The 61,651-nt window shown below is 42.3% G+C and overlaps 2 protein-coding genes and 2 long non-coding RNA genes across 4 annotated transcripts; 2 read left to right on the top strand and 2 right to left on the bottom strand.

The window, feature by feature from the left end:
• Positions 1 to 3,298: 3,298 nt before the first annotated feature.
• LOC142080939 (uncharacterized) lies at positions 3,299 to 12,387 on the bottom strand. The gene is made up of 3 exons (XR_012673176.1): positions 12,299 to 12,387; positions 10,896 to 10,948; positions 3,299 to 3,587 (listed from the first exon to the last, which is right to left on the bottom strand). It is a non-coding gene; the product is annotated as an uncharacterized LOC142080939 (long non-coding RNA).
• Positions 12,388 to 12,491: 104 nt separating this feature from the next.
• SRP9 (signal recognition particle 9) lies at positions 12,492 to 25,041 on the top strand. The gene is made up of 4 exons (XM_075147228.1): positions 12,492 to 12,659; positions 15,382 to 15,450; positions 17,485 to 24,126; positions 24,609 to 25,041. The coding sequence occupies exons 1-3, from the start codon at positions 12,588 to 12,590 to the stop codon at positions 17,602 to 17,604; spliced, it is 261 nt and encodes an 86-aa protein (XP_075003329.1). The 5' UTR covers positions 12,492 to 12,587; the 3' UTR covers positions 17,605 to 24,126; positions 24,609 to 25,041.
• Positions 25,042 to 28,441: 3,400 nt separating this feature from the next.
• Positions 28,442 to 45,472, bottom strand: LOC142080948 (uncharacterized). The gene is made up of 3 exons (XR_012673180.1): positions 45,382 to 45,472; positions 38,999 to 40,807; positions 28,442 to 35,129 (listed from the first exon to the last, which is right to left on the bottom strand). It is a non-coding gene; the product is annotated as an uncharacterized LOC142080948 (long non-coding RNA).
• EPHX1 (epoxide hydrolase 1) lies at positions 39,028 to 51,722 on the top strand. The gene is made up of 8 exons (XM_075147241.1): positions 39,028 to 39,207; positions 41,049 to 41,229; positions 43,457 to 43,684; positions 44,695 to 44,824; positions 45,324 to 45,538; positions 47,952 to 48,060; positions 49,039 to 49,164; positions 50,652 to 51,722. Exons 1-8 carry the CDS (start codon positions 39,028 to 39,030, stop codon positions 50,875 to 50,877), a joined length of 1,395 nt encoding a protein of 464 aa, XP_075003342.1. The 3' UTR covers positions 50,878 to 51,722.
• The last annotated feature ends 9,929 nt before the right edge of the window (positions 51,723 to 61,651 follow it).

A 61,651-nucleotide genomic window follows, 5' to 3' on the forward strand; every position in this document is an offset into this window, starting at 1 on the left:
CTTCAAGCCGGGGAAATTCCTACTAAGGAAAAACAATAAAAGAAACACCTATCTGATGCAAAAGTAATATAGACAATATTCAATATTTTTTGTTTTTCCTTTTCGCTCAAATCTTCCAGGTTTTAAAAGCTGCCAGGTCCAGCTCAGCTTTCATGTTAAAAAAAAAAATTATACCCAGTTAGGCCATGACTGAGCTTGGATCACTTGCTGAATTAGGTTCTCCAGAGTGGTCACAACCATCACAGACTTCACCTGATGATGTCCACCTGGCTGAGATGGCTTCTGCACTTGTCCCAGAAGAGGCTGCAGGGAGCAAAGCGAAGAGAGGGGAAGGGAAGGACCAGGGGTCTGTGGAAGCATACATCTGGAAGTTTAAGTTAACCTGCAAAGTTAAGTTAGCACAGCCCCCGTGCAGTTTTGATGACAGGACTTGGCTAGTGCAAAAATAGCTGGCACCAGATTCGCCTTCTTCCTCTTCTGCTAAACAGTCCTTTCATGCAAAAAGAAATTGAGCCCACTGTACTCGGTAACATTTTTATCCTCCCTCCCCTGCAGTTCAGTGGTACGTAAGCAGCAATAAATCCGTATTTAAAGTACTGTTGATTGCTTTAGAACTTCAGCAGTAAAGGAAATAAAGTAAGCACATAAGCATGTAGCCCTTGCACAGTTAAACATGGCGTCCACTGCTGGGTATAACTAAAAGCATGGTTGACTAAGGAACTAAATAAAACTGTAATGCACTACTGTATGATTTATATCACGTGGATTTTTTTGTAATCTTTGTAAGTGGAAACCAGAAACGGGTGCGCATGTCTGCATAAGACAAATGATAGGAACAAACTGATTTTAGGATTCTTATTGCAATCAAAGCACGGCGAAAAAGGAGAGAGTCAAAGTATACAAACATGCTTGAGTGTTGGAATTTTTATGAAGAAGAAATATTCACTCTATAATGATATCCACGTAGAATGGATGCAGTTGGCTTACATTATAGCAGCTGAGATGAGACTGACAATGATGACGCTACGACATGAACAGCTAATAAGTAATGTAACTTGTATTATTTCATGCTCGTATATTTTCAAAAGAGGTGATATTAGAATGAAGCCAATTCTACAGCTTCATAAACTTCAGCATCTGTTTCTTTTTTCTGTTTGAAAACTTCGAACCTCAATCAGGTTTTGAGGCCAGCTAGCAGTCCAGTAAAAATTGCTTTATCATACCCAACTCAGCATTTTCTTATTAATCATTATGGGTAAAGATGTCTAATGTAAGAATAGCAACAGTCTAAACTTCCACAGTACCATCACCCAAATATTTCAAGTGCTTTACAAATATTACTAGGTGAATTTGCATTGAACAGTGATATGCATCTTATCAAAGAGAAGCAAAGGCACTGCTGTAATGGATCAAATTTTCAAGAGCATTGCCAGTCTTATTCTCTGCAGAGTTTTTACACACGGGGCAAGCTCACCATGGTATAGTCCTTACCCTACTTTAGTCACTGAGTAAGAGCCTCAGACTGCTCATATACATTTCTGCAAATGCTGTAACAATCTCCTGTTCTCAAAATTCATTAAGACAGCTATGTATTTACTTTGAAAAAATGTGTCAGAGAAACAAAGTGAATGCTTGAACTGCTACTTTACCAGAAAGTCCTTTTTGGCTGCATGATTGTGAACATTTGTAGATGAGCAAAAATGTTTTGAGTCAAACTTAAAAAAGAATGTGGAAATAACCATTAGCAAGCCAGAGGTGCCTGTGAAGATCATAGAGGATATAGAGAGGGATATTAAGAGAGTGCTGCGATTCAGCTGGGAAAGATCAAAGAGAGCCAGATAACAGCCAGGGGACATCAGAGTACCATGAAAGTTGCTGAGGATGTAGGATGCCTGTGTAGTGCTGTGGGACATAAGGGAAGTTGAATAAGATATGTATGTGAAGAAAGGTCCCAGGGTGATACAGAAAACCAGAGGTGACATCATCATGACAGAGCTGTCTGAGAAAGCCTCACGATGCTACAAGATGCAAGCCTCAGGATGACGATGAAAACCAGAGAAGGCTGAGAATTGCTGGGGACCCAAAAGACAGTCAGCTAACACAAGGGAATGTTACGGAATGCAATCGCATCAAGAAGGGCTACAACTGCTGGGTATAGCTACAAGGATGTTTGAAATAATAAAGTCACAGAGTGTCCAGATTTTATGGGGAATAACACATGCTGCTGGAGATCAGGGACCAATAAAGGTTTATGAAGGAGCAATTAGAAATATGCCAAGGAAAACCATACTATATCACGAAATAGAAAAAAAATTCATTGCTAGAGAGCATGAGGGAGAATCTGAAAAATGTTTTCAGCAAAAAGCTCCCCAGCCTTAGGAACCTTCTTGGAGCAGCTGCTGAGCCTGAAGAAGGCTATCGCATGTTAGGGAATGAGAGAGCAACCGTAAGATGCCAGAAACAGTGAAGCAGATTGTGAGTTGAATGACAAATGTGTAAACTGCTGGTTGCTATAAAGGGCCACAGTGTCAGGAAATGTTGGAGCCTGCTGTTCTGCTTCTGGAGGCATCCAAGAAGAATGCAAGTTGAAAGAACACTATATAGGTTGAATAGCATCAAGAAACATTGGAAAAGGCCATGAATACCTTTAAGCCTGTTCAGCGGAGGGATCCAGACTAAGGCAGTGAATTACTGGAGTGGTTAGCTATGCAGCCACATAGAAACCAAGGCGAGGCTTGTTTCTCCCAAGAGCCCAAGATACCAGGAAAAAGCTCGAGAAAGAATGCAGATTGCCAGGGGGACTGAAGAATCCTGCATATAAACTAGGGACAACTGAAAAGCTGTGAGATCTGTCAGGAAGCACAGGGTAAGGTCACAGACTGAAACAACTCAGATGTCTGGTTTCACCATTTGACTAATAGAAGAAAGATGTGACCCAAGATAATCCTGCCTGCTTCTCTTTTGGAGTGCAGAACAGAATCCCTTTCAGTACTGTCTTAAAGCAATGAATGCTTCCTGCTGAACAACCAATGCCATGTATGGAAAATAGCTATCTATCCTATGTCATTGTATGTGTTTAAACTGGGCCTTGGAAACCACACGAGACTAGGAGGGGAAAATAATCTCTTTGGGACAAGGGAAACTTTTTGAGGGCTAAGTTGTGCTTAGCTCTGTGTGCTGGCGCAGGGAGCCCTTTTGCCCCTCACAGCACAGTTACACAGCAGGTAGGTATCACTGGTCTCTCATCAGGAGTTTATAAAATACTGGTAGAGAAATACAGTATGGAAAATCTGTTTTATTCACACAACATCTAACTCCAGCGCACCGGTCCGAAATAGAGTAACATGGCCAATGTATTTATAATTCACAGTGCTGGCAGCTCTGGAGCGCTGCCTTGCTGGAGCCTGGGCAGAGCGAGGGCCTCAGCCCCCATCTGGCAACCCGGTTTTGCTGAAGAGACACTCTATTTGAAACCTGCTCTTTGCTGCACGTCTTCCCGGGGGAACGAGGATCGGCACCAGCACTTCAGCAGCGCATCTCCTCCCTCCCTCTAGCACAGCTTAGCCTCGGGAGAGCCATTCTGCAGCCTGTGTTTGGATGGGGGGGAAGGGGGAAGAAGGCAAAGAGTTATTTTTCGTAAGATCTGCTGCGGAAGGCTGAAAACAGCCAGGTTTCCAACCTCTTTCCTTTGTTTGCCTTAGGTCTCTCAATTTCTATATCAGGCTCTGGTTCAGCTTCCATTAGCGCTTCCTCATCAACATCGTTAACAATGGTTTCCTCACTGAGGGTATCACTAGGATTACACTTACTGCCAGAATCCTCTGGCACAAAATCACTGTCTGAGTCAGAGCAGAGAAATAATTAACCCTCATGATACTTCTCTGAGGAATGAACAGAATACCTAATAAGATTTATGGGGCATCAAATTGGTCCTGCTCCTAAGGAGAAAAGCGTCCACACGCTGAAGTTAGCGCTGCTGCCGAGGAGTGAGGAGGTTCCTGTGTCAAAGCAGGAGACATCTTCACCTCACCTGTAAGCGGCCTGCATTACCTTAATTGCGTTAGTTACCTTACATGTCTAAACAGAAAACCACTTGTTTACCGCTCTGGCCCTGGATTAGATCATGGTTTCATTACCCAAAAAAACTATCAGTGTCAACGGATTCTCAGCTGCTGTGAAACTGGTCAGGCTGGAGTCAGGCAGGGCAAGACTATCTTACTCGAAATTACCAGCATCTGATTTGCAAACAGCCTTCAAACCCTCCTGATCATATTCTCGATCTATAAGACTAGATTTATGATTCAACCTACAACTCCAGAAACTGAAATAGAACTGCTGGAAAATTTTCCCCGCATACGGAGAAGAATGTTGGCCCACAGAGAAGAGAAATAAGCATCAAGATTTACACAAATTTGCATGGTTTTGCTGTTTTCAACTCTAGAGACAAGAATTTTCCTTCCCTCCAAAAAGTAATCAGTCACTTCAGTGGCAGACATTCGCAAGCAAAGCTAATTAACTTTCTAGGTCCAGAAGGATCTCCTCCCAAAAGCTGATAATATGTCTCAGTGGGGTAGGAGAAGGATAGTACAGTCCTAGCTGGCTGGGAGGGATCTCTGGAGAAGTACATATCATACAGATTTCTGTCTGCAAAATACAGTAGTCTGCTAAGATCTGGAAGCCTCAAAATCCTTTCACTTCTGCTGGGAATTTAGTTCAAAGCAGCTGCATGTAAATTTTGCATAGCAAATGCTACGCTGGCAAATCTTTCTCATGATTCTTGTTTTTAAATCAACAAGAGTAAACTATATAGAAGAGGAGCTAGCTTTAGGGCAGCCAGATTTACCCTATCTGTTTTAAAATAAAAGTGAAAACAACCCTAAGGAGAAAAGAAAAAAGGATTTGAAATCTGTATGAGCAGACGCACTGCCCTGCCTCATCTCTTCGTGCTGCATAAGGGGGACACAGATTGGCTGAATCCTTATAAATAGAGATCTGGTACAGAGACTCCTCAGAAAACATGCAGCTACTGTTCCCAGTTCCTCTCCCTCCCAGCCAGCAGTGGGTAAGAGGCAGGGAGACACGGAAGGAGGGTCAGCATCAGGCTGGCAATTGCCTGAAGGCCCCTCATCTTTCTCCAGGCCCTAAAACGAGAAAAGCAGTGAATATTTCCTCCTTGGTTCACATTCCTTGCATGTGTGTTTCTGGTATCTGTGCGACCTCTAAACTTCTGCCTCATCTGAAAGAAGGGGGAACTTTGTCATCTATTCCTGAAGCAGGAAGATCATGTCAATCTTTGACTTACTTCATATGCATAAAAAAAAACGAAATCGGTAAAAGATGCTAATGGAGAGAGAAAAACACCTCAGCGAGAATGCAATTGTTAGGACACATTTCAAATGTTGTTAGTAGTTATCCCTTCAACATAAAGTCACAGCCCTGGCGTGTAATTTATACAGATATTCTCCCTGCACCCACACCTACACACTACCTAGATCTCCTTTCATATTTTTCATGTACTCCAAATCTTATGAAAACGCTAAACTTACAGATTTGAGGTTAAAACTCCTCTGCGGGACTCAAGCCCACCAAAGGGCCAGGTAAATACTTGCAACCTCCGTGAAAGGATCGTAACAGCAGCACCATGATGGAAGTAAGGAAGCCCTTCCCAGCACAGAGCCCGGCTCTTACATACGCTTTATGTGGGCCCGCGAGCCCGATAGCTACACAAGCTCTGTATCAGACATCTTTTATAGAGAGCTGCCACACTGTTCCAAAGGAACGTGTGTGCTTGCAGTTGTTGCAGGAATTGGCAATGCAAATGCCGAGAATCCACTTGGACACTAATTTGACCGTAATTGGGACCTCTCCCTGCACCAACTCTTGACCAAAGACAAACGCTCAAACAGGAGAGCTTGAGGAGCCTGCAGAGGCTTTAGTCTGCTGTGCATTCTCGGCAACAGCTGCTCCGCACAAAGTTTTTCTACTGTTGTAACTACGGGAAGGGGTATATGGGAAAACAGCTGCACCGCTGCAGCTTCCCGAGTTCTGCCTGCCAGCTGAGCTGCCCAACACGCCCGCCTGTGCGCGCAGCGCGGGGCAGCGGCCGGCGTCCTCTTCTGCCTGCAGCTGAGGGGATGGGAGAAGTTGCTGATTCAGATCCACTCCCCCTGCTCAGCCCGTCCTACTTCTTCTTGTGGAAATTACCACCTCTTCAGATCTGCCTGCGGAGTGGCTCCTGTGGACACCCCCTAACCTACTTTGGTCAACCTGAGCCAGACTTAGCTTAAATGGATTAAGTGGGAGGTTTTTGCTAACCCAGTTTGATTGAAGTGGGTTAAGGGGCACTCACACAAGCATCTCTGCAAACACATGAGAGGGCATTAATTCCTGGGAAAAGGCAATGACAAGTGGCTGGGACTACCAGCCTCTTTTACTGACACAGCTAAATCAAGAGCCCACTCGAATGAGGCCGCGCAACTTTAGGGACAGGCATGAATCTACTTTGCAAACAGCAAAAGTTACTGTTTCCCACCAGCTGCGTGTTGCAGCTCTCACAACAGCACAGGGGGAAGGGGAAGCGTGTTACTCTCTCGCCGCAGCAAGAAGTCGGCAGGGTTCGCCTGCCAGGAAAGGTCAAGCTTTAGCATTGCAGCCGACTGGGAACTGCTCATGTCTTCCTTTCTGCAGGCTGAACGGAGAGGGAGGTAATTTCCATCTGATCTGGGCTGAGACATGTAGTTTAGAATTAGAAGTCAACTTAGTTAAAAGTACCGAAAGCCCTTCCGCCGCAGAGGCAGTTACCCCGCTCCGGAGGACTCGGGAGGGTATCGGTATGAGCATCTAATCTCACTTGCCCCTTCTGGTGGTTCGTGCTCTTCAATTACGTCAGCCACGGCAGCATGAATAGCACAGGTAAACCAGCCTTAAGTCATGCCTATCAAATAAAAAGCTTTTCTATTTAAAGATTAATGTAAGAAATCAATGTGCTTCTAGTGTCTGCCAGCAGATGATCTAACCCCATCTTAAGCATGCTCAGAAACTTCACGTAATGGTGATACAAAATCTATGAGCAGTTAATGCTAAGAGTGTCTGTCTGCTTCCAGAGTGCTTCAAATGCCGGTTCATGAGCTGGCTACCAGATGTGTTCTTCTTTTCCCCGAAGGCCATCACGAGGACTGCTATTTCATTCTCAAATCTCAGCAGTCAATGTTGTGACAGCATAGAGTCTGCTCTCTAACATATGTCTCTTGCATGACAGCACATTAATTTGAATATGTTATGATGCTGAAGGGACTAAGCTGACCACTTAACAGGAAGGGATGCATCTTTCTGGCTATCGGAAGCAAACAGCTTAACAAGAACACTGGCAGAACAGCATCCAAAAATGAAAGGGCAGTTTCTGTTAAGGCCAGGCTGGCGACACGGCCCTGTGTAGGGACAGCTCTCTTGCTAGTGTAATGGCAATTGACCTGCACATATATAAACTCCCTAACATACAGTAAGATTAGATTAGACCATATTAAATGTCAGGGTTTTTTCCTAACGGTTAAAGCAAACTAGGAAACAATGCTGCCCTGGGGAAGGTTATGGCTAAAATGTATGGCAAGTGTGGATCACGGCGTGCCCACGGCTGCGGGCTCCCAGTGGCCCTGATCAGGGACGTGTTTGGAGTGTGTTTCCTTTCACAGGAGCAAGGGCACTGGGGAAAAGGAGGGAGGAGAGTAACAGGCACCCAGGTCTCATCCTGACTTGAAGTTGTGACTTGGCTGGGACAGGCACCCGGGCAGGGCCCCGGATCCTGCTGCCCACATACAGCCTCAATTGTCATGAACTGTATTTTAACAATCAAGTCACACCAATATTTAATTACCCTGTTAGGACAGTATGAGTCTGAATCACTCGATAAGATGCCTGTATGCAAGAGAAATAGAAAGTTAGCGTTGATGTAATTAACTATATATGGCTCAGCCTGGCCAAACCCATAGAAAGGAGCAGTACGTTTTGTGCTCCTTCAGGAGCACTCCTGTGGAGTGAAAACCTGTGGCTCGGTTTGGCATGTTATAACCCATCCAGGAGCATGAACTGCTTCTGACTGCAGACTCGGTTCTCATGGGTACTGAGATTCAGAAGCCAGTGAGATGTCAAAGACCTCAGATCTTACTGTACTCAAGATCTATCTGCATCCTTAGGCACATAAATGCCCTTTGAAAAAAAAAATAACCCCGTGTAATTAAAGTTTGCATCAGTACAAATCCCAAGCTGGTTTAGACCATACACACAGAAGAATGGAATGTATAATCACCGTGCCCATGCTTTCTCCTTAACTTCACTGAGGGCTGGGTTGAAGCTATTTTGAAAGAAGTGACTATATCTCCTTCTTTAAGCATTAAGCATTCCTGGCAGGAATAATTGCCCTGTAACTAACTCCTCATTAGCACTTTTTTAGACCTATATAACTGCGTTGACTTTATGTTGCTCCTGGTCCAAGAACAGGATTATCATCTCAGCACCAAAGTCTGCTCATAATTAAACTGTTACAGATACCTAAAAAAATCCACTGAAATAAATGGAAACTCTGGATTTACAGCAACATAACTGAGATCAGCGTTCGTCCTATTGTTTCCCATCAAATCCATAATTTAGCATGATAACGCACAGTGTTCTATACAAAGCTTCTTTTAACTGGGAAGACCAGCTTGTTTTACCCACCAGTAGTATGTCATGGTGACAGATAACTTATTTTAATGAATTTAATACTCTCATCTGAATTCCTTGTCCAGGAAAGAAAAATACATTTGCAAATAAGAATATGGCACCTGCTTTAGATTGAATAAAAGCATTAATGTGAAGAACAGGAAACCAAATATCTAACCTGGAGTGATGCTGAGCAGCTGCAACTTCCATGAACTTTGTAGGAGCTGCAAGAAGTCAAGATCTCCGTGGATGATATTTTAAGATATAATGCAAGGTCTTTTTCTACTGTTTTCTCTCAGTTTGTCATTTATGCAAAGGAAGACACTAGATAAAAAACTGAAGAAATTACCATGTGGAATCCAGATGCCTGAACATAACTATACGAAGCAGAACTTGCAGTGGCAATGCATGTAGAAGCTTGATCAAAGAGAGATCATTAATCATGTACATACAGGTTGGATGAGGGGGAAAGGCCTGAGGAAAAACCGCATGAAAAATCTTCATCGCACAAGTACTTACATTATTTCTTCATAGTTTTTTATGGCCTTAAATCCAAGCTAAAAAAGACATTATCTAAGGTGGTGTAGGGAATATAGCAAGGACGTACAAGGAGAGACTGAGGAAAGGGTAAATGAGGTTTTATAGCATTCCAGATTTCACTTACAAGTGATGGAATGGCCGGTAAGAACCGCTGGAATGATTTCTTGCATGGAAGAAAGCAGGAACTCAAGAAAAGAAAGCAAGATAAGTATGTATGTTTTAGCAGAATTCTTACTAACTACTAAATTATTATTGGCTGCATACCAAACACTCCACACAGTGATAAACAACCGTTCATTTTATTTCACTAAACAAAAAGCCCATTGAAAGATTTCTACTATTACTGCATTCACTGGAACTCACTTGAAAAATACAGTTTTGGACATACATCAAATACAACTTACAGCTGAATAACTGCAGTGGTCTAAGTTACTTTTCAAACATGTCAAGAAAATGTTCTGTTCTCCAAGCAAGAGGAGAATAACAGAGCAAAGCAGCGCACTAACTATAGGTATCACACATTCCCTGAGGCTCAGAAATAACCTCTCTTTTTTAATTGCCGAGATTTCAGCAACTGGCCTTGCTTTCAGGGGAGCTGGGGGGGGGAGGGGGTTCACATACCCCCACCCCCCCCCATTTTTGGTGGCAAGCCAGCAAAAACAGTAGGAATACCCATATCCTGTCTTGCCACCAAAAAACGTACATTTTCAACAGCTGTGTCAGCACAACAGTACGTAAGGCCGCACAGTAAACTGGAAAAATGAACTGATCTCGGTTAAAAAAAAGTGTTACTAAAAACAGTGCTGCTTTTAAGCCAAGCATTGATTTGAACCCCGGCGCAGAGTTACAAACAGCTGTGGCAGCACAAACGTGGGGCCATAGGTGGTGGTGGTGGCGGGGAAGAGGAAATACTGAAGATCAGCACCAGGAACAGGCTATGTGGAATTGTGTATCAGGCTGCATATAACTGTCATAGTGACACATCACACAACGTAAGGACAATTACGAAATCCCTCTCTCTGTCCCTTGCCCTGGCTGCTGCAGTTTGTTACCTTCAAAGTTGTGCATATATAACGGATTTAGAAGCTATATACTAAATCATCTGGTTAAGGAAAAATAAATACCAAAATGGGTTTGTTTTCTAATCTTGCTCTGTTACATTAGCTTAACTGAAGAAATTGTGTATTACAGCACTACTGACTGGCCATTGGCAAGCTCTTAAGACAACTCTTGTGTCAAAGAACACGTTACGGATCCCGAACATTTGAGTCAAAATGAAAACCCTCTGAAAAGCAACTCTAAGGTGCTTCTGAATGGACAGCCCAAAATTGGGACTTCTCCTTCAGAAAGAAAATATCCACGTCCCACTTGAAAACCTGGATCCAAATTTGGTGAGCAATGGTTCTGTGAAATGTTATGCATGTTACAGGATTTGCACTCCCCACACCCTTCATTTTCATGTATTATGTGTATGTGAAACACTACCAAAACCAACTCCCACTTTGCTGTTATAAATGGCTACCCAAAACTTAAGATAGTGGAGAAGCATTCCCTGCAGGTTAGGTTCCGCGTTTGGGATAATTGCTTTAGGCTCTGTCAGTACATCTATCACCTTTACTCAGAGCTGTTGATTATCAGCCTCTCTGGAAGACAACTCTCACATTTCTGAAGCTGGGTTCTCAGACACAGCAGCATCTAAACTCTGTCAGCAGTTCTGGAAAGAAAAAAAAATGTCTTAAGTCTTTCCACTATTCATAGCCTCCACTCATTGGTGCAAAACCCTTTAACAGAATTGTTTAGACCACATAACACCCACAAGACGCAATTTATTAAAGTTTGGCAGTCTAATCACTGCAGACTTTTTCAGGGTTGATCCCCACAGTAACAATTATTTTCTGCTTTACTGACTCAGGGAAATTCATTCTAGTTTTTCTCCCCTTACCTCCCATCCACCCTTTTATTTCTATGCCATGTTTCTTCATTCTCCCTTGCGCCTATTGTGCCTTTTGTCAAAAAAACTACAGCTAGTATTTCCCCATGTTGCTAGCGGAGACTGGAGCGGCCTGCATAATTTGTCCCCTTACATGCAGATCTGCCCCAAACTTTCCAGTTTATTTGTTTGGCCACAATGTTGAGGTTTGCTCAGTTCATTGAAACGAACTTGAAGTTGTGAGTCATTATCAGGAGCTTCTGGGTTTTCACTGTGTCCCCATGAAAAAAAGAAGAGAGGACTGACATTTTTACGTGTTTATTGCAATCGCAGCAGTTACACAAGTCACGTAACATAGCCGGAGCTTTGTACTGTGGCTGGCTACAATCTTTGTGCAATTAAGAACAAAAATAACAGGTCACTAAAGGGAATAAGGTTTTAAAATGTAACAGGAGAAATTGTGGATTTTGTTTCCTCCCTCATTTCTCTTTTGAAATGAATTGTCAGTTTTATGTAAATGCTTTACACGCAGACACATGCATATTTGAAAAGCAGGGTTCCCCAAGATCTTCGTAATTTCTTAACTTTCAGTCTCTTTCCGAAAGCAGCAGCGGTACTTCCAGCGCCACGCTGAGCCTCAGCACCCCTCCGAGATGGCTGCGGCTGCCCGGCGGCCCAGAGAAGCCAGCGAGCTGCTCCGAAACACCCTTTTTGTTCAACATGGAGCTACCCCGCAGCTTAACAAAGCACCTTCCAGCCTGGGAAAACCCGGGCTAGACTCAGTTGTAAAAGCGAACCGAGTTAACACCACACCGGTGGCCCGCTCGCCCGCCCGGCCGGGGCTGGCCTTCGGCCCTGGCCTCACCTCCCGCCGGGCCCTCCTGGCCAGGCCTGGCCAGGCCCCTCGCCCCCACGCTGGCCCACCCGCGCCCCCAGGCCCCCCCGTGGGCTTCAGACCGGGAGGCTGACGCGGAGACGGCCCGCACCCGGCCTGGCAGAGCCCCGCAGGTGCCGCCCCCGCGGACCGCCCAGCCCCAGGCGGGCAGGCTGCCCCCTCCGCCGGCCGCGGGGCTCGAACCCGCCACCCTCGCCCGGCGGGCCGCCAGCGGCGCAGCCACCAATGGGAGCCTTCACCTGCGCTGTGGGCGGGAAGGTGCCTGCCGGCAGCCCGCCGCGCCTGGCGGGGTCGCTGTGGCAACCGCGCCGCCCTCCGGGCTCCCCTCTCCGCGCCGCCGCCCGCCCTGCCTTCGCCGCCCGCGCTCCGCCGGCAGGGCCAGAATCTCTGAGTCATGCGCTTCGCGATTGGCCGACAGTTTCCCGCCGACCAATGGGAGGTGCCGGCTTGCGGTGACGCAGCGCCCGCCTTCGGCGCCATCTTGCCGCCGGCGCGGGGAGCGGAGCACCGTGCCGGGCCGGCCCCGCCATGCCGCACTACCAGGCCTGGGAGGAGTTCACGCGCGCCGCCGAGAAGCTCTACCTCGCCGACCCCATGAAGGTGGGCGGGGGCCGGGTCGAGAGGCCTCGCGGGCGGGCGGGCGGGCCTCCGCCGCCCGCGGTAGGCCCCGGGGAGGTGCGGCTCTGGGGTGAGGCGGTGGGCGGCGGCGGCTTGGTGGCTCCGGCGCTCCCGCTTGGTGTGCTCTGGCCGCCCGAGGAGGCAGGCGGTCCCCGGAGCCCCGGCGGGCCGCTGCGGAGCCGGACGGTGCGGCTTGCCGGGGAGGATGCGTGTCGCAGCCGGGCCGTGGAGCCCGCTGCGGCGTCTCGCCGGGAGCGCGGCTGTGCCGCCCCCGCCGGGAGCAGCGCTGCCGAAGGCGGCCGTGGCTGTGCGCAGCTGGCAGTGCTCGGCGGGGCGCCCGGCGCGCACCGGCTGGAGGGGATTCTGGAGGTGTAGCCCAAGCGGCCTGCACGGGGGGGAACAAGAAGCAGCAGCAAGGAAGGGGGCTGCTGGCTGGTGTCGCGCCTGGCCTTCCTTTTCCACGAAACGGGAGGAAGTTATCACTTAACAGCCCAAACAGGTTCACAGGGGACGGCGTTCAGGTGTCGTTACCAGCGACGTGTGTGAACCTCGAGAACCCAACGTCAGAGACGTCGCGCTTATTTGCAGCGTACCTGTGCATCGGAAACCGGGATTAAAAGATTTCTGTTGAATGAAGAGTGTGTTGAGAGTTGGTTTATTTTATGAGTTTACAACATATAAGATCATATCATTTGAATTTGTCTTCCTAAAATATTAAAAGAAAGCATTCATTAGCTCTTACATTATATTGTTGCCTGCAGTGTTGCTTCAGATGGGAAGGTGTTAGCTTCCTAAAGAATATTTGCTCTAGGAATTAACTTCTTGGTATATGACTGCTTTTTATTTCTGATAACTTTTTCAGGAGTATAGTTTGTGCAAACATTAAAAGCAACTTCAGTCTTCAGTATTAGCATTGCATTTTAGCCAAGAAGTAGCACAAAAGGTAACGTGGAACTCGTATGCCTGAAAAAACTTCTGTAAGAAAGGCCTAGTTTTCTTCACCAAAAATAGAGGACACACAGAAACCTTCGGAAGTAGTGTTCAGTAGTGTTTAACTAGCACGGTTGACCACTTCACATGCAGTTGTCACCTATCTGCTTATAATAAAATGAATTGTTCTGTTTTATGTTTTTGCGCTCTGTAATATCCAATTAAATGAAAACGTTTGGGAGGGACGCGTCACTGCAGCCAGGAGTTGCTCTTCCCCTTTTCTTAAGGGATGCCCAAAGGCAATCTCTTCCCACCCATGGCAATAAACTTGTCTATTTACGAAGGAGTTTACATAGGCGCCAGGGTCACAACACGAGTACCCTCCTTTTAATTTGCTGGAGAACTAGCCTGCTGGAGAGCTAGCCTGAGAAGCTTTTGTGTGTAATCGGGCTTGTCAGGAAACTGGAGGAATAACAAGAATGGCGGGAGATGGGTGTGCGTTCTTCGTGGGCTGGCAAGGCTAGGTAGTGAGTGGTCTTGCCTTTTGCGGGAGCGAGTTATCTATGGAGTCCATGCCTGCTGCTTGTGGCAGCCTCTCCTGTGCTTTTGGGCCTGCTCAGTCGAGAGATGTGCTGTTACACAGCTGTTGTGGTGGGAAGGTGACAGTTTGTTAAACAAGAAGGGTAAATCTGAGGACATCCATCTTAGAGCAGGAATTTCAAAATATATTTTGTAGTCAAGGAGGTTGTTGACTATTAGCACAGGTCACTGTACGACAAAGGCCTGTTTGTAGTGTGAGTTCAGAATGTTCTCAAAAGGACACCTTGCTTTGTTTCTAGTTACTGCTGCTAGTTGAGAGTAGAAGTAATAGATACGAAGTCTGTGTGGCTAGTTCTGCATTTAGAAGGATGCATTTGATGCTCAGTCAATTGCTGAGGATGTTGATTTTTATCACCGTGGTTTTGAGAACTTTGGTGATTTGAGAGTCCAGAAGGACTGCGAACAGGTGAAAACTCAGGGCAGGTGACTACAGTAGTAACTGTTTAGTGAGAAGTTGAATGCTTGCTTTCAGACTTCAAATTTAGCCTTATTGAGTCTTGAAAGCAATTTAATTTGCAAGAGCTCTCTTCAGTCTTCTGATTTTAGTTACTCTAAAAATGTTATTCTTGTACCACCCTTTTCACTTGCAAAACATCATAACACTTCAAATCTGTCTGTAGGTTTCAGTGCAGCTATTGAATTAACTGTAGCGACTGGAAATACAACTTTTTAAGATAATAGTTTAGGTACCGTAGAAGAAAAAGCAGTAATGTTGAGCTTACCCCCCTCAGTTAATAGCTTTCAAGTCTTCATGCAGAACTTTTTTATTTTTAAGTGTTTCAAGCCTATAAACACAAGCTTCCATTTAGTTTTTCTGAAGTGTGATATATGGCGAGGGGGTGTCTTATATTGACATGACTCTTGTAGTTTATCTTACCTGTCACTGAGGTCCCTGCAACTGTCGTTGCTGTGTTTGTAGTGGGTTTGAACGTGCCCCATGTTAAGTTTCCTGATGCTATTACAATAGCAGTTTGGTATGTTAGGCAGGGAAATAATGATGGTTCAACTTCCAAACCATCCTGGTGGTAGGATTAGTGGCCAGCAGAGCTGAGGATCACCATAATGAAATGAAAATGTGAAGCAGTACATAATTCTAACAAAAGGTAGTCTGAATTTGGGCAGATTTCTTTCAGATAGCTGTAAGTGCTAATTCGTAAAATGTTTGTCATTTCAGGTGCGGGTTGTTCTCAAATATCGACATTGTGATGGGAACCTCTGTATCAAAGTAACGGACGATGTAGCTGTAAGTACAGAATATATTCCCTTCAGGGCTTATTGTACCTCTTATGGACTCGCATTTTGCTGTCAGTCAGCTTGTGAACTCTCAGCCATTGCCTTGAGAGTGCCTGTCGGTTTTCTGAAAACTTGTGCCCAGCCTTCCCTAGCTGCTGTGTCTGTGACTGACATTAACCTGTGGTTCAACTCTGCACAGTCCATGGAGAGTTCTAACACTTCAGTGTTCTTTATGGGTGTCAACGTAACTATTTTGGGATTCTATGGAAACAAGGAAAACGAGCACTACAAAAATCTTGGACCCTCTGTCTATCTGAAAATGCTTCATGGAACTACATTGGTAGCTTCTGCTGAAGCGTTTCGGGAACATCTTCACACAGATGTGTTTACTAATGCGACTGTGGTCCTTTTAATTTGTTCAGAGTGGTGACAGCTTCCAACCATAGGATAAGCTCCTTATCTGTGATAATGAGACAGTGGAGAGCTGTAAGACCAAATGACAAGATCCGCTTGCAGTTCGGAGATCCCATCTTCTGAAACACTGTTATGGTGTGTCAGTTAGGCATTCAGTAAAAACTGTGTGGTACGTACACACAACATGGAATTCTGCAGTGTCCTTCCAAGGGTTGCTGTACAAGGAGGTGGAGCAGCTGCACTTGCTGGTTGCCCTTGTTCTAAATAGTCTGGGAGGATGCTTAGAAGCGTGTGTGGGCCTGGGATGTGAGATGGTGGGCAGCAGGTAGAAATGCGTCAGCGTGCACGCCAGCAACACGTTCTTGGTGCTAGTGATGTTATAGTCAAGTTCTTGTTCTGCAATCCAGAGTAAGAAACAGTAGTCTGCCCTTCTCTTCTCTTCAGACTTGGAAAAATCAGGTTTCTTCTTTCCAGGAAAAGTAGCCTGGCATTGGTATTTCCAATACCTGGGGGAGAGGTGAAACTCCAGTACTGACACTTCTTGATAGGGTAATAGGGCTTAGTGTGGGCGAGATGTGAGTACGGGGCACTGATAGCAGGGGAAAGTGAAGAGCAGTTAAATAGAAATCTTCCGTAGGGGAAGGTTGGAGTCAGGTGATTCCCGAGCTTGGACCGTTCTCAGTTATAGGCCTTCTTACCTTCTTCCAGTCACGGGAAGCTGTTACGCCGGGGAGGGCAGGGGGTTGGTTTGGTTTTGTGGTTTTGGTTTTTGTCTAAAGGTGGGAAGGGGAGTTTTCCTTGCTGCTAACTCTGTAGAACTAATATAGCTGTTTTTCCTATTGTTTGTCTCTGAATTAATATAGGAATTTAATGCTGGCAAAAGTTGCCGTGTTGACAGCACTGAAGAATGGAGCATTCTGGTTTTTTTCATTGTTAAATCAGCCTGGGCAGTCATACTCATGCAGTACAGGTCTGAGGAGTGAGTTAGTCTGCAAAAAAACTAAGTGGTCTTTCTGTGATAAGTTACCAGCATGTTACTCTTGTTCCTTTTGCATTTACAGGCTTGTCACATGAAGGAGTTCCTTTTGACCTTACTCGAATGTTATGTTCCTTATTTAGGACTGTCTTAGAAACAGATTTTGCTTGGAGGATGGGGTCCTCTTCAGTGGGAAATACTGAACTCATTTTATGTCACTGGCAGTGTAACATTAAGGACTGTGAAAGGCAAAATAAACTTGCTTTCAGAATATAGAGAATAGGAAAGTAATTTCAGGTTTAAAATCTGCTTCTATTTTTAGACAACACAAACAAGGGTGTCTTTAAAGACAGCTTCAAAACCCAAGTTTTAGCACCTTTTTGAGAGAGAAGAAACTAGGATAAATCATGAGCTTCCCTATTTTCAAAATGGAAGGCATGAGCCTTTTGGAGAATCTTAAAGGTAAGCACAGGTGTGTGTGTATTTTAAAACAGGGTAGGTATGTGTTGGTGCTGCCTCATGGTAACAACATGCCACAAATGAATGTTTAAGTACTTACCTTGTTTTGTGTGTTCCAAGCACAAATTTGTTGTGACAGTAAACATGATAAAAACAGTTCAGTGAAATCTGATATTAAGCAACTTTCTCTTACAGTGTTTGCTGTATAGAACAGACCAGGCGCAGGACGTAAAGAAGATAGAGAAATTCCACAGTCAGCTAATGCGACTCATGGTGGCTAAGGAATCCCGCAGTGCTGCCATGGAAACAGACTGAACTGCTGAAAATAAAATGAGTGCTCCGGTCATATTTCACTGGAAGAAAATATCTCTTGGATTTGAACGAATACTGGGACAGGAGATGCTTTTATGTACCGAAGTGGACTGATGACAAGTCTGAAGCATTTCCCCCCTCCCCAGACTCTGCTTTGGAAAACTAGGAAAATAAATGCTTTCAATTGAAAGCTTGTATTTATTTTTGGGAATTGAACAAGAAACTATTCTTACACATTGGGTATGCTAAGAAGACAAGTAAATATTTTAAATCTACAGTACTTTGGTCTGAATTTGATGGGCCACAAGCATATTTCTGGAAAGTTAATTTTCATACAGATTTCATTGTGGTCATACCTTATGCTGGTGTATTCTCACAGTGAGAAGGTTTATTAACCTGACTAATACTGTAGCATGATGACTGGATCTAATAAATATTTACATAAATGATGTATATCACTGGGGTTTAGAAGAATGGATGTTTTCTGAACTGAAATGTTAAAATTGCCAATTTGTATTAGCAGTGTCACTAACAAGATTTTAGCTTTTAGTATTGATCTTGGTCATAAGCTGTGCAACATTATTTGTGATGCAGTTTGTAGAACTGTTATATTGGCTAAATAATTAAACATCTGTATTTAAAATTTAAAGTAAAACTTTGCTTGAATATTGCAAGAGACGATGAGAAACTGGGAGTTTCTTTTCTGCTTATGCAGATATTGCTATTAAAAAATGTATGTGGCTTTTTTCCGGTACTTGAACTATTTTATACTAGCAGGGGGGACCTTTTCCCATCCTTGTTTCAGACAAAGTTGACACATTCTAGAAGCTCTTGCCTATTATGTTACTAGAAAAATGCAACCAAATGCTATCCAGAGTCCTTATTTTAGCAGCTTGCTAACTGTGCATTTTCAAATGTTACATGTGGCAGATGGATGTCAGCCAACTGAATAAATGGATGAAAACCAGCTTAATAAATACTTAAATACCACTGTCAAAAATAGACCAATGCTCCTGTGGCTTAGACTTGTTTCTCATTGTTACCTCTGGTAGGGTGATGGAAGCCTTAACTGTCTTTTGCAAAGGCTTTTTGCTTGAAAACCCGGTAGCTGAAATTGATACTTGCTTTGACTAGATCTTGCATATTTAAAACCAAATGGATTTTTTTAATGTAATTATGCTATTGGTATAACTAGGCTTTTCCAGGACTAATGTTCTGGGTTAAACCAAGCCACGAAAGTAAAGCAGAGCCATACAAAGACTTGTCTGTAGTGGCATTTATATATAACAAAACAATCTACTTAAATAGCTACCTGCTGTCACTTACATCAAAATAATTGAGCTACTTGGAAGCAGTGGAGTTCCCACGTCTGCCGAGGGCTCGGAAGAAAACCCAGGCTTGAATATTGCATTAGAGTACTCTTTCAGCTGAACATATAGTGTTGCATATTGTTGGAAAATACTGCAGTGCTAAATTCCCAGTGGCTACTCAAATTCTCTTCTACAGGAGTGACTGGTACATATGTAACATTTTTCTTTTTGTATTGGCTTTTGAAATACAAGTAAGTCCAGAGAGGAGGCTAAACTTTGTTCGTAGTTAAACTTTAATAAGATACTGCAATGCTGAAAATTTTCCTTGATGCTCCAAATTATTATCTTAATATTTGCAATGTAGTTGCAAAGTAGTTAAACCATTTTTGTCTAAAACACTGTTCTGCAGTATGAATGGTTGCTACACAAAGTCATACAAGCGAAGATTTAAGCTGCTAAATTGGTAGGTGAAAAGGCTGCAGCTATTTTAGTGTAATTTTTGGACATCTTTTATAAATCGGTTTGGCATGTAAATGTCTTCTGTGAGCTGAGGTACAGAAAGGCTTGAGTGGTATTTGTTCATGCATGGAGGATAAAAGTAGAGAGAGAGGAGACTGTAGACAGACTTGGTGTACCAAGTGGCTGAAAGGCTTAGGCTATATGCTTTTATACTTCAGCAGGTTTTAGAGGGGGGCAGTTGCAGTACTATATATTAGAATAGCAGTTGTCAAGGAAAAGAGGCAGGGAAATGGATTTCTAGTTTTCTAAATTCAGAAATTATTTCTGTAAAACCATAAGGAAATATTAATGCTACTTTCATAAAAGCATGTGTTGTTAAGCTTGTTCTCCATATACTCGCAGAAAAACTACAGTGGTTCTGTGCAGTCATAATACACAATAATACTGATGAAGCTACTGCTTTAAAAAAAGAAAAAAAAAGCTTTTGGAAGCTTCTTTAGAAAAAGACAGGTGCTTGTTGACTTTTTCCTGGATTTTTCAGCAACTTCAGTACTGTGTTCATGGGGTGGTAGAAGAGCTGTGAACTCAAAGCTCTGCATATTCTTGCTTATACTCTTGTTGAGAGCGTGCATGTGTGCATACATACACTGATCACTTTTCTAATAAACTTTTGATGAGTTAGTCCATCTAAGTCCGTGCCAACTACTTGAATCGTGTCCACTGGTATGTGATAAAAAAATCAGCTTAGTATGGCTCCTGCACCGAAGGGGTGATGGAATGCATTGCATGTGAAGCACTGAATTTGGCAGCCCAGCATGTCAGCAAATGCTTCTCATCACCAGCTAGGAGTTTGTGCCAATTACAGGCTGCAAACAGGCAGCTCAGGAGCAGATAGGCAACCCGTGCAGTTACAGACAGGTAACCTTCTTCGCAGGAGAAGTGGAATGATTAAAAAAAAAGAGGACGTTTTCCCTTGCTATAGCTGATTTTGTTGCTGCATGTTAGTTATCTTCAGTAATTGTTCTGTTTTGTGAGAATAGTTTAATAAAGAATATGGGTCATGTTATTATACAAAGAAATTGGATTAGTTTACCTATGGAAATTCTGTTTTTCTGGTGTTCTCACTTCCTGGATTCTCTGAGTGTCTCAATTTCAGTTTTTCCTTTGTGCACAGCACTTAAGCTGACTTTGTGTCTTATGTGCAACTGCATCACTTCTGTTTTCCTTTAGGGGTTTTAACCCTGAGCTTCTCTGTATGTAGTCCATTCTGTAAGTGTATTCTGGATTACAGGAAGATCCTTAAATTATCTGTAGAAGTGAGAATTTTGATCACAGGTCTTTGTTTTAGAGATCCTTATGAAAGAGGCCTTTGTTTCCATTAAAGTCCTGACCTAACACTTTTAAGAGTGACAGATTTATTCTGGAAAAGTGGATGCTTTGGTGCCTGAGTCTGTCAAAAAGGGAAATGGAACTGAAGCCAGGCAGGTGTTTTTAAAAATGTTTTAACTTGTCAAAATAATTATATTTCATCGCAGTAAGTTCCTTCCCGCAGTATAAAAGTGGGTAATATTCAACATTTTGCTGTAATAAATGTGAAGAAACCCTGGTTTCTGCCAGATGCAGTCACTAAGACTTAGATGATCACTTATTACCATAGGTTGATCTTAAAGGATTGCGTCGTCTGGAAGGTGTGTTAGCCCTCTTGCTATAGGCAGAACAAATCCTCTCACTTCATTCATCTTAAGTAAGGATGGTAACATACTGTTGTCCCCCAATGCACCTGTACTTTTTTCACTTCTGTTCCTGGCTTAGGGGAAGATAAAATTATAACAGAGAAATGATACCGTAACCACATTTTAAATTAAGTTTGAGCTCTAAAGTGGAAAAATTAATATATAGCAAATAGGTGGTTTTTTTCTGTATGACTTATCTAGACTGCAGATTCTGCGCAAGTCCAATTTCCTTCAAGAGTCTGTGAGCATTAGTGGGTGACCTTAGGGAGTAGAAGCTTAGCTGAAAACAATACTATTCTTTGTACAATGCTCTGTGCTGAGGTAACTTTTAAATCTAATTGACTGAAACAAAGCTGTTTTGGTCAAGCATATCTAAGGAGTCTTCTTGTGAAGATCCTTTAAGAAAGGTATCTGCTAACTTTTTTAAAGGAAGCTAGTCTATGAAGAACTGCATCTAGTTTTTGCTTAAGTTAATAGTGATCTGCTTTTCAAGGCATGGGAGTGTCTATTCTGAAAAGCTGATACCACTTTAAAGGTAGATACTGCATGATAACAAGATAACTCAAGATAACACAACTGTTTGTTTACAAAAATTTTCTCTTTTACAAAGGCTTTGGACTGGTATTTAAATACAGGCAAGAGCTGAATTGTCTTTGTTGCTGGGGATGACATAAAAACATGCCTTTCATCTCTTAGTACTTTTACAATAAGTAGACTCTTTAGACTGACTTCCAGATAAACCTCCCCACCTTTATGCTGGGCTGAATTATCTCATTTGAATTACTACGCAGTGAAGGCAGATGTGGGCTGTTTACTCTGTAGAAATGTTATTTTTGAGATGAGAATGATGCCACAGTATTCTAGAAGCAGATTAATTACTCAGCAGAATACAAACCATGGTAGTTAGCTAACCCCTGCTTATTATGCAAGTTTGTGTAGGGCCTGTAACTGTTCTAAGAGACTAAATGCTCTCAGGAGAATGTGGGCGTAAACTGGACCGTGTAAAACTGAAGTCTATGGGAACTGAGCCAATAAAAACATGGTCACAGTGTGATAGCAGAGTTAATTGCCTTTGTGCATGTTCAGGCCCCATTGTTGAACGTAGTCTTTGTTTCTGGTGAAGGTACGTGCTCATTTTCTTGTATTGTGCCAAAGTTAGTTATAGGTATGTGTTCTCAGAGTCCTGTAATGGGAACGCAATTACTTTCTGCCCTTCTAAAAACATCTTAAGTCATTAGTGCCACCTCCAAGTGCTCTTACGTGAAAATGCCCCGTCTTCGAGTAAGAACCAGTGTGCTCAACCCATTAGTACTCCTCATACAGACAGTTCCTAGGTGGTGTTATAAAACTAAGAGTGTATTGTTTCTCTTAAACTGTAATGTTGGTATTTATGAAAGTGTTCTCTGTTTAAATCAAGACCAGCTCTGAGGATATGTTGCTTTGTTTTTGTAGAAGTTTTGATTTTGTGCTCACATTCTTCTGTCCCCTTTTTTGTGGTGATTCTTAGTCATATTGTTAGAACTTAAAACATCAGTCATACCAAGAGGTCTGGGAGAGATTTTTTTATTTCCTTTGAAGTTGTGTTTGCATGTTGGGTTCATTTTTTGTCTATAAGTGGTATCTGTTTATAAAAGGATTAATCTGCATTGTTCCGCTTCTACTGAGCAGAATCTTCCTGAGTATAAGCATGTGTTTACAGCAAGATTTCAAAGACTGGTTTTTTGGAGAGGGGGTTGAGTTTTCTGGACACCTACTGAATGGCTTTGCTGGCTGGTAGTGAGCAAATGAGAATTTGCTGTTTGCATTGGCTGGCAAAAATCTGTATTTTAACTGGGTTGCTCATGCATGTGAATACAGCCATCTATAATACAGTTCTGCTATCATTATGTGGCTAAAAGATGAAAGGCTTGCCTCAGGGCACTGACAAATGAGCTCTGGCAAACTGTGTGTGGCTTAAAGATGTTACCTCCCAAAGGCATCTGCTCCTTTAAGGAGTCAGCAGGCAGGAGGATGAACTCATGCCTGAAACATGTCCGTGTGAAAGTCAATGTCTTACTTCATATTCATGAAAAGATACCTTTTAAATTTGGGGGCAGGAGGGAAGCTGACCTTTTCAGTGAGTGATTGACGGTTGGTTGTTTTTGTTTTGTTTGGGTTTTTTTTTTATTTTTTTAAACACATTTGCTGCGGCAGTGCTACTGTATGGCTGAGGGCAGTAACCAAAGAAATAAACAAGATTCACCAGGGGATTGTTCGTTTGTGCCCAGAGGCAAACCTCCTCTGTGTTGGTCACACAGCAGACCCACATAACGTGACTATATTTAAACATGCAAATAACCAACCATGTTTTTAAGAGAGCAAACAGCTGCTTTGCAAATAGCTTCTTAACCAGTGCAGCAGTATTCCCTGTTGATCATCTACTAAATGTGCAAAGACTGGGATTCCACACCAGCCTTGGACAATGTAACAGCTGACGGCTCATCCCTGTTGCCTCTGTTGCACCGATTCTAGTGTGCCTCAGAGCCTCAGCTGAACCATTTCAATTTACCAGTGCATCAAAAAACTGAACTCCTTAATGTTCTGGAGAGCTGCTGGTTTGGTGTTCTGTCTGGTTAGTGTGCTCAGGTGGCTTCACAAAAGGTCAAATGAGTGTTAGAGGTGGCGAAATGGAGGGGTTGAGAGCTCCCAAGAGGGACGAGAAGAACGATGGGCATGAAAGAGCCAGCAGTTAGATTGGCTTAGGCTGCCATGGAACCACAGCCTAAATAACTTGCACCTTGTCATTTCCCTGACTTGCTTGTAAAAACCTCCTGTCTGTCCCATTAAATGCTCTGTAATGTACATGCCATACAATATTTACCTAAAAACTACATACGTCTGAGTTTGTTTCTGTATCGTTCTAGTTCATATGGATGGTACAGAAAGTGTGGAGCCAAAGATTGTAGATTATATTCTACCTAAAGGCCTGTAACACTTTGGTGGCCTCTCAAATGGAGTAACCAGAACTGAACACACGATACAAGGTGAAGATTTATAAAACGGCGTTGTAATTCTTAACATTCTTAAAGTGCTGATGTTGGGGCAGGGGTTTAAGAAGGGATCAGCATGTTGAAAAGCGTATGTGACTGCAGTAGTAACTGGTCAGTGTGCAGTAGCTCCAAACCAATACATTCTTAAGGCGCTTCCAGAATACATCCAGGTGGCCAACCCTTGAAACACCTACTGGGTAGGATTTCACTGGTGGTGAGAACGGACTATTTTGATTTCACAATCAGAGAAGAGTGGTTTTCTTCCTCATTCTTTTGAATTCTGTATTAAGCTTCCTTATTTTCTGACTCTTCATTCCTTTCTTCTTTTTCATTTGTTTTAAACTTATTCTTTCTCTTTAGATCTTCAGGATGTGTTCCTCTTATTTTCCTCTATATAGTTGATCATGGTGACTTTTTGGTTGGTTGGGGGATGAGGATTGTTACACAGTTGCATCTTTACTTTCTTCTGCTTGCAGGTGTAACAGAGGATTTCGTTCTCAAATCTGAGCTTCAATAGAGGGAGATTCTGCATTGTCGCACTTGCGAAGAGTACGTGTGCATGGGTCACAGAAGCATTAATAATAAACTGCATGACCAACTTCCTTATCCAATAATAGTATAAGAAAATATTTTTTCTGGATATCGAAAAGAACACTTAGGCTTTAGCAAATGAGAAGTTCCTTCAGCTCAAACACTGTGTTCGAGTATCTACCCAGACTGCTGCAATTAGTTTACTTTCCTGTAACGCAAATTGCATATACTTGACATTATTTTATTTGGCTGATGACTGCCTACTAGTCTACAACTCATAATGATATCAGCAATTCTCTATAATAATTTGTCATCAATATCTATCTTTTTTTTAAATTATTTCTTATATTGTAAAATAAAAGCCGTTCTCCAACCACATCTGTTGTTGTCAGTTTGCGCCTATATGAATCTTTGTCAGAACTCTCTGCCGTTTCCCTCACACTAGTAGTCCATCATGGCCACATCCTCCCCCTAATTTCTGTCTGCTGTAACAAACACCAGCTGCTTCAAAGGTGGATGCAAGGCTGTGCAATGCCCCTCTGCCTCAGCTCAAGACTCTAAAGCAAAAATAACTTTAAGGAATGCCGGACTATGGAGTTGCTCATGTTTTCAGTTTCTCTTGTTTGTTCGCTTTAGTGGTATTTGCATCTCTGGGTTTTCCTTTGACGGGCTGTGGGAGTTGTACAACTTTCACAATAAACAGCCAAAACAGTTCCAGTTAGGAGGAATGCATGTAAAGAACTGAACACTGGGGCTCTGCACTTGCAGAGATCCGTTTTGGACCCCTCCCAGTACAGACTGGGCCCTGTCCCAGTACAAAGTGGACTCCCTGTCCCCTTCCCAGTACAGACTGGGCTCCATCCCAGTAAAAACTCTATTCTCTTGGCATGTCCCAGTAGCCACTGGGCCTCCTCTCAGTACAAACTGGATCTCCTAGCCCCCTCCCAGTACAGGCTGGGCCCTGTCCCTGTACAAACTGGATCCCCTTGGCCCCCTCCGAGTACAAACTGGATCCCTTGGCCCCCTCCGAGTACAAACTGGATCCCTTGGCCCTCTCCCAGTACAAACTGGATCCCCTTGGCTCCCTCCCATTACAGACTGGGCCCTGTCTCAGTACAAACTGGATCCCCTGGCCCTGTCCCAGTACAAACTGACATCTGTAGCCCAAAGCACCTGAGCCTGAAGATGGCAGGGAGTGTTCTCATGTTTTGTTTAGTGTTAGGTAGTCCTGCGAGGAGCAGGGAGTTGAACTCGATGATCCATATGGGTCCCTTCCAACTCGAGATCTACGATTCTGATGTAATCTTCCTCCATTCTCTGTATGTTTGAGGTAATGTCTTTGCTCATTGCTGTTTACTACTACTACTGCCATAGGGCCTAAAAGTCCCGCTGATGAACCTGAAGCATTGTGTGTTTAGTAGTATTAAAGCACTGAGAAAAAATATTTACTGACTTGGCAATTTAAGACAGTTAACACCCGCAGGAAGACATATATGCAAGAGTGATATCTCCATGGCAGGAACTTTGAACTACCCTGTCAGCTTCATGAAAGGACGAACTGGAAGACACTAAGGAGGTAACAGGGTGCCTTCCTGGATGACTGAAGACACCTGTTTTAAGAATATGGAACAGCCTGGATAAAGTATGAAACTACTTCTTTAACAAGTTATAGAGGCTGGAATTACTGGCTAACTAGAGGTTAGGGTTGGCATTTTTATAACAAATAGGAGACTGAAGAAATGCAATTTTTCATTAACTAAAATACTCAAATACAGTATCTATTGGTAGCTGTAATAAAGTGTTATGACTATGGGACATAATACAGTTGCATTTTTATCTATCATCCTATAAAAGTTGTCATGTTTTACTAGAAATTCAACACAGTCTTATTTGTATGTTTGTGAAATCCCTGTAGCCCTACAGAAGAAAACTGGGTTGCTACTAACGCTTTTGGCGTCTCAAGAAAAGTAGTATGGAGCTGTTGGTGAGGTCAGATGCCCCAGAACAGGCAGAACTCTCAGCCAGCATGTTTGGTGTGGAAGAAGAAAACAACAAAAAAAGACAAGCCTTACTTACAGAGCAGTTTAGGCACCTGTTGTTTAAAACAGCTTACTTTTTAAATTTAACTGCTATTGCTGCTCATAGCAAAAGAGCATGAGAACTGCACCAAATACTCTTTGGGCAAAGGACTGCTTGAGCAGACTGGGATGATTGGGTAGAAGAGGTTGAAAGATGTGAAAGGAATCCTTATCTGTGATCACAAGTCTGTCTGTTAAGACTTCTCTTCAACAATCCAAACGAGAATTGAGATGGTGTGGAGGTGATGAAAAAAGTAAGATTGGAACTTGGGAGTGAAGTGATATAGATGAAAACTCAGATTGAATGGAAAAACCTCAAAGAGCTGATAAAGAACTGAAGTTGCTTGTTATGTTCTTACTGATGGGATTAATTGCTACAGCTTGACCTGAGGCTTGCTCTGATCTCTCTGACCAAGTCTGGAAGACAGGCCTTGGAGAGCACAGGTTCAGGGAAAACATACACCTACTACATGCATTGTCAGTGTGTCCCTTCTGTTAGGCACGTAGTTGTGCTGCACAGGACAGTAGCTGGGGAGGTGGAGTGGCTTGATTGTGTTTCTCTGAAGTCAGCCCTACAAAAGTGCAGCAAGTGCTGGTAAGATTGGCTGAGAAGCCGTATAAGAAGCTCACACGTGGTGCCACTCGATAGTTTGTTGCTGCCTGGCTGTGCTCCAATTTTGGCATTACAACAGTGAATTAGTGTTTGCTGGGCTGAAGCCTGTAACACTCTGTGACCACCTGTGCTTCGGAGCCTAGGTGAGCCCCGTCGCTCCCCACTGCCCAGTTTTTGGTCGGTGCTGAACACCAGCGTGCCAGAGCGCTGCGGACAGGGAGAGACCAGCATTGCCAGGGGCAGCAGGGGCTAACGCCCTTGTCTGGGGCCGGCGTCAAGGGGGTAAAGCCTTCGGGGCCGTAAGCTTCTTCGTCTTTAGCTGTGGTGGCCGCGGAGGCAGCCGGCCGCCCCGCTCAGCTTGCAGAGAGCTGGGTCGGGCCTCAGCTGCAGCCCGGGTCGCGGCCCGGCGCTCCCCGCCTCCGCGGCAGGAACTACATCTCCCAGCGGCCTGCGGACAGAGGGGTCCGGCCGGTACCGTGCCCCTCTCCCGGCGCGCCGGTGGGTGGCCCCGGCAGCGAGCGCGGCGAGGCGGAGACGTGCGCGGTCCCGGTGCCCGCTCCGGCCGCGGCAGGTAACAGCGCCGGACGGGCGGTTGGCAGGCGGGGTGCGAGGGGAAGCCTGCGGGCTTGCTCCCGTGCCTCAGGGGAGAGGCGCTAAACCCCTCAGCGGTAGGGCTGTGCCTTACCGCAGCCGATCCGCCGCTCCCAGTCGCTCCGCAGCCGCCCGGCAAGACAACCGCAGTGCTTAACCGCGCGTTTCAGTTTCGAGATGTTGGTCTCCGGCCGTTACCCGGCGGCCGTTACCCGGCGGCCGTTACCCGGCGGCCGTTACCCGGCGGCCGTTACCCGGCGGCCGTTACCCGGCGGCCGTTACCCGGCGGCCGTTACCCGGCGGCCGTTACCCGGCGGCCGTTACCCGGCGGTTGCGGGGGCGCCCCCCTGCGGCGGCCGAAGCTGAGGGCAGTCCCGCGTTGCGGGCGGCGAGCGAGGAGCGTTTGTGGAGTTCCCTGCCTGGGGGGTGAAATGGTGCCTCTGCCCTCGCAGCCAGGGCGGTACGCAGCTGAGGGAAGAGGGTGCGAAGCGAGGGCGCTGGCCTGAACTTTCCATCCAGTAAAAGAAATTACTTTTATCGGTTATTCAGTGTGCGGCGTCTCCTGCCGAAGCCTGCAGGCATTGAACGCCGAGAGGGGGGAACGGGGACTGTTTAAAGCGGGCTCTGCGCCTACGTGCCTTAAATACTATTATTTTAAAGAGTGTATGCCCCTCTGCCAGCTGGCACTATCAAAATATTGTTAACAATGGGTATTATTAGAGTCTGAATAATAACAGTGGGCTGGGTGGGGATTTTTGGGTTGATTTTGGGAACAGGAAGGCCCTAGTTGGCTTTTTTGGGGGAGAGTAGATGTGACATTCTCCGACAGCTTGCTTGAGCCAGGGTTGTTTGCCCAGCTTAAGGTTCCTGATAAGCTGGCCTTTCTGCTGACAATACGTATGGAAACAACAATTTTATTTAGTGTTCATTGGGAATCTGGCCAGGTTTCCTGGTTTAGTTAGAATAAGTGGTTTTAACTATTGGCATATAAATAGTTTAATCTGGTTGTGGTTTGGTTTTTTTATTCATCTCTAAGTGGGGATATGAAATGGAACTTTTTTTTTTTTTTTTTTTTTTGGTTTATGGGTCATTTCCCAAACCTGAAAATTATTTGAATGAGTACCATATACATAGTTCTGTTTGCTGAACAAGCATTTTAGGGATAAGAAGAAAACCTTTTAAGTTAAATGACCGTATTTTGTTGCATAACTGAGCAATCTGCAAAGACTAAGCAAATGACGCACTCGCTTCTCAAGTTTGGCTCAGTTTGTCAGAATTCAGTTGGGATTTTGACTTTGCCTTGCAGTTAAAACATATCATAATCAAGTATGTTGCTTAATTTTCCAATTCTATTGAATTAGGCTGCTTTCTTTTCCCTTATTTTCATAGCATAGCTTCATCTAAAATAAGAAAACTTGCCTAGTTATTGTAGGTGAACCTACGAGATAGGATCAGTCTTAGAAGCCGCTGTTTCAAATTTACTTACACAGCCACAAATGCGGGGTTAATGTTTTGATTGGCACTATTCGAGATGCTGTGCCTCTCCTCTGAAACGGATATTGCTCCTGTCTGAAGTAAGCTAAAACTGAGACTTGAGTGCGCAAACTGCTAATGCTTACTGAAAATCGATGGGAGATAGGCACCAAAAGCAATTAGGTAGCTTTGAAAATCAATCCACAGTTGAAGTTGTCCAAGGACAAGGATTAGATCTTTGTCAGAGCTGAAGTCTGTGGGGAAGGTCCTGGCACAGTGTCCAGTTCGTGACTCTTTTTTCTACATCTTTTCCAGTTTGAATTTGTATATAAAAACTTGTTTGTGTTTTGCTTAAACTCTGTTTGTTTGTTACTTCTTCTCAATTCTGTTATTTTTTTCATAGGGGCAATCATGATGTTGAAGTAAACAATTCAAAATAGAGCACAGTTGGTAATAACCAGTGCAGCCTGAATCCACATGCAATTTGTCTCTATGAATTGCCCAAAATAGGTTTTGGATTATTAGCTGTTTCAAAAGGCCTTTTTCCCCTCTTTTGATCTACTACACTTGTATTTGGTCATTCCATAGGGTAATGCCATGTTTTCACCCTGTTTGTTTATCTGGGGTTTCAGCAAAGTTTCAGACATACCTAGTATTTTTAGACCTAGAACTGCAATGTTTTAGTATAGTAAGCACTGTGAAACAAGTTCAGGCTTCTTACTAGAATATACATGGCCAATTTGTTCTAAGTAATTACAGCGGGTAAATAAAAAGGTTTGGGGTAATAATTCCTGAATGGTAATAGTCCCAGAAATTCTTGTTTCTTCAGTAATAGTTTGTCAAGTAATTTGTCGGTGGAGAAGTAGCAAAGCAAGGATGGGGGTGGTAGGTGAAGTACAGCTTATAGCTCTAGGCAAAATGAATTGATTATCTTACGTATTCCTATGCACATTTCTTGTATTATAGTTGGAGTATTCAAATTTTGTGGCCAAACGAGTAGAGGTAAAGCCTTACACTTTGTGGTAGAGTGTGCACTGCTTCATTGAGCCTGCAAGAGTATTTTCTTCATGCAACGCACAATCCCAGAACCAGGGCAGTCTTCTTTAATATGCAAGTAACAAATGTGGCAAATAGATCTCTAATTACTGTGTAAGTCCCTAAAGAAAAGTCACTTGGAAAGTAGAGCATCTTGCTTCTTTCTGAAGAGCTTTGGTCTGCTTGTAATTAATGCTGAAAATACTTTTTCCCCTTCTGAACACTACTACTGAAAAAGTCCTGGATTCTTCCTCTGAACACATCATTTTTAATTAAAAGCTTTGTGTGTGTGCACACACATTGTGTGTGTAAATGAGTATTTATGTAAATAGTAAAGCACAAAAATCTACTTCTAAAATGGCATTTGCTTTAATATCTTGGTCATGCTAGACATAGCAGGATGGCTAATGCAATGATTTGAATATACTCTGGGTTTTATGTTGGTTTTTTTTTTTTTAAAAAAAGCGGCATTATCAGCTTTGATATCTATTTAAGCGTATTGTTATTCATTAAATGCTTTCTGATTGGCAGGGCTGGGAATATTTTTGTGGAAATCATGGTAGCCATGCTTTGTTAGTTGCTGTTTTCAATAGTGTATGATGCTGACTTCTAATGCATTTGACAGAATGAAGAAATAACCTGTGATGTTTTTGGAGGAATCCTACTGGGTAAAGAACAGGAGCTGTTTTCTAGGTTTCTTCTCTGAAGAGTGAGCTGTTCTCCAACATTCCTCCAACTTTTTTTTTTTTGAAACATGTCTGTAGAAGATGATTAGGTGTAATCCACAAGACAAGTAAAGGCTCAGCAAACTTTTTTTTTTTGTTCTTTCTCTACCTCAAGCAATCCTTCTCATATTTCTTGCACTCAGCAGTACATTTTTTTTTTTCTTCTTTTGAACTCTGCAATGAAAACACGTTAGCTATTGCTCTACCAGTTTGTTCTGTATGCCCTGGCTGCCCACCACATCTGTACCCTGAGTATGCTTTGCTATCTAATAGAAGATGAGTCTTTCTCTCAAGCTTAAATGGCTATGTATTATGAATCAAAAATAAAGCTCTGTTGAAGGACCTAGTCCTCTTGGCTGCTTCATCATGAGTGTTAATTGCTCTAATCTGGTGGGTACAGGTAGTGCACTTTTCTAGATGAAGCCCTTAAATACAAAGAGAACTTAAATATTTAGTTGTTATTAAGAGAGAGATGAAGTAGCAAGAATTGTTCTTGTTACATGTTTACTCTGGCACATCCTTTTGGTGTTGCAGTTATTTGACAGAAAATGATGACTACCATCTGTTCCCCTCCTCTCTCATCATTCAAAGTTCCTTTTCTCTTTGAGAATGAAGTCTTCATAGAGAGATAACAAGTTTCTATCTCTTCCTGTTTCCATAGTCACAATTTATAAAAAAAAAAATTTTTTTTTTCTTTTTACACTCTCATACACGTTTTCGTTCATGCTGTCCTTACTACTTGGAGTCACAATCCTAATTTAAATTTACAGCGTGCCTATCATCTTACTGTCTTGCCGGAAGTTTCCTCTGGCAGTCTTTATATTCATCGTTTCCATCTCCATACCTTCTTTTAACTGAAAGATTGTCATGTACTTTGTTCTTAAATACTTTGGAATGCAAGATATCAAACTGTTTGCACTCTTTTTTTTTCCCCTCTGAGGCACCACATACATGTCAATTCTGTATATGTTAATAATTAAAGGTTTTAGTAACACAGTTTTCTAACAGTGCTAATACAAAAAGCTTGTAAAGCTGCTAGTTAAAGAAGATCTTTCTGATTTAATGGAAGAATCTTAAAAGACTTAGACTAATGGAAAATCCCACAGTAAACAGAAAGACACATGCTGTGCCATACCACCAAGCAGTACGGGATGAATCTGAGTCTTATCTAGAGATCAGACCGGGCAAAACATTGGCAATAATACCATGGCATGGGAGGAAGGCAACCTTTTACTCTTTAGTACTGGAGGATTTGGTGAAGTTAAAAATAGAGCTGGAATTTCCCTTAAGGCGTGAGGAACAATTACCTCCATCTCATTTCCTTATCTGTAGTATCTAACTCTTTTGGTTCATCTGCACTTTTTTCCACCCCCTCCGTAAAATGCAGATACTGGTATAGGATGAGGAGGTTAACCTCATTATTGCTAGAAACTCTGGTGGAAGGAAAAACAGAACAATGTACTACTCATAATGTCTTCTCAGACATTAGAAATTAAATGTTGAAGTAAAGCTTGAGATGATCTTTGGAGTCTATTTTATTGGACTGTGTCATTTAGTTGGCTGGACAGTGGCTAAGAACTATTTTACAAACTTTTTACTGGCATGGTATCCTTCCCTTTTTGAACTGTAACATGATTTAAGAGAGCTCTGTCTAGAAGACCCCGCTTTCAGCTGTGAACACCCCCAAGTTGTATGCCAGGCTTCTGTTGCTTCTCTGCATGCGTGCAAAAAAACTCTCTTGTTGTTGTTGTTGGAATTTGAGGGTCATTAAATAGGGTAAAGGCTGGATAGGATAAATAGGATAAAATCTTTGCATGATCTAACCTTAATGTTGTAGCTATCAAATGCATTGTTATGAAAGTTTAAACAGTTCTTTCACCCTTAATTATCATGACCGAACAGTGCTGATTTAAGAATCCTTTAGCAGCTTTTCTGTCTGTAGAGTCCTAAGCAGAAGTTATTGCAGATGGAGAGTAGATCTCCTTTCCCCTGAATCGTAGGTCACAATAACGGACATCACACAGATCCTAGGTTGAATTCTGCCAGTTTGCATTTATGTAGTCCGCAGGCTTTTTTTAGACTCTCTGAAGGAAGTGGGTTTGTTCAAGCATAATAGAAGCAAAATAAGGAAAATTGAGATAAACAAGACATGTTTTTAAGCAGCACATAAGAATGTGTTGGGCACTGATTTGAAAGAGCAAGTAATGTTGCTTAAATATGTGTTCTTGTAAATTGAGTATCTTCCTCTTAAAAATGTGGCATGCGGTATTTTAAATTATGATTGTGAGATGAGCTTTGACCGGTCAGTGGTTGCATAAATATGCCACCTCTGGGTGAGGCAAAGTGGATAACAGTGAACTTAGTCCCGTACTACTTTTCGTTTATGCTTAGCTAGGCTTGGGTCTTGGTGCCTGACAGATTTCAGTGTAGTACTGAAGAGATGAAACCATTCCTAGTATCATAGGAAAAAATAGGTCGGAGTATGTTGTATAAGGTTCTCAACTACTCCCCTGGAATGAAGTGCATCAGGGACTAACTGCCGTAAGTAAAAGATCTGGGTGATGCATACGGGTACCCCCAGAGCCTTAAATTGGCTCTTTCTGTTGATTGTTACTGTTGTCCAAGGGGCAAAGCAGATGAACAGCTGCAAGGGAGCAGTGCCTCACTGCCACAGCCGCGGGGCCTTCCTCAGTGGTCATGGAGGCGTACACCCGACCCTGTCCTGGGAGAGGCCTAGCCATCCCCCTGGGAGAGAGTGTGTGGTTTCTCCTCCTTTGGGGAGGTGACGTCTTTCCTTGGTTGTAGTCTTCTAATTAGGTTCCTGCTGTACTGGCCAATGCCTGATTGCAAGCAGTCTAGAAAAGGAGTGTGGAACAGAATGATCTCATCTCTTCCTGCTGTTTTGGAGATAGCATTGTGTGCCACCTCCCTATGGCAATAAAAAATGTAAATGCTAAATTTCTTATCGAGACAAGCCAGAAACTCTGTTGGATTTGTATTTCCTGTCTTTGATTTGCTTCCCTGCGTAGGACACTATTTCATCCGATGCCTACCTCTCCTCCTTTCTTACTATGTTAATGTATCATTTTATGCTCACCTGGGAGATCTTATCAGTTGCATGCAAAGCAATTCCTGTGTTGCTAAGCTATTTTGAAGCTTCTCATAATGCTCCATAAACTACCTAAATAGGCAGCTTTTCTTATACAAATGTCTTCACTCCATGGTTTTCTGTCTGTTTCTGGTGTTACATAACGACAAAAATGCGATGCCTAGAGATGGTAGGACCTAGACTGAGGGTGCAGCTTCTGGGACTGAGCCATGTCTTAGTCCCTTTTAGGCTGTCAGTGCTAGGGGACCCTGTTACAGGTGCCATGGGTTTTTGAAGTGCTCCAGTGGCTTGTTTTTCCTTTAGATCTGTTGGGAAGAGTAACCTGCAATTGCTGCTCTTCAGGCGAACCGATCTGTAAACAAAGATGCTGCGGCAGAGGGGTGCCTTTTCAGTAGAACCTAATGGGGAAGTTTATGTAACAGAACAAAAATAAATGGAAACATCACTTCTAAATTAAGCTGTTATTTCTCCTGCAGAGTAATTATTAATCAACAAACCTTGTATCTGACAGTGTCAGAGTGTGCTAAGTGCTCTGAGCTACCTTGCAGTCTGCTAGTAAACCAACCTTGGAGAGAAAATGTTATTAACTCTAAACCACAATCACCTCTGGCATGTGTCTGAAAGCAGCATGGTCTCTTAGAGCTTTTGCTTCACCCACGCACTAGCTGTTTTGCACTGATAGGGTTTAATAGCACCATTTGGAGTTGTGGGCATTGTGCATCATTCAAGTCACAGTAGCTGGGTTGTGTAGCATTTGGGCCAAAATGGGTTTTCAGATGTTAGGTTGAAAGTCCTTCCAGTTGCTTAATTCTCCAATAACATGTTTCAGATGGATTCTAACGCTGCAAGGCAAAGGTGAATGATTACTAGTAGAACAAGATGGGGATTTTACCATTAACCAAGCTATTTCATAGATGACCTCTCTAAAAAATAAATAGCACTGTTCTCCAGGGCATCTGTTACTGGATACTGATGGAAGACAGGGCATGAGACAGGACATAGCTTTGATGTAAATAATAATTGCTTTGTTCCTGTGGAGCTATTAGCTCTGCCGTTAATGCACGAACAGAGGACAGTGCAAATCAAAATAGAAACAATGCTGAAAAACAAGAGTGTTTTCAGCAAGGAGCAGTAAGATACTGTAAGAAAGTTTTTGGGTTTTCTTGCAAACAATGTATATCTTGAGATGCACTTGGCCTTCTTCAAGAGGAGCTAGTTTTTGGGCTATTTACTGGATCCATCACACTTCAACGTTTTTCTTTCAAAACATGTTTTTAAAGTAGAAAACCAAAAACATTCTTCCTTGGTCTCTTTAGGATAAAAGTACTGTCTAAGGTATTTAAGTGCTGTCTACAAACAATATCCACCCTGGGGTACAGCAAAGTCTTGGAGCCTAAGTACTTGACCATGGAATAAATGGAAATATTTCCTTCTAAGGTCTTGCCTTTGGTCGCATAAAAAGAGGAAAAAGCCAAACCAAAACATGAACTCCCTTTGAAGTAGTAATTTTTAAAGGCAACATGCCAGCAGGGTTGCATCAAGAGACTTGCGGAAAAAAAAAAAACAACACACCAGTGCTTTGTTGTTTACATCTCTGAAAACTGCAAGTATAGAAAAGTTTTATTGTACATGTTTCTCCTTCTGCATTTGTGGTGCTGTATTGCTGTGTTATGGAAGAAGTGTAAGGGGCTAATAACTTCAATTTCACAACAGCTCAGTAGTTATTAGCAGAGGAAATTCTGGTGCAGATGCGTCACGACTGAGGCTGCTTTATGCCGTTCAAATAACACACGAGAGTTTTGGAGAACTAGCTTGAATAGCAAACTTGGGAAATCATTGAGTGCGTTTGCTCTAAGTGGTCTCCTCTCACCACAAGCTGGAGAGGTTGGTAGGAGCATGCTGCGTTCCAGTAACTCATCACTAGCAAAACAATCCCTTTGAGTGTGCTATAAACTGGTGCAAGTCAAAATACTGCTGATGCGCTTTGCCCTTTCTCTTCCTCCTGTGCACTCAGAAAAAAATGTATCATAGTTGGAGCTCTAGGCCCCAGTGTTCGTTGTAATTAGGAATTTTACAGGCAGTTTCAAGGGAACTGAGAGATTGAATATAGAGAGCAACTTGGGATCTCTCTCTGTTAGCAAAACATAATCCAAAACACAATCCAACGGTATCAGAGGTGGCTGCTTCCAAGTCAAAATGATACCTCATGCAAATCAATTTGTCACTGGCCCCAATTCTCTGCAATAGAAGACAGAACTTTTGTGAAACCTGAAATTGATTTTGCCACTTATTGCTGGATTGTAAACAAGCTCATCTTAAAGTCTGTTTGGAATTAATGGCAAAAATGGGTATCTTTTCACATAGCAAGTTCTTTGTACACACACTCCAGGGCGAATGCAAAATACATGTTTGCACACAATCCCTCCCATGTCTTCTGCTGCAAAAATTCTGATTTCTCAAGTCTCCTTGAGAGCAGATGGGGGAAGCACAAATATTTTCGTAGCTCTGGGTACTCCAGTGACTTAGGGCATACAAGTTTCTTGCTAGAGAATGGGCTGGGATTCTGTCCCTGGGTAAAGCAGTTCTGTGTTAAGTGCTGTGCCTCTGTCACTGTGTTGGCAAAGGCCGTGGTGCTGATACAGCGTAAGCCAGGAGAAAGATCCTCTGTTTTTCTAGGTACCCCAGCCATCCTGCCTGAACAATGGGGCTGGCACTGACAGCAGCTCTCTTTTCTCTTGGCACAGCTCTTTGTCACGGGGCTTTGTAAACAGATTGAAGTTGGCCAAGAGTTTGAATTTTTTGTATGTGGTGTTTACATAGTTATGCTGGTGAACCTTTGTAGTTTAGACGTGGCCTGAGTTGTGCTGTGATTTCAGGGAAGTTGCTGTTCTTCTCTGTGAAGACTTAGTAATAGAAATGCTATTAAATACTGTGGTAGATATTATTTCTATGTAAAGTGCTTTGAGGTTTCTAAAAGCACCTCCAGTTTTGCTTTGCAGTAAAATTTAATTGTGCTCTGGAGGCTCCTACTTGCATTGGTTTATGTGTTGAGGCAAGCTGAAATTGGACAAACTTTTTAATTTTGGGGTAAGTTATGGCCTGAGTATGCTGGAGGTGGGAAAAGATTGTTGTCTTGTGTTCCAGAGAACATGGTGAAGAAAAACTAACACCTTCTCAAACAACAGAAATTATGGAAGGACAAATGAAACAAATAAACAGATCAAGTTGTTTCAGTGCCTATCATTTCCATTTCTTCAGCCTCTGAGGATTAAGGAATTTCAGGTCACTTTTCAAGGCTGTAGCAGTTGCATATGCAAGCAGTATATTTTTGTAGCTTGCCGTCCTATCTGCATAGTGCCTGACTTCTCTTCAAATGTTTCAGTGGGTGCTTATTTTTACAGTTTTATTTATTTACTTATTGTCAGCCATTAGAAAATTAAACTCAAGAGATTGACTAAGATGTGTCCTGTCACATAAAGGTACTTACAAGACAGGTCAATTTTATTCCTGTTATAATCATGTGAACTCCCATTAACTTGTGTTACAATTCCTGTTTTGATCCAGGAATAAATTTTGGTCTGTTCTGTTGACTCTTTGAGCAATTTCAGAGCATCGAATTACTCTGCAGCAGCAAAAACAACAAGACCTTCCAGCTCTAGAGAGAATGAAGACTGTTCTGTGTCATAAACAATGCTTGCCCTACAGAAGTTTTGAAATATTTCAAGACTTATCAATTCCCCAGCAAATGAGTGTTTGAAACATGATGTTTTTTAAAATTATGCATTAAAATGACAGTATTGTTCCCCAAACCACCCTGAAACATTTCTCATACTTAAAGGGATGCTTGAAAACATTAATTATTAAAGAGTCTGAATAACTATTTTTTCTACTTGCAACATGAAACAGTTCAAATATATTCAAAATGGATTTTTTTTTTTTTGTTAAGGTGTTCTGTTTGACTAAAGCACAACAGCCCTGCAGTTGGGTTGTGCAGATATGCTGTGAAATCAGGTTGTTCTTTACTTTGACAGAATTTTATCACTTGGGGAAGGGTGTGTTAGAGCCAGGAGAGCATGCATGTGGTCTTCTGTTTTCTCTTTAAAACAGTTCAGAGGGAGAAAGAAAGGGAAGGTCCTTCTACCCTTTGCACTGCTGTTCAAGGGTTGTGTAAATATATCCCTGCCCCACTCCCCCAGGCAGATTGAGAGGTACAAGGTGGCTGCCCTCTTGCTCTTCATATGTCTTGGGGTTTTTTCCTTCCAAATCTGTAACAATAGGTATGTGAGCCTTACTGAAGAGATGTTCTGCTTTGGAATTTGTGGGAAATGTAGAGCTTCAGAGGAAGAGAAAGCATTAAACTTGAATTATATCCACAGTCACCTCCTTTACTGTTGAAGTTTAGCGGCAATCAGCAGCCACTGAGGAAGCCAACCTGGTGTGTTTAATCAGAGGACTATTTAATTACCAAGCCATGTGATCTCTTGACTTGCTTTGAGTTCTGTTTTTACTAAATGTCTTTTATGTAAAACACTTACTTCCTCCCCATTTAAGTTGCGTAGGTTAAAACATTCTATTTCTGAAATTTTACAGAAGTGTTGATGTCCTGTGAGTGACAGAATATGTAGATCGAATCCTGTCTTTAAAAGCGAGTAAACCTCTATAGTCTTTACAAAGCATGTCGCATGTCTCTGAACTATCTGATTGGGCTTACCAGAGTTCTGTTCTTCTCTTGCAGGCATTATGCTGCTCGAAGTATTCCTGGTTCTGGGGACAGTCATCATCTACTTCTTACTTTCCAAGAAGAAAGAAGAGACGTTACCCTTCAAAGAGGGATGGTGGGGTAAGGGACAAAAGCCTGACACTGAAGAAGATACAACTGTTTGGCCATTTAAGGTGGAAACTACAGAAGAAGAGCTGAGCGTAAGCAAATCTCTATACTGGGGACAGAGAAGTAAGAAATGGCCAAATAAATGCAGAACTTGTTTGGAAACGATTTTTAAATTGAACCAATAGTTACATTTATGAGAATGAGCAATGATGTCCAGGACTTGGGGGAAGGGATTTTTCGGTACTTCAGAAGATAGGTAGGGATAGGCAGATTTCACATCCTGCTATACAATTTTGTTCTCAGCGGCTGTTGCAAGATTGCTAGTAAATAAACCTCCTTTGTAAAGCCTAATAAACATAAAAATTGTGTTACAACTCTGTGTTCCTGTTTGTGCACCTTCCTCACTTTGATTGCGTAGACCAGAATAAGAACGTCTTTTTTTTTTTTTTCTTTCAAAAGCAATTACAACTATCTCATTTTCTTGACTGCTTTGTTTGCAGCTGTGTTGGATGCTGATTCTTCTCTAATTAATGATCTACTTTGGTCAACACTAATACCACAGTGGTAATTACAGTAAACACATATGTTGCAGAATTTGTTACATAGCAAGATTTTGATTGTGTGTGTTTAAGTCGGGGATTGCATGGTTTCATAGATCTGTGTCTAGTAGTGGTTCAAACAGAACTCATGGGATTGCTCATATTATTCATTTATAATGGAGTCCTATTTTACTCAGTAAGGCCTGTTTTTTTTAACACTTTGTTTGCCCTCCTTAGTGGAGGAGGACATTAATCATTGGACATTGATCTCCAATATGTTTTCCTCTTATGCTGCAGACACAAAGCTAGATAATTTCTAACTTATGGATGTTTTTGAAACACGCAATTCTGTATTATGACAGCTATTGCAACATAATCCATTGGTAGAAAACTCTGTTTCTAAATATATTCTTACATAAGCTAAGAGTTAAAGTTATGCTAGCACACATTACTAAAACATTTTAAAAAAAGTATTAAGCATGGACAAAAGCATGTATGTAAAGACATGTTAAAAACTTAATTTAAAAATCTGTGCTTTCTTACATGTGTTAAATGCCAAACCCAGTGACCTTACATACCAATATCTTGCCTAGACTGAGACTGCGTGCTCAGTGTGAGGCATGAGCCAGTGCATCTTAGTCAGAATGAGAGCTACCTCTATTGTTGTATTAGAAAATGCTGTTCAGGTTTAAACCCCACAGAGGTTTGAGCAGGATTAGATTTCTAGACCTGCCTTCCACTCTCAACTATTCTGTGGTTCTGTTCGCAGTAGGAAGGGGCTCTTGGCTGTCCTTCCCTGCTGAGTGATTTTGGACTGATTTTGCGGTATTGCCAGCATCCCCTGTAACCTTGAAGTGCAGTAGGAAGGTCACTTGAATAGTTATTCCAGATTGGGAAACTTTCACTCCAGTCTAGTTTCACCAACTTTGTGGCCATGCAAAATCCCTCAGTGTTTCCCAGTGAAAACGCCCAGCCCCTTGCTTTGGGAAGGAGAGCAAAAGATTTGGGCCAGATCCATGCATTGATTGTGAGGTTGGGCTCGCAGGTAACTGGGGGAGCAAAGTACCACGGAACGGCAACAAGACTTACGCTGTGAAGCCACACTGCTGTCAGAAGAGTGTGTTGTCCTCTGTGGTTATCAGGTTAGCCAGCCCTGCAAAACAAAGACAGAGAGAGTGTTAAGAACAGCTGTAAATGGAAGAGGAAGGAAGCCATCTGGAGGAGAAAAAGAATTGGAACAGCTGATGGAGCATCAGCAAAATGCACAGGTGTTATTAGAGATGTTATTTTCATTGTTCTCATTTCACTTGGGAACGACTAGAAACCATGCATAGTAGAGCCCAAGATGGCAGACAGAAGTGTTTGTAATGTCTCTTCTTTCTTTTTCCCTGTAGGACTTATTTAGGAGACTTGACCAGGCTCGATTCACTGAGCCACTGGAGAACAGTTGCTTCCATTATGGGACTAACTTGATGTATCTCAGGAAGGTTATCTCCTACTGGAAAAACCAGTTCAATTGGAAGAAACAAGTTGAAGTCCTCAACAAGTACCCACAATTCAAAACTAAGATTCAAGGTGTGTGGCTTTTTCCCTTAAAAAATAAACAGTAATATATAATCTTGTCTGCAAGGGATCTTGGTGGTAAGAATGCTCTGATTGTGTTGCATGGGCCTTCCCTCCCTGGCTGCCATGGCGTGGATCATTGGCATTACTGCTGAAGCAGCGAGAAACTCCTTCATCATAACTGAAGCCTTTAGGACAAGGAATGACAAATGGAATTCCCTTGTGCATGGATGGGTTGTCAGCTGGTGTTAACAGGAGCCAAGCACAGGCATTTGGAAACAGAACTGGATCTTAAGATGTACACATGTTCCCTGACTTGCATGCAATCATGCAGAAATACCCACAGATGCCTCCTCTTGCTCCATGTAGTTCCCCAGCTGCTGCTGTCACAGTGATGCCATCAGTCTGGCAGCCCTCCTCAGCTGGGCATGCTGGCTGCTCAGGTTGTCCCTGCTTGGCAGGGCAGATGCGCTCTACTGCACCATTTCAAGCATTCATAGGTTGAGAAATGCAGAATGCCTTTCCCTTGGGGTTGATGTGCTGCCAGGTGTGAGTGAATGGTTTGTCTTTTCATTCAAAGCACAGACACCTTTTGAAAGAGGCCATTCAGCTAAGGTCTGGTGGTGCTGGAGCTTGGTCAAACTAGATGTTTTAAACGCTTGAATTTTGGGGGTACAGTTGTAGATCTGGAGCACAGCAGGGAATTGTCTCACATGATGGCAAAATTCAAGCTTGAGATTATGCTATTATGTTTTTACTTGCACCCATAATTGTACATTATTTCAAATGGGGCAGTTCACTATAATATTTTAAATGGATTTGGGACAATAAATGATTTTTACACAGTGGTTAGAACATAAAGATTTAAAACATGGTTAGTGCTGAGAAAGATAAAAGCAAAAAGCCTTCCCTTAAAAAAAGAAAAAAAAAGATGTATCATCTGAGATAAGAAAGGGAAAAGAAGCTAAGGACAATGCACTATGTATAGCAATAGAAAGAGAAATTTCAACATTAGGAATGATGAGCCATGAAAAGACAAGATCAAACATACCGTATATCAGATTCCTAGCTTCTGTCATCACTTGAAAGTTTTTTCAGAGAATACAGAAATCACAGAATTGTCAAGGATGGGAAAATCTCAGTCAGTGAAACAGGGTGAGATTACTGGTGAGCTGGAGTTGATGTGAGCAGAATGTGCTTAAATACATCAAGAAGTGAGGCCTTCAGGCTCTACTAAGAGCAAATTATTGTTTCCTGGAAAGCAAAGCCCTGAATGGGTTTGAGGAAAAGCAGTTCGCCTGGAGCAACTAGTGCAATGCTCTGTGAGGCCTACTGCTTACATATTTTAAGGATCACAAAGGAAATAGGACTGCAATTTTTACCTTTTTACTTAACAATGAGGAGACTGGTACTAGAACATCGTTTCCTGTTTCCGTTTACTCAAAGAGATACTGAAAGCTTTGGACAAAAGGTAGAAAAGAACTACAAAATTGAACACTTTAAACCTGTTTTAGTACGGCATGTTTTTAAATCCTTGATTCAGCATGATTGGTTTTATCAGCAGTTAAGATGTGTGACTTGATTACAGGCGGCACCACAGACTAAGTAAGAGAATACTTAACTGAAGGCTTTTTAAATTCCTTTTGCTGTAACATCAGGATCAATGGCTGGAGACAGAAGCCAGACATGTTCAAATGGAAAGTAAGGCATGCACAAAACAAGGAAAGTGATTAACGCCCCCAAACAAACAGCTGCTAGTTATGATGGATTCCCTATCTCTTGATGCCTTCAAGTTGCAATTGTATGCCTTTCAGGAAGAAAAATCTGTGGTTGGCTGAAGCCTATCTAGTGCCATATAGAGACATTTGGGTAAAAATTAAGGGTACTTGGACTAAGTGATGTAATCGTCTCTTCTGCCTTTAATCTGTGTGAGTCACTGTGTTACCGTTAGTAGATTGCTTCACTTCTATGTCTTAATTTGCTAATTTATTTTAAAACAGAAATATGCCGACCTCATTTAGCTGCTGTGCTGCTTAATTGCCCACTGTAATATATATATACAATATATATATATGTACACACACACTTTAAGGTCCTTGGATAAATGGATCCAGAGAATTGCAGTGTGTTTGCATGCTCACCAAAAAAAGACTTCAGAAAAGATTTATTCATAATTTGTTCTGTGATTAGTTTCAGTGTCATGGTAAATTTGGACATGTTAATTATTTTATTTTTACAGGCATTGATATCCATTTTGTTCACGTAAAGCCTCCTCGTTTGCCTGAAGGCCAGTCTGCAAAGCCATTATTAATGGTTCATGGTTGGCCTGGCTCATTTTACGAGTTTTACAAAATCATCCCTCTCCTGACGGATCCTGCCAGCCATGGCCTCAGTGATGAACACATTTTTGAAGTCATTTGCCCATCTATCCCTGGTTATGGTTTCTCAGAAGCACCCCACAAAAAAGGTATGATGTATGAGAAGAAACTGAACTAACACCAGCCTAGTCTCGTAGTGAGATAGCCCCCATTAGCAGAACAGTAACTCCTGGCTGCTCTTGTTCTCCCAGTGTGAAACAAGGAAGGAAGAGGGAGATAAGAGTGTGACTTCAGGTGACACCATTGATTAGTTTCAGGAGCAATGTGTAGATAATTTACAAAGGACTATAAAAAGTTACGAAGTGACAACTCATGAATTGTAATTGAGTCAATGAATTGTGTGGGTGAGCAGGAAGAGTAAACTTAATTTGTTCCATTTGGGTATTTTGAGTCCATATTCAACAGCATTATACAGGTAGGTGAGAAGCAACAGTTGAAACAAATCAATTCATGTATCTACATAGTAGATTGCAGCCAAATACCTGCTTGTTCAGCTTGTGCTCTGAATTATACAAACACAAGCTGCAACAAATTGGAGCAAAGTAGTATTTAAAGTGATACTGAGTTTAGTATTTAATTATGTGTACAGGTGAATGATGTGGGGAAGGTTGGTTTTGCTTTTCTTTACTTCCCTGGTTGTGATTTATGTGGTCAGCATTTAGCGAAGCGGAGAAGCGCATTACTAGTGGAAACTTAAAGTTTCCAACTATCATTAAGATGAGATTGTGTTCACAGTAGACAAAATGGAAACACTGCGTATGCAATGCTTAGTGCCTCTGATAGGGCTCAGCTAGAGTATGACTACAGTTTAAAGGGAGTCTGGCAACCCCTCAGTTGGGCAAGTGTGTGGGCAACTGGTGGGGTTAGGAGAACACTAGTCTGCAACGAAGGCTGGATTTTCTCCTCATGGTTTCTGCTTGCTCTCTACACTTTCCCTGGATGATGTGACAAGGGTTTCCATATAATCTGTCAGACAGGCAAGGAAAAATGGACTTGTCGCTTTTTAGGAATTTGAACGTTGCCTTTATGGGGAGAATAAATGCTGCACAGTCAGAAGTGTATCTGGAATTAATGCAACGGTGTCTTTTTTTTAATACAGACTTTAATTCTGTAAGTGCCGCTTCTATTTTTTATGAATTGATGCTCAGACTGGGATTCAACGAATTCTACGCGCAAGGTGGTGACTGGGGCTGGCTCATCTGCACCAATCTGGCCCAGATAGCTCCCAAGTGAGTACCTCTTTGGTACAGTGCTGCATGATTGGCATGCAAAGCTGTTTTATTCTTTAAATAGTTATTTCTTGTGCACTTGAGAGTTCCTGTCCAAGTCTTCATATGAGCACTGTGTAGTTTCTCTCTACAGTGCTCAGTGTTAAGCAGTGATTCAGAATTACATACCTTAATTTATACTATATACCTGTTCTTTCAAACAGTTGTGCAGTAGTTTGTAATGGCCCCACTGGGGTCTGGAGTGGGATGAGTACTCATAACAAAAGGAGGATTTGTGGTTTAGTGTCCAAGAGTGTGTGCTGATTACTGACAGTTGCCCCTTTGACTTGTCATTTTTGTGTGAAAAGCCACACTACAAAGTACAGCTAAGGTCATGATGTAATTAGCAGGTCAGAACTTAAGTATGTCTATTTTTGTTAATAACATTTTAAATACAACAACTTTGAATCATATTTTGTTTTTGTTAATTTGTGGGGGCTTTTTCTGTTTTTATTTTTAGCCATATGAAAGGTCTCCATTTAAATCTAGCCTCAGTTACAAACATGGGATTCAGTCACCTGCTCTCCATTCTGCTGGGCCGCTATCTTCCAGGGCTCTTCGGTTTCCAAGATGAAGATGTTAGGCGGATGTTTCCCTTCTTGAAAGAAGGGCTCTACAGGATGTTGTTGGAGTCGGGCTACGCTCACATACAGGCTACAAAGCCTGATACCGTCGGTAAAACAAACAAACAAACAAAATCTTTTGAGCTCAGAATACTTAGTCTGTTCGTTTTAGTTGTACTTTCATAGAAACAAAACTTACTGCTTAAAATATGCAGAAAATCAGTTCTTTTCAGGGATATTGAAGTAGGAAGATTAGAGGTTTTAAAAGATGGGCTCCTTTTCTATATCCAACTCAGAAAAGGTTACATATTGGTATGTAGTACTACACTCTTGCATGCAGAAGTAGTAAATCTGGACATCAAAATTGCACATGCTTTAAAGTGCCACTGACTCATTTTCAGTTTTCATAAATAAAATAGTTTATTTAATACTTTTCCACTTCTGCTATCACTGGGGACTGTAATTCTATTTCAAATGCAGCTATGCTGAGAGCAAAAGATAGTTTCTTCACAGAGAATGGAACACATTCAAATGATGTAAACTACAAGAAGCTTTTAGCTGTCTCAGCACGTAATGTAGCTTATTTATAGGGATAACTAATACCTGAAAAGTAAAATCAAATTTAGTTCTCACTCTTTGTTCTGAATCACTTGCAGACTTTGAAGGAAAAAAGAAAGCATACCTATGAATGTTCTTTCTAGATGAGCTAGTTGCTCAGGTTGCTTAACTACTTTAAGTATCTGAGTATTAAGGATTTCTATTTTAAAAACCTCTTTTGCAACTGAATTGGACAACTGAGTCAAGAATACTGAATATATTTTAGCTTAATGCAGCAGCAATTCACTCATGGATTTTATTAAAAACGTAGCTAAGGAAACTATTTCATGATGGTTTTCCATAAACTTACCTATAGAAGCACTAAAATGTGTAGACAAAATGATAATTTTATGGGTTTTAAATAATTTTGCTTCCTTTGAGTTTTGATTTCTAAAAATTACTAGTCTGTAATTCTTTTTGTGCTTTAAGAAAAGGTGGGGAAGCTGGTAGCTGAAAGGAGCCTAGTCATGCTCCTTCTGCTGTGGTTTTCTGGCTGGTTCTTGTCCCTACCAGTAATGTGTGGTCTGTCAGAGCAGACTGCGCAGACTGGGAACCGGCAGCAAGTTCATGTTTTGGGAGCTGGAGCAGGATCATTCCTGCAATTTTGAGGACACAGAAGAGAGGAGCATGGTAGGTGGCAGGTTCCCACAGGGAGAAAGCCGCTCTGAAGAAGGGAGCGGAAGGTAGCTGGAAGCAGCACAGCCATGGAGGCTACCACAGTCTTCCTGAGACTTCTGGTGGTACAGGGCTACCTTGCAAGCTGTCCTAAGCAAGGAGGTTGTCTCTGGCTCTTGGTATATACTGTGCTTGCTAATACTATACTCTTGACTGCTTCAGAGCTGGCTTTTGATCAAAGTGGCTTGCATGGATTTGATTTTACACTTATTCTTTGGGAAACCTGCATGGAGTGTGGGTTCATTTTCAACTGACTGAAATAGGCAGCACCTATTCAAAGTACTGGGGATTGACGTCAATTTTTCCTGCATGTAAACTGATGTACTCTTTGTTCACAGTAAGTACATGAGAACAGGCTATTGCTTGTCTAGTTCTGCAGATCTGGAAAGCGTGCTCAATATAACTTTTTCAAACACTTGGTATTAAATTATCAATGTTAGTTATTTGATAACTGAAACTCAACTATCATGTTTAAATAGCAATTACTGATGAAATTGTGCTAGCTGTAGTGTTAGGCATCTTTTAGAAAGGTTGGGTTGCATGGGTGGAACTGCAAATACATTGCTGTTCCTCAGGAAAAGCTTTTTCTAAGGTTTTTCTGAGCAACTGGGACAGTTTATGGTCCCTGTATTTCACAGCACTAGGATGTATTAGCAAAGTTCCAGGTGCAGGTGTGTTTTTTCTGTCCAAGCAAAACAAACTATAAAAAGTATACTAAACCATGTTCTACATGAAGGCAGTTGGCTAGTGCTAATTCAGAAGATGGACCTTTTAGCAAAGCCTTGCTCTTACTTAATGACTTTCTAATAATAATTTAAATGTTTTTGCTGTTAGATAATGGTGCAAATTCTCCTGGTCATGTTTAGGCATGTGGGGTTTGGCCCCATAATGCTGTTTAATACATGACAACTTCCAGATTAATGGAAGCAAACCCTACTTGGCACATAGAGCTTAATCTTATTATCTTACAAGAAAAAAAAAGCCAGCAGAAATCCAATACTGTTACATCAGTTCAAAAAACATACAGTGTGAGCTAATGCGGAGCCTGTTGGTTTGCAGATACTATCAGTTTATGATTCAACAATAAATGGCTCCAACTTGCTCTACTATTTTATTTATTTATTTAAGAACACAGCTGCTGGAACAGCTTTGTAAAGTTATCTACCCTGTATTATAATGGGCCGCTTTTATAACCGTCTGAGTCCAGGAGTCAGATATTGCAATTTTACTTAAATTTTCCTCCTCCTTTTCAGGCTGTGGTTTGAATGACTCTCCTGTAGGACTGGCTGCATACATCTTGGAGAAGTTTTCTACATGGACTGATCTGGAATTCCGTAATTTAGAGGATGGAGGACTAGAGAGGTAAGCATTTCCTCTTATGCCTTTTTGGATGAGGTGACTAAGCCCGGAGTCATAGCTAAAGAAGTTTGTCTGAACTCATCACCTCACATCTCATAGGGAGCCTGTAGTGACCACAAATGGTACAGTGCTGTACTACAGCATGCAAAGAAGCAAATAGGCCTTGAAGGCTGATGTACTCCCTTCCCACTTTGATCTCCTAGGAAAGAGAGACGCCCTGCAACTTCTGGGGATTAAAAACTGACTTAGGTGGAAGAATCTCATTAAGACAGAAAAACAAAAGTTTAACCTACATTAAAATGCTGGGAAACAGAACTCATGATTCATTTTAATACTAATACTTAACTCTATGAATTTGCTTTAAATTGATCAGCATTGCTTCATCTACCTACCATTTGCTAATGAAGGATCATTCTTAGTGTGCAGCAGAAATCTGAGATGAAGTCTCCTTTGAAAATTGTTGAGATCCTGGCAGGAGTGGAGCAAAGGGGCATGTTATGAAAAGGTCCAGTGACAATGGATTTGAATAGAATGTTTGCACTGCATACAGCTAATTTGATAGGAAACATGCACTGTTTACAGCACATGTGTTGTTGGTGTGATGGCTCTATTGAAGGCTCACGGTAGCATTTCAAATTATGAATAAATAAATGGCACAAGCTGTTCCATGTGCTCTTCTGCTCCTACCCTCTCAGTCTACGGACAGTATAGACAGCTGTGCTTGTTGGAGACTGTCTTCCCTGTAGAAGTTAAAATGTCACTTCCCAATTTGTGTCTGAAAGCCTTTAAATGCTTAATTGGTCACTGACAGACAGAGGGGGAGTAACACACTTCACCTCTCAACTCTTAACCAATTTAACTATTTTTTCCTATAACTTTTTTTCTTACAACCAAACCAGTCAAGTCCCTGCTAAAGTAATGCAAAATGGTATTCTAGAATTAGTTCTAACTAAGCAATCATCTCTGGGCTTACCTATTCAGGAAGTTTAACCTGGATGATCTGCTCACCAATATCATGATCTACTGGGTGTCAGGCTGTATAGTCTCTTCAATGCGTTTCTACAAAGAAAACTTGCAGAAGGGGATAGGCACACAGAAACATGAAAGGTAAGTGGGGGTTTTTCTTTAAATATTTTGCCCTGAACTTAATTTTGTGCTTGCAGACAGGTTGCTTATGTCTTATAGCTGCTGAAAGTTTCTGAACGTTGAGAAAAAGCAATGCTGTATCACAACGTTCCTCCACAAGACAGGTCTGTTAGTTGATGTACTGTGTTGTGCTCGGAAAATATGGTAATTGGGTAAGAATCCTGAAGCATCAATAAAGAGATCTGACTTTACTTTAGTTATTAAATTAGCCTGTGACTGAGTCATGCAGTCAGTTTTGTTTATAGTTTATTTGTTTTCAGTTCTGTTACTTTTCTGGACACAGTTTGCCTATTTCTACAAAAGATTTAAGTCCTACCTTTGGAAGCAACTTCAGCATACTGACAAACTGCATCATTTGAAAGTCATTAAGACTGATGTTCCTGCTGTGTAGACTCTTAAGACAGCAGCTTGGCTGCATATACTTCTGGCAGCTTGAGTATTAGTGAAGGCTTAAACCTGCCCTGAGGTATTTGCAACCACAGCTCACTGCTATGGTATTTATTTAGCTGTGAAATGATGCTCCCAGGAAGCTGACTCAGTTCTTGAAGCTGTTGTGGCTACACTGTGGGCTATCTTGCTCCTGTTCTGCTTATATGAGATGAGCTATACGAACTTCTACGTGCCTAGAGGAAGGAGTCTCAAAGACGTACATAAAATTAGGCACCCTTTTTTCAGGCTTCCAGTGGTTATGTGCCCAACAATTTTTGTATCTGAATTCTAAAGTCTGTCACTTCTAACAACGCAGCTTATGTGTATGGGATATTTAAACCTAGAAAATGTTGCTCTGTTTATAACAAGCGTGGCTTATTCCACTTCGTAAGGTAGTCTTCCCCTCAAATCCAGTTGCTTCCCTACACTTTCTAATGTGCAAAGTGTTCTGTAGAGTGCATTTGTGCCAGTTAAAAGCAAGAGCTTTACAGGATAAAGTCTCATGTTCAGAAATGTTTCCTCTGAACTAGTCTAGATTTACTCTCTATTATTCCTCCCCCTTTGCAGCAGTTCAAGATAATTCTTCCCCTGTCTACCCTCCAGTTGTCCTGCCAGGCTTAACATGTTCTAGTTGTAATCTTCACTGTAAATCTCTCTCCAGCCCTTGTCAAATTGCGTGCTTTCCCCTCAATACATGACTCTTGAGCCCTGAATGCAGCATGAGGAAACTTGATACCCACCACCTCCTAGGGATCTCTTCTCAATTTCCATGCTTCCAATTCTCATGCCCTGGATCCCTTGCAAAATTGCCTTAATATTAATGTATGCAAAAATTTTATGTTTTTTTTTTCCAGGAATAGGAGTGTTGTCTAGTCTTCAAATTTAAGATCTGGAAGTCAAATTTTAATTGCCTAACAACAGTGTGCCCAACTGTTTAAGAACAACGTTTCCTTGGGACTTTCCATTTCTTGCCAAGTTAAGTGTTTGAAAGATTAAAATTATTCTCTCTCCTCTCTCAGGCTCACTGTACAAGTACCTACTGGCATTGCCTCCTTCCCTAATGAAGTCATGCACACACCCCAGGCTTGGGCCCAGAAGAAATACACCAACATAGTTTCCTTCCATTTCATGCCTCGAGGTGGCCACTTCGCAGCTTTGGAGGAACCTGAACTTCTTGCTGAAGATATTCTGCAGTTTGTTGGGAAAGTAGAGAAAGAGCAACTTTGGAGAAAGAAAGGAGAATAACTCCCCTAGCAAACAGCAGGGTAATTGCTTATAGCTTAGGACATGTACAGGCCTTACTAAGTCTACAGTAATCCATGTAATTAGATCTTATTCTTGACGAGATGTGAGAGAGGACAGCAAGAAAACTGCAGTATATCTCAGTGAGATACTGCTGTAGGGACCTACTTTGGTAGATTCTGAGTTGGTTTCTTTTGTTCAGCTAGGCTAAGTAGCATGATTACTTGGTTATCTTCTCCCCCAAGCACAGACTTCTAAAATCTGTTCTGTAGTATTCCTGACTTGCTTTGAAATTGAAAAATAGACCTTACAACTAATAATGTAACAGTTTAATTGTTATGAAAGGCTTTTTTTCACAGCAGCAGTAAAACTTGAGTTGTTGTAGGTGTGAGGTTCCCCACATAAAGAATGGGGAACAGCCTAGCAAGACCTAACTCGCATGAGTGCATCGGTTAATCAGCATCAATGATCTACAGTACCTTTAAACTAGCCAGCTGGCTACTGCTGGCTGCCTTTCTCTTCGAGCCTGGGCTGTTAAGCAGCTTCCTGGCTGTGAGGAAGCTCAGCTCCCCTGTGCCAGGCTTCTGGGACAGCAACATGTGAGGAGCTGCTGAAACACACAGGCGCCTGTAGCTCAGACCAGAAGGAGGGGTTGGGTAGGAGTAATTATAGCCCAAGCTACCTCTGCACTGAATTTGTACTCTTATTGAAAATCATAGCCCTGGATAGGCTCAAGACACTGTGGCTTTGCACTGCTTCTGCAGGGTATTGTAAATACCTCTTAGTAAATAATAAAAATATGATTAATTCAAAATTAAAAGAAACTTGCATTAAAATTTTGAATAATACCTGTGTGTTTCTTTTAAATTTTTTAGTAACTGAGATTTTGCTTGGTGACAGCACAGAGAAGCATCAATTCAGAACCTATTGATTCTGTACTGCATCTGTTAAAAAGGTCAGATTGAAGGCAAACTGCTCAAAGAAAATTGAATTTGAAGGGCTGTATGTTTTTGCCAGCAACAGTCCCTAGTGTGTGCAGTTGAGCTTCAAACGCTCTTAAACCGTATCCAGATGACTGATTTCAGTGCGGTTTTGTTCTCCAGTCACTTCAGATATACTTCCCTACCCCTGCAAGCACAGGGAAATATAATCCACCAATAACACTTGCATGGATTAGTATTATTTCACAATATTAATTGAAATGGAAGCTGTTAAATAACAGTCACCCCAGCAGAGCCCTGCTGCATCCCACAGGGCTTTAGTCTCAAGAATACCGGCTAGTTTGTTTCACATAAGGCAAGTCAACACTCCGGCTGGGCACATTTGAGTCTCAAAGCCACCTGATACGCCATGACAGAAAATCATTAGGGCAGACTCATCGTGAAACAGCGTGGATCAGTCTTCTGAGCAGAGATGAGACCTCTTGCTACCTTTCTTCTGCCTTCTGTGCTTCTGTACCTGGGTGCCACCAGAGGAAGGTACAGCAGCTCTCGGGTCTCCCTACAAGATTTGACTGCAGTGCTGCCTTAGACCTTCAAGCTGTACTTGAATTCTTTAAGACATCTAACTGCTTCCAGATTAGGAGTGAGCACTAACTCTACATTTACTTGTAAACGCTTTCATTAGTCAAAATTTGTGTTCTCATTTGCAAAATGTTTTGAATAGACAGGAAGAAAATACAGAATCATTCACTTTGTCTAAAATAGACTCTTCTCAGAGAAGACTCCCCAAACTTGTTTCAGGTTCAGTATATTAAAAACAGGTCACTTATTCAGGAGGAATCTGCTCACCTCTTCAACGACAGCTGTTTACAGGCACCACTGTGCTCACTCTTCCACAAGTCTTGATCTCTGGCCATTTGTTTTTGCCGTACTTCTGTCCCCTGTGTGGCCTTATATTTCAGAGCTGGAGATCATCCTCTCTCATCTTTAATGCACATGCAGACATCTGCTGTGGTGCTAGGGAGCACTGCCATGTACTGATATAACTGAATACTTCCCCAGGGACCGCTCAGTCACAACGCAAATAAAGTAAGTGGGAAGGAAGTTTGCTATATGATACCTGCCAAACCAATTTTCAGATGGGAGTAGAAGGTTTGAAGCATTTTCTCTTTCCCTTCTGGAGCAGATCTGCTTGAAGGGGCCCAGCCTCGATGAAAGGAGGCACATCAGGACTCTGTTCAGCGATCTTATGTTACAGCAGCTCACCCAGGCTCAGTCACCAGTGAGGGCTGGACAAAAAACAACGGCCTGTAGAACCTTTCTATTTTTAAATATGCCTCGCAGTTCTCAGCAATCTGAGACAGTGATAATGAACACAGACAGTAAGCGACCACCTCCTTGCCCCCTCTACATGCCAGGTAAGTGCGCTTCAGCCTGCTACAAACACGAGCTGTCCACACCGTCAGTTTTACTCAGTATAGAAGATAGGCACAGAGACACTAAATCCAGCACAAAAATGGGTTTGATTAGCTACTGTCTGAAAGCAAAAAAAATCTGGACATAAAAGGTGTAGGCTGTAGAAGCTTAAAAATGATAGTTAAGTGTCTGTTACATAGCGAAGGTTGCTCTGAATTCTGATGTCACACTTCTCAAACCTTAAGCCCACAGCTAGCAGCAGCTGTTGTTCATCACCTACTTGTCTACACTTAGACACAAAGATTCAGTGAAATACTATGACAATGTGAAGGAGTATAAAATTCAGCTATGTGCCAGCTGTAAAACCTGCCATCAATTCCCATCCCCTTTTTCAAAATAATAATCTGTTTTTAGCAAAACGCAGCCAATCCCACTGCCTGTAGCGCAAGGTTGAATACTAATGAAGTGTTTGTGGGCTAGTGATAGTATCTGCATCTCTTCCTGCAGGGAGCAACCCTCCCACGAGCCTGAGATTTGGATTTGGTAACCACCTTGAGTGAATCCAGACTCGCTTCTGATACACTCTGGGATTGGCTGATGGGCAATTATTTGGTACGGTACTACAGTCAGTAGTGCAAAAGTCAGTCAGATAATCAGAAATAGTTTTAACATTTCTGTTAGCAAGTAACTGCATATCAGATTATTGCAATAGTAATAAGCAGGAAGAAAGGACTCCCTGCTCTGTTACACTTGTTCTTATTTAAGTGAGCGAGCTGAGTGCCTGCTGTTCAGACACCAAGTTTCCTCTAACGAGGCTAAATGCGCTGCTGTTGGGCTGGCTGAGCTGTTTCTTGGGAATAAGTCTCTTTGAAATAGTAGCCTTCAGGAGAACCCAGAATCTTGTGACACTTTGATGCTCAAAACATTTTGTTTTGCTCCAGAGCCATTTCTCTGTGAAGCTTCCATTTCTGGACCAAAGTTGCCCCAAAGTCTCTGCTCAAAGAAACCGCTGTCCTAAAAGCCATTCCTCATTACGTCGCTCCAAAACATGCATTTATTCCACACTGAAACCACAACTAACTGACCTAAGCCCTGCTTTTTAATTAGCCGGTTACAGCCCGTGAAGAGTCTGGATAAGAGGTTCAGAACCATGGAGATGCCACTGAAAATAAACAGAATTTACACTCTGCCCCCCCAGCTGAAGTGCTTTGAAAAGTATCTGCTTCTGTTATGGAAGAACACTAGTAAGGTCATCGTCTTCTCATACAGCTCCAGCTACAACCAAATCTATCTTCTGATTTTTAAACTACAAACCATGAAGTCCTGAAAAATCCAAGCCACTATATGCAGCCTTTTAACATCTTATACAACTAAAGAAGACAAGACTTCATGTATATTAAACAAAAAAGTCAGGCATTACTCAGATCATGAATGAAGAAAAAAATATGACTAGAAATCACACTTTCATGCGAAAAAGGAAGTTAAACCATCATTTAGTGAAAAGTAGAATCTGTTCAGTCTAGCATCACAGTTAGATCTAGGTCCATAAGGGGCACTATTCATCACCACTGAGTCAGCAAGAATTGCTTGGGGGCAGAGATGGATTGGTTCAAGACAGTCAATCAAATGTACATTGTGTTTTACAGCCGGTGCAATACATAATACACATTAAATGAAGATACATTTTTGTCTGAAAGAGGAATGGAAAGATCCTTCTGGATACTGTGGGAAAAGACAAGGAATAAATCCATATTGATTTCAGGGTAGCTTATTTTAAAACACTGAGAAATGATGCCACTTGTTTTACTTGCTGTAATAGCACTTTAAGGAACATCACTCACACTGAAACTGTCTTGCTTAGGATTAGTTTTCTTTCATGGAAGAAATATCCTGAGCAGTGCCAGACAGCCCTGATGGTGTTATGCCAATGCTGCTAGAAGAATTAGCCCCATTACAATTGTCAGTTGTCTTCTGGAGAGCAGTATTTATAAACAGATCTGCGCTGAGTGACAGGTCTTTCCCCTTGCTAGATCAGTCTTCAAAATACCTTAGTGACTGGATTTTAAGATTTTAAGGACGCTCATGCTCCCCCTGTGTTTAATAACTGAACGTCTGCAGTTCTGAGGATAGGACGAACGATAAATGAGGTTTAAGTGATGAGGTAAGTGAAAAATAATCCCCCTTTGCAGCAATGGTTCCAACCACTGGAGGTGATCAGTGCAGAGGGAGTACAGTACAGAGAAAAGGTGAACAGGAACACGAGAAGACAAAACTACACTCAGCCGCCCAGCTACTGAGTCAAAGGTACCAACGCGACAAACTCAACTGTATGTGAAGACGGACTCGCGACTGTTTCAACAGCACAACAGAGGTGCACGGAGGGAAACCGACTGCTTCACCTTGCCTATGCTGCCTGTCCCAGCAGCTGCCAGGGGCCCGGCATCCCTCTCGCAAAGCCTCCTGCCCCCAAGGCTGCGCAAGGGGCTCCGGCTGTGTCGGCAGCCCAGCTGTCTGCCCCTCGCAGCAGCGGCAGCTGCAGCCTGCTTTGGGCCCAGGGAGGGCCCGGCCCTGCAGGCGGGTGAAAAAACAAACCGCACACTCAGCTCGGAAATTCCTCCCAGTCCCTGACCTGCCCCCCTGGTATCCACGCCACATCCAATGCAAAACCAACTTTTGCCTGTCCTGCCGACGCTGGCTTCCTGGTAAATACCCCGTCCTTCTTAACACGACCCACCTACCTTTGCTTCATTCCTACTTGTCCATTGCACAAGAGTATCTGGATGTGTCCCACCCCGAGGTACTCCGATAAGCGATGTCAACGTCTTCCTCTGCAGCGGGGGAAGGCCTAGCCCAGCTAACATTGTCCCATTGTCTGCACGGCATCCCTCCCTCCATGCGATTTCGTGAAATTGGGTTGCAGCTCTGCCCCAGCTGAGCCTAAGTAGTCCCACTCACTTTTGGACTATGGCCATCGCTGCCTTGTAGGATCTCATCTCTGCTCAGAGCGCGCCTACTAACCTTTCAACTTCCCCATATGGAGGAAGTCTAAGAGCAGCTTTATTTTCCAGCAGTTCTTCAGCTCTTTTGCAACCAAGCCTACACTGTTGAGGTGAGTTTGTATGTAAATACATTTGTATCTCTTGAGTTCTAGGAATTCTTGTACAGTCTCAAGGGAACTAAGGTCCATCCCTGCATTTTTGTCTCAAAGGAATTTTTTTTTGCATCACCTCAAGTCTTTTGTGGCTGATAAAGCTTTTTGCAGTGATCAGAAAGCATTCTTAATCTTTCAGAGAAACCAGAGACAAAGAGGGATTAAGCAGTATCTCACACAAACTGAGCAGCAGAACCCATTGCAGAACACAGATATAGTTAATTCTCCCAACTTCACCACTATGTCCTTTTCCCTTTTGAAGCTAAATAACAGAAATAATTGCTTAAATGATTCCTCTTAAAGGTGCACAACCAATTTATTTCTCAATTTTTGCCCTTTTCTTCCCAGCAGATTCTGATTTCTGGTCTCAGAAGTGAATGAATTCTTCCTATTTTAGGAACAATTTTGAAGCTACAGACGTCAAATATAAAAGAATAAAAGCCTACTCCATTCTCTAAAGCTAGAACCCTGTCATAAAAAAATTCAATGCCTGCAACCAAATTATGGTACCTAGCAATTCTTTAAATCACTTCCTTCTCCATTTTCCTCTGTGGAGATAGCTGCTGGTTTTAATTCTCTATGTCTATAGATGGAGGGGAAAAAAAAATACTGATTATTTGCCTTAGGAAAAAAAAAATTTAGAATTCAAAATAAGTTTTGAAATGGAACATCTTCACTTGAAAGAAGCAACTTGGTGCTTTACATTTCAAGAGAGCAGGCTGTAATAAACCTAATTGATCTGAAAAGCCAAGTATAAAACACCTCTAAATGCATGAAAGATTTTCATACAGAAGGAAGGCGAGCGGTGTACAAAAATACATCTTACATTCCCTCTGCCCTCAATCTTCCTCCTCTACTGCAACCTTTTTTTTTTTTAATAAACATTTGAGAAGCACAACAAATAGATACCTTTAAAAAACAGTCACTAACTTCCATCACAAACTTTCACCCTTTTGCATCACTACATAAAAATTGGAGGTGCACAACCACACTGCAGTAACGATATGAGACAGCAACAAATTCTGGCTCCCGTTTTATTTAGGAGAACCTTATGAAATACCATACATCAGATTTCTAGAACTCTATTTTAAACATCATTTTTGAGAATAGTGTCTTCATTAACTATTAACCAGCACTTAATTAACCACAGAGTCTAGAAACAGATGTGAAAATTTCCTTCTCTTCTTCTTGGCTATTTACAGTCCCACCCATTCCCGCCTGAATATCATGCAGAGATCTAGGACGGAGCATTCAAGGCTAACGGATCTTGCAACCACTGTCCTGTGACCTCTCAGAAAAAGCTATTTTACTTCAAGACCTAAACATAAACATCAGTTTAGTGTCTGGAAGATGAAAGTGTTTTAAGGCCCTAAACTGACACTATCATATTTGTGTTACATCATGTGTATCGCGTATCTATCCCATCGTAGGGAAATGATAAGAACGTAGGGATGAAGCTCTGGACTGCTGAAGACCACAAACTTTATATCAGTAGATGTTGCCAACTCAATTTTAAAGAGATGACAACTAAGAATCAGAGAATTTGGGTCATTTTAGACACTTCTACAAACAAATACAATGTACTGAACCTTCTGAACATCTATCCAGCCACAGGTAAATCAAGGTCTGAGGAGGGTTACAGCAGAATGAATATAATTTCTCCCTGATAGACAATACCATCTCCACCTACTCATTTAGGAGGGGCAGGGGGGAGAGGGGCAAAAAAAACCCCAATGAAACAAAGAGAAGCTTTTGTGCAGGAAGTCAAATACAGTAGTAAAAAGTGGTCTTTTTAAAATACACAAACTCTTAATCTAACCAGACTCGAGGAAATCTAATCACGGCTGTTATGGACATTTCCAAACCAGAACTTTAGTGGAAAGAGAGCTCCATCCAGAATTGAAGTTGGAAATATATTTAGCTCATTAGGTTAGTGAAATCCTTACTTAACACCACAGAATATTACTTTCCACCAACCATAAAAGTTGGTCTTGAGGTGGGACTTTCAATCCATTCAAAGGTGAGAAGATCAGATACGTGTTACACCAGAACTTACCTAGTTCAGGTAGGTAGGAAATAAGCTGCTACAGAAGGGGACAAATCCTCCTCCAGGAAAGCAACAATGTTTGCTTTCAACCAGGAATCCAGAGGCACCGGTTACTGGAGACTGCAGGCTCCTGGTTGGAAGAGATTAGTAATGGAGGCATACTGAGTAGGGAGAAGCAGCTTCGTATACTACACCAGTTAATTCATGGGGCCACATCCGTTGTTTCATCAAAAAAATTAAAAGCTAATTATGGTACACGCAATAGAAAGACAGCTGATCTTGATACACATTCTCTCCAAATAACAAATGCTTACAGATTCTGCTGACAACGAACAAGCGAAGATAACCCAGGAGCTCTGTGTTTGAGCACAAAAAAACTGGGAAGTTGCACTTGCTGCAGCTGAGATGCTACAGCCTAACCAATAGGACGTCGGATACAAAGCATGAGCCAGGAGTTAACCCAAGAACCAAAAAATTAGAGGGAAGAACGTTCCGTTATAATGACCCAATTTTCAGTGTCATTTGGTCATTTCCTTTCTGTTTTGATCTGTCAGACAGCTGTCCTCAGAAAGAACGAACAACTTCTGTACCTGTGAAATATCTGAAACAGGCACTTGCAGCTGTTACAGACAGGTGACAAGCAGAATCATTCGGGAAGTCTTTAGATCAGACAGAGAAGGAATTTGCAAGGCCAGTTTAAGAGGATGTCCTCTTTGAAAGTTATGACCCTGGCCATCATTTGGATTTAAAAGTGTGTATTTCCTTGTATTGTTGCAGTTTAAAGACATTAAAGTGTGTCTTTTCTTTGTACTCAATGGACTTGGGTTTGTGTTAGTGACAGAAAAAGACCCCTCCTCCCCAAATCTTCCTGGGCCTCTCACCTCACTTTTGCTAAGAGCCAGGAGAACAACTCTGTGGTCTGCTGCTCCTAGGACAAGCCCGCCTTCTTGAAAAGCATAAAAGCAAAAGGCTTCCAAACGCTAATAAATGAACTATCTGTAGATCATACATGAGAAAGCTTTCAGTTGTGCTGCTAGCATCTGTGGGTAAGCAGAGCTGGGAACCGGATTTCTGTAAAGAGACAGAAAGAACATGGTCTAGTGCTACATTGAAGCATGTAAAAACTTAGCCAGCACAGAGATCTCCTTTTGGCTCAGGACATGGGAAAAGCCCAAAAGAAAACAAGGCACGAACGTGTGCACCTAATGCAAGTAAGAAATTGCAATCTTCATTTGGGTGTTGAGGATGTGTTGTAATAGGGCAGGAGGTGAACCAGATTGGGCATACATATAGAATAAGCTCTAACTGGCATAGAGCTAGGTGTATCTACACAAGCCAAGGTTTTTTTGAGCCTCAGCATACCACATAGCATTTTCTTCACTATAGAAGAAAATCATCTATAGTGAAGTTTTTGCACCGAATTGTACAAATATCAAATGGGCTCCGTTCTTCAACTTTTCAGAGGTTGTCCCCTCAGTTGTGTCACAGAGAATCCCATCACAGACCACACTGTAGGGCTTACTCATGTTTGAGTGTCAGGCTTGTCCAGGACTCATGTTCCACAGGAGCACTGCTGGTGGCAGCTGCTAGAACACAAGTAAGGACTTAGCAAGGAGTGAGGTGGGGGGGAGGAGCTGTTCCAACTGAGCGATGCAAGGCAAGCAGCAGGCGCTGGATCTCAGCAAATATGGCTTCTGGGAGCTACAATCAGCAACTCCAGCTGGGCCATTTGCTTAGGCTTCCTGCCAAAAGATTTATAAAAAGAACAGTAAAGAATGTGCAATGGCTTTAAATATGGATTTCAAATACAGTGCAGCCAATATCCACATTTGTTGAGGCTTCCATCCCTCGGCTTTTCTCTAAGGCTCAGCAAGGAATGCAAGGAGTTTCTCCTGCTGATCTAATTTTATCCTCTCAGAGATATCCACCAGCATGAAGGAATGAATTAGAGCCAGTGCAGTTTCTTAATTACTTCCAGCTCTCAGAGAGAGACCCAAAAGATACTAGGGAAGCAAGCATAACATAGCAAAGCTGATAAACCAGCCTTTAATTTGTATATTGCTATATATGGAGGTCTTACGATAATTGACTAATAGGCGATCCCAGCATTTACTCAAACTAGTGCATGTCCTAATATCATAGACATTTCTATGAGTTTAACTGCAACAGAGTACAGTGGCAAACAAGAATGGCTGCTACATGATAAATGAAATACGCAGGTGGTTTCCCCATCAGACACATGAACTGGTTCCTTAAACACCAGCGATGACTATTCAGCAAGACGCAACTTTCCATTACCTAGTAGGTTTTCCATATTCTATATCTGAAGCACATTAGCATGACTGGAGGTGGGTTTATTCATGTTCACAGGAGAGCTGGCCCTGTCTGCACTGAACCTGTGCCAGCCACAAGGAGCTTCATTACCAAGGTTCAGCAGCCTTCCAAGCACAAAAAGGAAATCCAATCACCAAAAGAGTTTTTGTCCTTGATATGACATACAGAACCTCACAGTGAATATCAAAAGTCACTTGTTCAAAAAGGTAAGTTATACCACAGAGCGTAAAAATCCTACAGTGCCAGCACTGTAAACAGGTCAAGTGTGGTAGCTGAATCATTTATTTGATTCCTCAATTAGTATACACAAGTGTCCACTGCTTCTGCAGACACCTGTATGAGATGGGGTACTGCAGCTAGAAATGAGTTAGAATAATCACAGACTTCTGATCTAATTAATACAACAGGCTCTGTCTCCTCCTTCTGTCCTCAGAAACTCAGAGACAAGTAAAAAATGTGGAGTCTGTTAGTTTTCTTTTTTCTTGGTTTGAATATCAATCTTAAATGGCAGTTTGTATCCAGGGTACACACCACCTCTAGTAATACCATGATCGCTAAAAAAACCCCCACAATATTGAGTGTACATACCACCTCCAATAATACCACGATTGCTAAAATCAAAACACTCCCTCCCCACATACAACCCCCCTGACTAAACCGCAACACTGAAGTGATAGTATAAAGAAGACTGACACAAGTCCATGCCCCCCCACTAGACAAGGCTCCTCACTTGCCTTTTAAGAACCAGGAGTTATGTGTACCTTCACCTAACAGGATGGGCTTGTCATCAGGGTTATCAGAGCTCCACAGGCTTCTTCTTCTTGCAGCAGGGCACGTCTCCTGCTCAGCATTAGTCCAGAGTCCTGGCCTGGGGAAGCTGGAGGCAGT

Source organism: Calonectris borealis, chromosome 3, assembly GCF_964195595.1.
Source record: "Calonectris borealis chromosome 3, bCalBor7.hap1.2, whole genome shotgun sequence".
NCBI classification, from domain to species: Eukaryota; Metazoa; Chordata; class Aves; order Procellariiformes; family Procellariidae; genus Calonectris; species Calonectris borealis.

Excerpts from the sequence above, each read along its gene's own strand:
- SRP9 (XM_075147228.1), top strand. The coding sequence starts at position 12,588 with ATGCCGCACTACCAGGCCTGGGAGGAGTTCACGCGCGCCGCCGAGAAG. Across the intron at positions 12,660-15,381 it reads ACCTCGCCGACCCCATGAAG|GTGCGGGTTGTTCTCAAATA; the intron begins GTGGGCGGGGGC and ends TTGTCATTTCAG. Across the intron at positions 15,451-17,484 it reads AAGTAACGGACGATGTAGCT|TGTTTGCTGTATAGAACAGA; the intron begins GTAAGTACAGAA and ends TTTCTCTTACAG.
- EPHX1 (XM_075147241.1), top strand. The coding sequence starts at position 39,028 with ATGCTGCTCGAAGTATTCCTGGTTCTGGGGACAGTCATCATCTACTTC. Across the intron at positions 48,061-49,038 it reads GAGGATGGAGGACTAGAGAG|GAAGTTTAACCTGGATGATC; the intron begins GTAAGCATTTCC and ends TTACCTATTCAG. Across the intron at positions 49,165-50,651 it reads GGCACACAGAAACATGAAAG|GCTCACTGTACAAGTACCTA; the intron begins GTAAGTGGGGGT and ends CTCCTCTCTCAG.